General features: G+C 40.6%; 1 protein-coding gene across 1 annotated transcript; it reads right to left on the reverse strand.

Moving 5' to 3' along the window:
• Positions 1 to 10965: 10965 nt before the first annotated feature.
• On the reverse strand, positions 10966 to 33812 carry LOC115403153 (fidgetin-like). The gene is made up of 3 exons (XM_030111963.1): positions 33654 to 33812; positions 32680 to 32714; positions 10966 to 13559 (listed from the first exon to the last, which is right to left on the reverse strand). The coding sequence occupies exons 2-3, from the start codon at positions 32702 to 32704 to the stop codon at positions 11329 to 11331; spliced, it is 2256 nt and encodes a 751-aa protein (XP_029967823.1). The 5' UTR covers positions 32705 to 32714; positions 33654 to 33812; the 3' UTR covers positions 10966 to 11328.
• Positions 33813 to 72089: the final 38277 nt, after the last annotated feature.

Raw genomic sequence — 72089 nt, forward strand, 5'->3', positions numbered from 1 at the left:
ATGGGAATGGCTTTAATCAAGAGAAATGTGGGTGTGCTGAATGATTTATTTCAGGCATTGCTTTATGTACAAAGAAATCTCAAACATTGCTAAGGGTACAAGCCGTAATAGGGGCCCACTCAATTTTCCCTGAAAGCCGGTGCGGTTGTTGCTGTGAAGTATTTACAAGTGCGATCTGATCAGCCTCAGAGGTTCGCCAACGAGACAGATGATTAGGTACAGCAAACGAGCCTCATCACCGGCGAAAATTGATGACTCAGTGCCGGATGACAGACAACTCAATTTATATCAAGATAAGCCCCCCCCCCCCACAGTCCCCCACCAATCAAGATTGAGTTATTATTGAGTATAAAGAGAAGAATTTGTAATATCATTAAATCCAGATATGCCTCTCTTCACATCTGGCAGGCAGCCACGCGTGTGAAGGGGGGGTTAAGGGACAGAAAGAGAGAGGCAGAGCAAGGAAGGGAGAAAAAAAAAAAAAAGAAAAACACTCGGGGCAATCATTCCTGGCAGTGTGCTGGCAGCTGCAGTGTTTTTTTGTAATTTCAATATGTTTCTCTGCACCTCAAGCTTGGGAGCAATAACAGCTTACAGATTGCTTATGTCATCAAATTTTGACAAACTTCTCAATTGCTTTTGACCTTCATCTTTAGCCATCTGCTTTCCCCTCCATCCTTATCCTGATCTCCCCCTCAACTCTATATATCTTCACCTGACTATAATTGTGTACCTTAACTGGAAAATGCTTCAGAGCAGATCATTTTAGGAGACCGGAATTAGTCAAAATTAATCCGCAGCTCCCGACGATCGACCTGTTGAGGGAGCGGTGACGAATTATGAACCCAATGCAACTCTTACTTTCTTAAGAAAAACCTTTCAGTGTCCATTTACACGCAACATCTTGTACATGTGAGGCAACAGTTCGTTGGAGAACACCTGTCAGTCCCTCATTTAGCTGTTTTTGTGTTTATGTTGTGGTGTACCCATCCATCTTCTGTCCTGCTTTCACGTGGCGCTGGATGTCTGCAGGGCTCGCTGGTCCATCGCAGGAGACGTCAAATCACACAAATTCACATTTACTTTAGTTCTACTTATTAATCTCAAAGGGAGAACATGCAATCTCCATGCAAAAAGGCTTTAAAGAACAAACTGGAATCACTGACCTTCTCGTCGAGTATTGCAGCCTCGTTGTGTTTAGTAGGTTTTAAATCTTAAACTGAAAACTGCTATCCCCCTGTGGCAAACAAAACAAAACAAAAAAAAAGCAATACCACAATTTGCTGAAAAACCCTAAAATGCCCACCTGACTCTGAAACTGTGCACTCAGATAATAATTTACTGGGTCTTTTGCAATAAAAATAATTGATACTACTTTAATCCAGTTTGAATCCCAGCCAAATGACTCACTCCTGAAACTCCCCTTCCTTGTTAGCCGCTGTTACATCACAGTAGTCATGAAATCTGCGGAAGCACAATACGGTGTTTTTGCCGTGAAAAAAAAAAAAAACCCCGCGCACTCGTATAGATCAAAAAGCATAATAGAGACCGCTTGAATCGTAAACTGACAACGTGGCATTAAGAAGTATCTTGTACCGCGAGTCAGCGATCAGAGTAAACAACACGTTACGGATAATATAGTCAAGCCGCAGTTTGACATTTTCCTCTGATTTTCATATCTTTGCCTGGAAATGACAGTCTATGTAACATGTGGAGGCTTTAAAAATGCCACGGCTGATATGAAATCAATTTGCATTTCCCCCAGTGCCTGGATAACATGGCCCTGTCAGAGGACCCTGCAGATCTGCTGGAGATAATGACGTTATGGAGGGCGGCTCGCGCGGTGGAAGGGATGAAATTGAAAGAGTGACGTTCTGTGTTTCTCATGATTGCCTTGACAGGGGGGGGGGTGTGCCTATTGGACATGTACTCCTCTGTCTTTGCTCGCCATTAGGTTCCCTTGTTCCCAGTCAGGGGTTAAGACAGACTAAAGTGACCCGCCAGTCGGAGCAGTCAAAGCTTCCTGTCAGCCATGGTATTTCCAGCAAAAATCAAGTTTTAGGCACAGGGATGGCAAAACTATTGCCGGTTTCATTAATTACACCCCATGGTTGGTTGATTTCTAGATATTTGGCCATCTGTATTTAGGACAAAAATCTAAATTAATTAGGGATTTTGTGCCACTAATTAAGATATCTTTGAAAGTAAGATTTTTAGGCCATTTTTGATGTTACATCTTAATTTAAAGATAATAATTAACCAACTAATTGACTATTCAGTCTCTGAAAATAAAAGAAATTGAGACCAGTTTGCATGCATGATGTGTCATTTTAAAAGGGGTCTCCCCTTCCTTTACACTCTCTCACTGGCGGCTGCCTGACGAGCGTGATATTCCAGCAGCATCGAGACAGCGTATCATTATATTGTTCAAAAGAATCGCGCAGTAATGGAAATACTACTTTAGGCACTTTGTGGAAATGTGAAAAAGAATTACCCACATTGTGGTGATCACACACAGGAGCATTTGTAAAAACCACATTACAGCGCACAGCCCCAGAATTTGAGAGAAACATTGGAAGCGGATCACTGATGGCGCTGACCTCAGGACATTTAGACTTGATCACACCTGAGCGGGGGGTCCGCTTGTTATCAGGCTCGGAGGACGGCGAGAGAGACGGACATCTCTGCCACCGCTGCAGCACTAATGTGCAGCGGCGCGGCCGCTGTAAACTCCAGGTGATTCTGGCCGAGTTTTCTTCCCTCAGTTTGCCCGTTTTCAGACAGGTTGAATGTGAAAATGTTGACCCGTCCAGCCGGGTCAGATTCCTCTCCTCACTCTGATGGCCTCGGAAGAAAACAATGTGGATGTTTTTTGTTTTTTTTTTTCCAGATGTGCTGTCTAATAAATTTGTGGCAAGCGGCAATGAAATACCTGAAAAACATTAAATGCTCCAAATTCCCTCACAGACATTTCTATGGAGCCAGTATTATCAGAATAATTTTGTAGTCACTGCACACAATTATAAAAGAAAATGAAGCATTTAATTGGGAAAACATGGATGTTAAATACCATTATTTTAAGGGACTGTTACAATGACTTTTTAATATATTCAAATACTGGTTATAAATACACATTTTAAGCATTTATGAAGTTTTAATGTTCTTTGTCTTCACTTGCATGACTAAGAATTCCATTTAAAAAAAATGATGCCAATTAAATCTGGGTAAGAATTAAAATTTCAAAGCTTTTTGAAATCCTCCCAAGTAAAAAGGGAGGGGAAAAAAAACATACTTTTAAGCAATAATCATCACACAATGAGACATTTCTTAAGTAGTTTCCCCGGTGCTTCCAGCTAATGGTTCTAATAGGGCTGAAAGTAATGTGTAATTCTTTTACAGGAACAAAACGAATATCAAACACATGTTGGCATTATATTTGGGGATCACAGTTTGACACCTTGTTTCCTTTGTTTCCATACATCTCATTATTGATTTTTTAAAAAAAAATGAAAATACAATTAAACTGAATGCCAGAGGATTAACAGGGTCGTATCATCAGGTGTCTGAGTGTATACGGTGTGTATATGGTGTTTGAGAGAGATGAGCGAAGCACAAAATGAGCTGTGTTTTTTCCTGTCATTTTGATAAATAAATGAATTCCAGCAGATACGTACAGGAGCCCCACTGGGTCTGACGCTGGAGCTCCGCTCACTGCGGTGCTCTGGGATGTCCCACGTATAATAAGCAGTATGCTCACAATCTATGAAGGCGACAGGCCGATAATGAGACATCCTGCCTCTAATCGACCTTATAAAAGTCTGAAGAGGCACAAAATGGTGTCCGCCACACCAAATAACACTTTTCAATTAATAAAAACAGAATTCTGCCCACTCCCCCCCCCCAGGACGGGGATAACTTGAGGGCCTTTCTCCCCACATAGTGTGAACAAACCTTTGTGCTCTGGTAGCTGTGCGAGAGTGTGTGTGTGTGCGTGTGTGTGTGTGTGTGGGGAGGGGGGGGGGGGGGACTCACACACACACGCACACCAGGCAAGAATTTATACTTGTCTGTATGGTTTGTTAGCACTCGAGAGATAAAACTTTACATGTTGCTCCCAATTAGCACAGCAGTGACCGTGCACTGTCTCCTGTGCTCAGCTTCTCTTCTGAAGAGGCTCTATTTATGTGAAGACTCGTGAGAATGTGAGAATTGAGGCGAGAGAGAGAGAGAGAGAGAGAGAGAGAGAGAGAGAGGAGGGAGATATGGACTGTGTGAGATAGAGTGTGTGTTATGAGGGAGAAAGGGGTGAGGAGAGGGAGTGAAAGAACGAGATAGAGAGAAAGGGAGAATTGAAATGGCTTAAGCATTCACTTTGAGTGGAGAGACAGGTCCTATTAACATTTAACAGCGTTTGTGCAACTTGGTGCCGAGGTTATGATGCAAATGAGGAGGAATTAAAACTGGCCAGAGGTTTGTCATTGATGGATTGCAGTCTGGCAGTGCTCACACTTCCTAGTGTCCATCAGAAGCGATTACTGTGTAATTAAACCTTATTTCTGGACTCTCTAGTGCATAATTACTTTGTGAATGTAACCATCATCTAAAAGCTACAAAAATGCTTTACCATTTTGTCTAGCAGTCAGTTTCATAGGCTTGTGTCAGATATAGCCATCAGACGGAGCAAAAGAACTGTCACTTTTAATAAGAGGCAAAAAATTAAATGAAACAGTATGCTTATTACAGAAAAATTAGGCTTTCAAGAGTCCTTTCTGTTATTTGCATAATTTATCCCCCACCCCACCCACCACACATACACACACCGCAAGCTTTAGGCAATTTCCCTCACATTTAAATAGATTGCACATTTAAGGCTACTTAAGGAAAATTATCACTTTGCATATTTTAATTGTTATGAAGGAAGTGATTTGAGAGAGGTCTGTGGCTCATCCTCTTGAGCCACGCGGTTGTGAAGCTGTCTGATTCGGCTGCTCGGCGCTGCAGCTCCACAGATAACCTCCGAGTTCACACACATCCACTCCAGTTTCATCAGAATGCAAATGAAGCACAGAACACTGGGACAAGTGGATCTTTGATATTTACAAAATAGCCACTAATAACTTGAGTGTAATTTGTTTGACTCAACTTTATTTTTTCTCTTATCACTCCTGATTCTTTTTTTTTTTTTTTTCCTTCTTTTTCAACCCTCTCTCTCCTCTGGTCAAATGGCTCTTGTTTAAAAATTCAGTGGAAAGAAACAAAGGGCATGTTTGCTGGTAGAATTTCAGAGCCAGCAGGATGGAGGAAGGATGTGTACTGTGTTAAAAAAAAAAAAAAAATATATATATATATATATATATATATATATATATAAGGCAGACATCACCGATTCTTAACCATAAAAACAAAGCCTGTGCATGCGGTGCCTGTAAGGTCGTTTTGCTTGGACACCCAACAGCAAACACTGCGAGCCGCCAACCCTGTGAAGAGGAGCAACCTGCTAAATGAACAATATTATGGAGACGCTCAACTGTCGAGGCTCAGTTTTCGGCGTCGCTGACGGTCGTTTGCACTCGGCGGCTCGGAAAATAGACGCCGTTTTCATCCCTGCATAAATTGTCCAAACACTTACCTCCCCGAGCAAGTCTGGACTGAGCGTGCTGGCTTGTTGATTTGGTTCATGTTTAGCAAATAAGCCGCGCAAGGAACACGGAAAGCGACACATTCTTTTTGAATTAATTATGATTACGTCTAATTGGGAGAACACGGCGGATTAACACCTTACCGCTCGTGCCGCGTTGTTCTGCATGAAACTGAATATGTTATAGATGTGTGTTAAAAGAGCATATGTAACAGAAGGAAGCAGAATGTGTTCTTTTTTTTCTTTCCATGTTGATGTTGAGATCAGGTTTCGGGTGCACATTATTGTTTTCTGTCGTTTTACCCTAGGAGCATGGAATGCTGGGAGTGATCTGCACTCAAGTATGTTCATTTAGCTTTAAGAGAACACTTGTGACAAACACTGAGAACGACCTTTTCATGAACCCTTTTCGTGTACTTGAATTAGTTTTACTAATTTCAATCATGTACAACTCAGATCTTTATTTAGAACAACTATGAAAATGAAAACATGTTTATTTACAGTTTTCAGGGCAAAGAATGATGCTTCTGCAAATAATTGGCATAAATTACATAATACAGGTACAAAGCATCCAGTGCTATCCCCCCCCCCTCCAAGTTTAGAATGATAAATTAATAGAGGATTTTAATTTCATGATAAACTCCACCCACAGATGATATTAACATGATCACATGATAAAAAAAGACAATAACTACCACAAGCAATGTGCTCCGTCTGCCCTTAATAATCTTGACTGCACAGAAACCCTCCACGCATCTATCCACCTACAACTTGATGAAACAGATATTTTAAGCACAGCTGTCCCACTTTTGGAAAAAAAGAAGAAGAAAAAAAACCCAAACTATATTCGAAAAGATGAACAAAAAAAAAACAAGCAGTGTGCATTGACAAATTAACAGGATTGTGGCCACTGCCGATGCATTTCTTCCACATTTACAAGTAGACACTAGTAAAAGAAAGAAATCATGATATTAGTTGTAACTGATTGAAGAATAGGCATTCAAAAGAAGTTTCTTATAACAGAAATCACACAATCAACCACGTCAGTTTAGTCAGTTACGTTGACAAAAATGCAACCAGAGTTCAGGAAAAAAAGAAAACATCTTTATTCAGTATTTCAATAACCTTTTATGTACCTTGAAATTAAAATACATTTAAAACCAACTGTACTGTAAGTATGGCAATACATACACACATATAAACATGTATGTGGTGCATTTTTCGTAGGTATGCTGTATATCATTAGCAAATGTACAATACGTACAGCTATGTGCAAGTTTATTCTCTGTACATGAATATGAAAAGTAAAAATGTGTTCATATCAGTGTCGTCCCCCTCTTTACTTGCATGTGGAATTGCAAGTGCACATACATACACATTAACATGCGCACTACAACAATTCACAAAGGATTAAAGCAACTTGTTTTTTTTTTTTTTATTCTTTTCTTTTCTTTTTAGTAAAAGGATTTGCATTAGAGACCTTTCAGAAGACACAGTCCACAACATTTCAATGAAAATGTGGTAAAGAAACTGTAGGCCAGTATGTGCAGGTTAACCTCATCTTTGTCCTCAAGGTGCCTTATTTTTTATTTCTTTTTTTTTTTTTTTTTTTGTGACTTGTACTTGACAGTGTAAAGACAGTCTTTTTGAGGTAGACTGCTCTGATTCAAGGGCAAGCTCATATTTTCCTTTTTTTTGTGTTTTTTTTTTTTTTTTTGTTTTGTTTTACATTTTTATCCACAAATGCATGACATTCAAAATAACAGGACACGAGTACTACATGTACAATATGTAGCAATGAGGTAGAAATGGTTTATAAAAGAATGCCAGACTATAAAAAACTAGGATGGAATCAACATTTTAAGCAGTTCAAACAAAAACATAATTACAGAAATACTGACAAATTCTTGAAAGAAAGAAAGAAAGAAAGAAAGAAAAAAAAAGTGATTCAAGTGACTGAGTCGGCATCACCGTGAGACTGGATGTGCTTTTTATCAAATGTTCTGCTCAAGTGTTGTTTGGGACTGTAGGCCCTTTCACAACATCACCCTCAACGACTGACAGGATATTACCAACAGCGACACACTGTACCTGCCGCTTAAATCTTGTACATCATGACGCTTAAATCATACAAATCTTTTTCTTTATTTTTTTTTAAAAATGTGCCATGTTTTACATTGTGCTCTGTTGTACTGTTTGGGAGACAGTCTTTTTTTTTTTTTTTTTTTTTTTCTTAATGCAAATATGTGACAAGATCTTTTGTTGACGAAGAGATGACGAGTACTACTTAATTTGAGTGGAACATTTCCCCCTTTTTGACACACATCTCGGCTCTTCGTGAACAGTTGACCTATTGAACTTGTGAAAATCTGTGCTTGTCGATTGCTCTCAGGGCTTCTTAGCACCCTCTTGTCAAAATCCTCCATATTCACTTAAACTCAGCGGGTGTATTCCACTGTGACATTTACTGCCAAGATAAACAAATGAACCGGGTTTTTCTATTTGTAGTGCAGACAGAAATAAAGGGCTGTTCATTAACTCTGATGGGGTAAAACAAATGAAAAATGAAATTAAATTTGAAACAAAAAGTGACAGGTTTTGTAAAAACTCACAGAGCTCTTGAATATTTGACCTGCTGTGAGAAATCAACCCAACAATCTCAATGAGAGGGACAGAAACTTTCCAAATTTACACAAGCACGTCTCACATTGAGGCATTAAGGGCACCGAACATCACAATTTCTTCAGAGACTCTTAATCAAATTCAAAAGAGAGGTTTTACTTTGGCTTTAAGAGAAAAAAAATTAACACCTCATAGTCCCGTATATAGCCTATAGTTACAATACTGTATAGAATGAGGGTGTTCAACAAATAAGCTGCCTTATTTTTAATGAAATTATTCTAAATGCAAGTAACTGCTTGTGTCTTACATTTAAAACTCTGAAAAGCTTCATTTGAAAAAGTGTGCAGCTTTATGGTTATGTCACCGTTATGTAACAACACATCTGCTTGTTTGTTTTTTTGACCATGAAGATAATACTATGCAATTTTGATAAGAGTGATCCAACTATGAAAAAAATTGGACAAACCTTCACATAATTTGACAAAAAAAAAAAACAAAAAAAAACATGGAAACATGAATGGGCATTTACATTTTCCTCCATTGTGTTCTTTCCACTTGTGTGCTGTTGAATTTGGAAAACACAGTCAGTGGATTACTGTTTTAGAAATTACGATAGTTTCTGGGGATTTAAATTCCACCACTCTTCTTAAAATGTGATATTTCATATAAAACCTACAACTCAATTCAGATACTGTTAAACTGTAGCTGTGGATATCTGTCGGAAATGCTGTGAGATCGTTTTCCCGCTAGATATTTGCTGTGATTTTAATTCGGAGGCAAGAGTTTGTGATACCAAAGCAGTGATAACCATGCGTTTCATAAAGAAGTTTAAAAAATGTGCAATAGACGACAAATATAAAAAGGATCTTCTTCAAAGAAGCAAAGGAAAAAGAAAAAAGGCGGGAAAGTCCTTTAGTGCCTCTGCGAGTGCCTTGCTTTCCTTCCTGCTCTCATGCGGACATAATACATTCAGTACTTTTACGAGCCAATTCAGCTGTCAGACCTGCTCCTCTCCCCTGATGAAATCATACTGAATAACAGCAGTGAATTGTAATTATTAACACAGTAACACTTTAAATGTGCCAATCACAACAGAATGAAACTGTGAGTTGCGCTCCACATACAGCCGGCGTGATACCAGCCTTCGAGACATGTTCTTAAAGAGGAATGCCACTCAATTCACCAGTGTAACAGGTATCGCCAACGAAGGTCAACCGATTCTTCTGTATACTTCACATCAGTATAATAGAACTTCTTCTTTTTCTTTCTTTCTTTTTTTTTAAATGCATAACACATTTTGAGTTTTCTATCTGACACCACAAACTCAGGACTGTAACAAAGTATGACAAGAAGATCCAAGGTGAGTGTAAGCCGACACACACCGAGTTGTCCTAAGGCAGAAGAATAGTATATCCCAAAGCTGATATTCAGTGGTATTCCCATTTAAGTGCATTATGTGGTGAGAAAAACAGGGTTCTTGGGAGTTATCAAAATGTAAAGCTAATAGATTTTTTTTTTTGCTCACAACAAAATGCTGTTTGGTGTTCTCTCAAAGGGTTTCCTCATCAAACAAGCAGAACAGGTGCTGACATTTTGCTGTCTTCGTGAATTTGTCTTTCAGAGATAACAAACAAACTGAGGTAGAAAAGGAACTTAGGCTATACATAATCCTTAGGTTTCATTAATGATAAAACAGCAGCATGGAACAAAATAGCTCGGGGCAGCTGTCTTCCTCAACCCCGAGATGTTTGTCTGCACCTTTTTCGGATTTCTTTCTCAGCTCTGCGTCAACACAAGCCGAACAGTTCTGCCCGCGAACAGGGAGCTAAACAACAGGATCATTGTATTTGATGTAAATGAAGGTTTTTCATGTGATAGCGAACAGAAAAAAAAGAAGAAAAAAAATCTGCTCAAAACAGAAACTTCCTCAAGGCTACAATTCAAAATACATAATGGTTTCATTCTTTCCCAAGGCAAATCTCTGATCATAATACAAGTTTCCATTTTGAACTGATCCAAAGGTGAAGAATGCTAAATAAATCACTTTTTACCTCAAACATAAACCAGAATTGCTGTCGTACATTCGTTGCAGGAACCTTCTCATTTCTTTTCGATTTTTTTGAGGTATTACACAGCCTATCACATTTGATTATGAATTTTTTTAACTGGAACCAAATGCTTGCGTGGCGCTCCGATACAAGCTTGTGAGGTACTGTACACATCATCGTCATCATCATCATCACTTTCCTGAGTTTTCAAATAGAGGACATCAAAAATGGGTAGAATTTTTTTTAACATACTGAATCACCACTGTAACAATATCCGAACAAGAATTACATGGTCATTTATCATTTAAATTGAAGTCGCGCTGCAAAGTGATACTTGTTTTACGTTCTCTTTTGAGGACAGTTTAGTACGCCAACCAATTTCAAGCTCGCTATAAATTAGCTGAGATTTCAGGGCAAAAAAAAAAAAAAAAGTGAGGATGTTAACGTTGTTGTAGTTCAATGATTTACACTTAAAACCTCTTGAAGTTAATGGAGCCCAAACCGAAAGTATGCCAGTAGATTTCGTTCATCTTAAATTAACCACAACTGTTCACAGAGAGCACAAAACAGACATAGCTGAAAAACACTGTTCCAATGAAAAAGAGAAAGCAGGTTTTTTTTTTTTTTGTCACATTGTAAAGCTTTGTATAATAGAATGTCACCAATGAATTGTGAGGCAAAACAACTCAAAAAACTATAAACAAAAATCCTTAAACAGCACCACCTCAGGCACTTGATAGCAACTAAATCTCAAGATCAGCAGAATAGTATATATATATTTATATATATATATTTATTTATGTATATGTATATACAAAAACAGGGGCATCTTCTCCAGGTTTCAATGAACACGTGGCCTCAGCCACATAAAGCATTAGATTCATATGGTATCCTCTCGTCTGGAGCATGTCAGGACAGCCCCTCTGCTCGTATCGCCGCTGTCTGCTGTTCACCGAAGGCTTAACGCCTCTCTGTACGCAACAACTGGGTGCAATGACAATTGTGTTCAGCGTGTCTGTTTCATTGGCTGCAACCAAACATTTTATTCCACTCAGTGTACATGTCAAGTTCTTTTTGTGATATGCTTGGCTGGAATTTGCAAAACACATTGTCAAAGTCCTGGTACGAGACCGGTCTCATCTGACTCGGGTGGATACTGGAAAGGTCAGTACCTGGCAAGCCGTGGAGAGGCCCGACCACAGCCTCTTGACATAGCTGGGCTACATCCAGTCCTGAAAAACCCTCGGTCCTCTGAACTAGGAGTGACATCTCCTTGTCACTAAGACAGTAGTTGTGCTGTGAGAGCAGTTGGCTGATTATCTGGTGTCGTGCGGTCCCGTCAGGCAGGGGGATGAGCAATCGCTTGGTAAAGTACCTCCTCAGGGACTCCGGGATCTCTTCGGGCTTACTGGTGGAGCAGACCACGAGAACGTGGTCCTCCGCAGAAGTCAGAACACTGTCGAGCTGTATGAGGAGCTCGGCCTTGAGGTGATTGACTGGGCTCTCCTCGCTGAGCTGGGCCGACAGCAGCAGGTCCACGTCGCTGATGAAGACCACGGCTGGCTGGCGACACCGGGCCACGAGGAAAGAGGCCTGGATGACCTTGTCTCCTTCCCCCAGCCACTTGGTCACCAGGGCCGAGCTGCTTATTCGTAAAAAGGCAGCTCCCAGCTGGCTGGCCATGCAGCGTGCAAGCAGTGTTCTACCAGTTCCCTGAGGTCCAAATAAAAGGAGGCTCCGAGGTAATGTGGTAAGTCCGCTAAACATATCAGGCCTCAAAATGGGCCAAAGTATCTCCTCTTTAATGGCTGCTTTGGCCATATCCAGACCTGCAATATCACTCCAGTCCACTGGGGAGCCCTGCTGAAGAATCTCTGTGGTCACCATCTCCACTAGGTTGGAATCACTGTTCTTCAGTTGTTCCTCTGCAGCGTGGATGGACGAGGTAGCTGTACCTATGTCGGGGCCTGTGAGGGAGTGGGAATGGTGCTGCCTGTGCTCTTCGGCTGGCTCACTCATGATGGGAGAGCCAAACTTATTGTAGGGTTCGCCTGTTCGGAGGTCGCCGGCAGAGCTTTTGGTTGATCCATAGGATGGAGGGGTGAGTGCTCTGCCGGAGTGTAGGTTAAATTTCCTTTGCTGATCAGAGGACATCGGCTGTTTGGTTGGTTTAAAAGCTAAAGACGGCGCTTCGGCGTTCCGTTCGAAGCCGTTGCCCCGGTTTGAGTCACTGCCGTCTGATACTCTGTACATCGGACTCTGTGAGGAGCGCTGTTGGCTGTAGTTAAAATTACCATAGCTTGAGTCCATATCTCCATGTCCACTCATGTAGAAAGCTTTTCGTTTTAATGAGTTGGATGTGCTGCCATTCAAAGGTGTTGGTGCGATCGGTGTATGGTTGTGGGACTGGTAGGTGTAGCCAGGCAATGTGGAGGGAGGGATCGGTGTCGGAGCCGCAATACCGGATGGCAGATAAGCAGAAGGAGGAGGTGCTCCCCCAGGGCTATAACCAGGGCCAACAGCAGTCTGTGAAGCATACCCCGTCGAAGGATAATTGTAGTTGGGAAGGTTTGGAGACCCGGCGTTGTAGCTCGGCACTAAAGCCGGGGGAGGGGGTGGGGGAGGCGGCTGTAATAGCCCGGCGCTGTGCAAAGGAGACGGATGTGGGGAGGGGAGGGCCGGGGTGCTCTGGCCGCTGTAGCTAGAATGCAGGTACGAGCCGTTGTAGCTGGCAGTATATTCCTGAGAGGGGAGGCCCGAGTGGAGAGTAGTCGCCGTGTGACTCCCACAGTTACTGCTGGAATAGCTAGGCTCAGACAAGCTGCTGGCCACCCCTGGGGAGCTGCCTATGCTAGCAGACACATCTGTAGGGGGTAGGGCAGCTGTCATTCCAGCTTTGCTCACAGATATAACATCTGGAGCACAGTTCATTGGGTAAATCCCCTCCTGCCAGGACTCATTCTCTGACTTTCGTCCATTCATGAGTCCAGTGGTGCTATCGGAGTAAGAGCACAGCAGGGCTCTTTCATTTGGGCCTTCTAGGATCCCAGAGTATTTCTCTGCATATTTCTTAAGCAGATTGGAGGCAGTCAGTGCAGAGATGTCGTCGTTTGCCCACGCATATTGGTATGTTCGCTGTAAGTGCCCCCGGTAGGCCTCTACTTTGTGTGCCGGCGAGCGGGTAGTGGATGAGATGTCAAAGTGTTGTTCTGCCCATTGTGTATGCTCTGGGGTCCACTGCATCTTTAGACCTAGATTTTTCACATAAAAAACAATATGTCAGTGTAAGCAATAAATCACAGTTCATAATCATTTATACTGTATGTTCTTACATGCTGGGCTGCAATGAAAGGGCAGCAAATCAAACATTCAAAACGGGCAAAAATATCAAAACATGCACAGATTTTTTTTTTTACATTTTATTAATATAAGTATATGATATGAATCAAATGTATCTTCCAGGAAATCATGAAACGTGTGTGTTTTTTCTTGTACAGCTCCAACTGAACACACGTTCTGGTCAGCGGGAAGACGAACGGCCAAACACCTGGTTAGCGTGGTATAATCCACCCAACACAGAGCGGAGTGACACAGACATCGCAGGTCAGTCTATAATCCAACTCTCATCTGAGGCATTCTGTGACAGTTTCAAATCTGCTTGAAGGAGAGCAGCAAAGCAATCTTCCTTGGCAGCGCTCCGTTGCTTTCATCACACAAACCCCTCAGCCCAGCATGAATTACATCCACATCGAGTCTGCCTACTGCTTCCTCGTCGACATGGTCAGGGAAAAAAAAAAAAAAGAGAGAGAGAGAGAGAGGGAGGAAAAAAAACCATGCTTCACTTGTCTTTCTCTCTGCAGCCTCTCTCAACCTCTCTATATAGCTTTAAGGGTTTGAATGACAGAAATAATCCAGTTAAATCCTAAAGTCAATCTGCAAATAAAAGTTTTTACTGATGCTGTCATCTTTTACTCCGGGATTATCAGAGGATGTACTATATCCCCAAAGAATGTGGACTATTAGAGATTACAGCTCAAAACAATCTCAGATAGTGTACAGAGTCCCACACATCTTCCATCAACACTAATCTGACCAAAACTGACCAAAAAAAAAAAAGAAGCTACAAGACGATATTAGCGAGGATAAGTTTTAACTGTTTCCGTCTGGAAGAACGCCTGAATTGGTCGAGCCGGGGTTGCGCTGCCGGTACTTTACACTACAATAAAGTCAAGTCCATATCACAGGCTTTAAGCTCCAAACAGCTACTGTCCAAGGGCCGATTACAAATGCCGTGTTTGTCTGTTGATTCCCTCCTGACTGCCTCCCAGCCGTTTGCCCGCCCGCCACACCAGACACCAGCAGCTAATTAGCAGGATGATGCTGCACTAATTGTGTTAATTTACAAGGTTTTAGTCAAAGAGATCCATGCTATGGCTCACATGGTTGTCAACTATCCAAGCTAATGATAAAGAGAAGAGGAAAAAGCCGGAGGCAGAAAGACTGGCCAGAAAAAAAAAAAAAAAAAAAAAAAAAAAAAAGGAAAACTGCAGTAACCATACTGCAGTGGAACAGAACGGTTCATCCACCTAAAGGAAACCCCCCGAATTAAAGCCCTGCTATCATAAGGAAAACAGCAAGTAAAACTGATCATACATTATAAATAAAATCAGAATTTAACCTGAATATGAACAAAGAATATTTGTTAGAATTACAGCTTTAGAATAACAAAATTAATTAATATTATCTGACTGACTGAAAAGGTTATAAACCAGTTGTTACACAGGTGCAGTTTTGTCAGGACACACACACTCACACACACACTCTTGAACAGTCTTCATGCTGCAGCCAGCACAGTGTTTGGGGAAAACAGCAACGAGCACAAAATCATTGAGTAAAACTCTCAACCAAGTGTGCGCTGCCGTCTATCAATCAGGATAATAGTTTTTGGGAAAAACCATAGAGAAGAGCTCCTTAACACTCAAGACACTTTTTGTCAATAATAAAATTGCACACGGCTTATTGAGTGAGATTGTCCTATTAGAGCTAATCCTCTCTGAACAATCCGCCACTTGGAACGATCGAAGAAGTGCTGCCTGCAAAGTGTACTTGAGATCAGCGAGAATCAGGTATTGTGGAAGTCGCGGGACGTCTGTGATTAGCGAAATGTGCCTGAAACGTGTGTGCGTCGCTGCACAAAGTACCAGGCAGAGCTGTATTTACTGAGCACCGTTCACTAATGCGAAATAAAGTGAAATAGTATCAATAACACGGCTGAACAGTCATATCTGTGTCGGCTTCTCAGCGTTGATGTATTAACCAGTTTTCTCTACAGTGAGATGCTGTATTTACGATGTGAGAGCAGAAATCAGACTTTAAATAGTCTGCGCCAAACAAAGGTTACACAATGATCGTAGATGCATCCCAGGAGACTGCATGCATATGTATACTCAAGAATACTATCCTACACAGGGAACACACATACAGACCGGCTCACTGACACACATGCATTTTTAGAAACTCACACACAGCACATTTGCATAATGATCTCATACTTTAATGGTACGGTAAAATGTCCTCTTTTTTTTCCTCTCTCTCTCTCTCTCTCTCTCTCTCTCTCTCTCTCTCTCTCTCTCTCTCTCTCTCTCTCTCTCTCTCTCTCTCTCTCTCTCTTCTCGCGCAGACATTTAAACAGCATCCACAGGTTCCTCCGTCTTTCTTTGAAATGATATAATTACAGAGCTCTCTATTAGTGGAATGTTTTTAGATAGCCTGGAGGCTTCAGCTCAAATTCCTCTGATCAGCCACCAACAAATGAGGCCTTTGTCGGAGAGCTTCGTGTTTGTCAATTCATAGGTCTCAATACTGCTGTGGTAAAATCTAAGCCGACAAGAGTAAGAAGATCTTTTTTTTTTTCTTTTTTTTTCTTTTTTTTGTTTTGGCCATGATGTTTTAGTAATGACCCGTTAAAAGCAGATTCAGATCTGCATCTGTGAGTCGTGTGTCTATGTGGGCTAATCATAATGTCAATAACAGCGATACATATTCCACACATCGCCGGAGAGGAGGAGGAGGAGGAGGAGGAGGAGGAGGAGGACCAGGTGGAGCTGAAAATGAAAACGCATTTGACACGCGATGCCTCGGAGTCACGCTGTGCTATGGTGTTTAATTTCGGGTTCAGTGATCATCATCGATGAAACAGAGATGCTGACCTTTTTGGGGAACTATTAATCTGGTAGCCTAGGCCATTTTTAAGCAAACAAGAGTGGGCCTCCACTCTGTCCATCCAATTTCCTAGTGCGTAAATTGGACCACCGCTTGCACAATTCTCTATTCATTACTGTGCAGCTGAAAGGAAGCACAGAGGTGGCAGAGTGGTTTTCTTTTCCTCTTTCTGTGTGTATGCACAAGTCCATGTGTGTACGAGTGTGTGTGTGTGAAAGAGAGAGAGAAATAGAAAGATAGAGAGTTAGAGACAGGGAAAAGAAAGAAAGAAAGAAAGAAAGAAAGCAAAATGCCTTCCAAGAGGTTTCCCAAGCATAAAGAGCTGGACTTCCCTTCCTCTTTTTGGCTTGGGGGAGGGGAAAGCGGGTGGACTGAGGGAGAAGGGGGAGGGAAGTGAAAGCTGTCGTAATTGAAACGCGGCCTAATCAGACTCATTACCATTTTTACCAATTTGCACCACCAAAGATGCTTATTAGGTAACTGTGTTTAATAAGCCGCTCTTTAGAAAACTAACTGTAATGAGCTCTTTAAAGTCAGACTTGAGCGTGATTATGCACTGGAAGTGTTTTGCAGGGCGAAAGCAGACTGGTACATTTAGTCATGTACAATGTCATAATTAAGCTGCACAAACTCTGCACTTCACACCACACAATAGTCCCAGCTGAGGCAGCAGACATACTGAAAAGTATTTATAATTACTGATCATTACAACCCTGGGATTTTCACCGCCGGACGTAAACATAATTATGGGAGCTTTTTCTTTTATTCTGCACACACAGAGCTCTCTACTTGACAAGCGTGCAAATATTGCAGACAGACAGTAATTATGTTTATAAATAAAAACAAGCTCATATTCATATTCAAATTCGCCGGAGATATTCAAAGTAGGGGTGGAGCAAAACACGCCAGCACAATGTGAAGTGGTAATCGGCACGGCCACAGACAGTCATTCATCTCACATATCAAGTTAAGACTATTTAAACTCAATTTAGAGCTCCATGTGGCAGTAATTCCAATCTTTGGATGGCAGGGTGCCATTTAACCCCTCATTTAGAGAAGATATGCCTTCCTCAGTCACTGTCTTTTCTGGGGCTACTGCCCATACATTTCTGTTTCACCACACACACACACACACACACACACACACACACACACACACACACACACACACACACACACACACATACTCACACACCAGCAAATTACTTCATGTCTCCACACTATCAAAGTCCACTGATCCCAGCGGGTTCTCCTTTAAACCACATGTAAAAAGGTGGAAAATGACTCTACAAGCGCGTGCTCAGAGCATTCTTATTGTAGTTAACCTGCCAGTCAGGCGGCAGAGCACATCCTGTGACAGGACCTTTTTTTTTTTTTTTATTGTTATCACAATACTTCTGATCATAAAGGGAGGAGAGCGCAGGAGACCCAACGCAGCAGAGCTAATACCACATCAGTTTGGCGTTAATTAGTCATTTAAAACAGCGAGCCAACGTTCCTGAAACCCCCCCTCTGTCTGTATTTGCGACCACCGTATTAAGGATCTGCATATCACACAGCCACAAACGACAACATTCATCAGCTAATTTAACCATGAAGCGGATGAAAAAATACTGACATCTTTCTAAACTAATGTCTCAAGTCTTTTATAATATTACAACCAAAGGCTCACTTGTGTGGGGGGCTTTTAGCCTCATTGATAATACAGTGTTTTTTTTTGTTAAATATCAAAAGCTTTATTTTTTTTAAATGTTCTTGACATAGGTCATCAGTTTTAGAGGGCGTTGATATTCTGAGTTATTGTAAAATAAAATAATGGAAAAAGCTCTGCTGGGAATTAAAAAAAAGCTGTGCATATAAAATTGTTCGTCACATTTCAACTGGAATTTAAAGGTTCATTCATTACTGGAATCACTAAGCGACAGATGGTCAAAAGAGATATAAACAAATAGAAGGCAAAGCATCAAAGTACAAGCTTTTAAAGTAGCATGAAAGACACTTTTAACAGTCACCCTGAGTGAAGAATACAAATTAAATACTGTATTTACTATTTGGCTGAAAAAACTCTTTAAATATCTTATTGAATATTATTTCTCTAAAATGTTTGTACTTGCATTTATTAAAAAAAAAAATCTTTAAGATATTTTAAATTATGCTTCATTGTAATCTGTTCCTGAGCACTGAACTCCTGTGACTTGAGGATGAGACATGGTTTGAATCAAGTCTCAAGGGAAACTGTGAAATGTGTGTATGTTCAGGGAGATGAATGAAATGAATTACTGACTAACTTCGGTAACAAAACCAACATGCAAATATGAAATTTGTGATGTGAACAATATTTTAAGACCTGATTCACTAACACTTGCCACCACAGCTGTGCGAACAGGTCTGCAGTGAGACGTTCAGGTGCAGGATTTTGAATTAAACTCTCGTGTGAGGTTTCCCACTGTTTAGTTTTTCCATACTCACAACTGAAATGTTTCGTTCCCACTAAATGAACCTCGTCGCTGCAGCTTTGCAGCCTTTCAGGGAGGCCAAACAGACAGACTTGTGCTACTTGACACAAAATCAAAAAGTCAACCGTCTCTTTTCACCTGTTTGAAGGTAGTTTCAAAACATTAAGCTTTTTTTTTTTTCTTTCTTTCCTTTTCTTCTGCTCCCTCAGATCACAATCGCCTCTGTGCTGAAACCCCAAAAACCCTGACAGAGATGCTTTCAACCCCTCACTGGCTTCTCACTGTAACACACCTCAAGGTATCAAAACTTACAAATGAAGGCCTGATAAAACAGACTGTCACACCAATCATCTATGACGCTCAAATATAATAACATACGGCCAAAGTTAACGCACATATACAACAGACTGTACAAACCCAGCAGAGGACAATGCAAGCAAAAACCTCGGTTTATGATATTTTGCCATCATGCGATGGACATATTTTCTGCTGATGGACAAATTAACGGTCAGAAGCAGGCGAGGAAGTGGGATGACTCAGTGCAGGAGGAGATGGTTAACGAACCGTTGGATGTTAAATTAGGAAATTGTTGTTTTGTACTTGAAACAAAAGAGGCTTTTAAAAAGAGAGAGAAAGAGAGAGAAAGAGCTCTATGATATAACACTGTCAACTTGACAACAAAATAATCCATTTTATCGCAAACAAACTGATCTGTCCCTGAACAGAAAGCCTTTCTTTAGACCTTCAACTAACCACATAAAACAGAATAAAGTAAATAAAGTGCTATATTTACTGCTGGGTGCGAGGGTGTCCGGAATGAACAAGCTATAATCTGGAGATCTTTGCAAATCCATGACTGAAACTAACAATTTCCATTTCGATAACTTCTACAAAAGTGCCTGACGTGCAGAGCGGCCTGTCACATGCTTCCACTGCCAGATAAAAGTAGATACTGTCGGTATATCATTTTTATCTGCATCTGAATTAAAAGCCGTCCAGTTATCGAGAGCGTGTTCAACACAGCAATAAACCCTCAATCTTCTTGGAGTCTCTGTAAAACAAATGCAGGAGACTTTTTTAGGAGACGCTGTAAGAGTTTATAACAGTATAAAATACTTTACTAGCATAAAAGTGATCTGAATAATTCATTAATAATTCACATTTAATTTCATAATTCCTATAAACAAATGCCCACTTTGGATTTTTAATTACTTAAACAACGCGGAAGTGGTATAAAATCCACATCTATGTACTACAACACACCGAATGGACATAATTAGTATTAACTTTTTGTAAGTGAGTATATTGGAAAACTGATGACTGTTTTGTTTTACATGTGACACTGACAGAGAAACCATCAGCACGTGTTTAAGTGACCAAGTTTTTGTCATGCCTCATGAGGATTTCACAAAACAAACATTATTTGTCAGGAAGATTTAGTTTTGACGTTTTCTGCAGCAGGAGAAAGGTTCGGACTGTTTCTGCTTTGAACCGGTGTACCCTCAGCCATATGTTAAACTTCACCAGGAACATCGCTGATCGTTTGCCGATTTTAAAATTCAAATTTAATCGAACAATCCGCTTTATACTGCCTACACTGGATCTTCTCCGGTCCCATGGGCCTCTTGTGCTAAGCTAATGATAAAGTCTGCTGGCTGTAGGCGAACACGCGTTCCTCCGATTTCACTGTATTACAGTAAATAGTGAGGCTGAGGAATCCTCCAGCTGTCATTTCTTTGTCTCAGCGATGCTCATTAAATCATGACTCTTCAGGCCGGAAAGCCCTCGAGGTCACATCTTCCATTACAACCGTAAGTATAGCTAAATCCACACAGATGCACAACTATCGGCTCTCCAAACACAAGTGGAACTTGTACACCGCATAAAACTAAGACAATTATTGGAGACAGCCTTCACGGTGTTCTGTAGTGCATAATACTGATGAATACTCAAATGGCTTGTTAGTCAAAAGAACACAATTGTTGAACTCCAGCGTTGGGTGAAACTTGTTTAACCACGGAGCCGCACAGCAGAAAGTAGAAGCAGCGGTTCTGCAAGGCGCGATGAACTTGGCTACTTCGCCTCTCGGGGGATCACTTACACACTTCAAAAGAGAAGAGAGGCCGACGGTGACCTTGCTACATGAAGGCTCATTGACCAAAAGCTACTCGCTAACATCTTCATTCCCCAAAGTCCTGTTACCCCAAGGAAGAGTCCAATCAAAGAGGAGGGAGGGAGGGAGGGAGGACGAGCAAACACAGGCGTCGGGAGGATTTTCCTTCCATTCGTCAATCTTTTGTTCGTACAGTGAAATCAAGGTGTCTCTCTGAGAACCGTCCGGCCGACTTACAAACAAGGGACGAAGCCCGATTGGAAATGAGCAGGTTATCGAGTTTACTGGTCCGATTCACCGCTGGGATCGCGCCACACTTCCTGCCATTACGGCTTAACGGCTTCTTAACCTGGTTAAGGCATCAGTGGAATGACGTTAAACAGACGTGTTTATTCTTCCCACTGACTTCACACCAGCCTCCCGCCAACGTTCGAAATGTTTATTTATCCAACGGAAACCTCCCTATTAGTTATACAAGAAAACTACAGCATTTAATTAAAAATAGCAATGCAAAAAAAATAAATAAATAAAATTTCACTTTCTCCTGCATGAGATGAACTCTCCTATTAAAAAAGTCAAATAAATAATTTTTCCTAAAAATGAGTCTACACTGTTTCACCGAAGGAAAGATGCGTTTTAAAATCAAAAGGCTAAATTTGTTTACGCGCACAAAGGAAAGCCAAGGACATCTGTCGGTGTGTGTTTACTGTTCTTTGCACATTAAACTGATTAAAAAGTTTAAATTGAACTCTAATTGAAAACGGCCAGCGAACAGAGGAGGGATGTTTGCCTGCAACCGCTGTCAGCTCTCCACTGAAACATTCTGAAGCTTTCTGTGGTATCGACTGCAAGTCTCAAAGAAGGTCACTTCTCCAACACAGGCCAGACAAAAGGTGAAATGAGACAACTGAAGCAATCTTAGGTCAATATGAAATAGAAATCTCTCAGCTATACTGTAATAAAGTTACTGAAGTGAAGTAGTGAAGCCATAAAGGGGAACTTTTACAAGGAAAGAGCTGTCTAGGAGATTGGTTCGCCCACTGGCAAACAGTGGCTTCTAAGTGCTGAGGTGGCCCGGCGAGCACGGCGCGCCGCTGAAATGCAGCATTTGCTTTAAAAATAAGTCTCAATTTAAATGGAAATTTATAGTTGGATCATATAAATATTCTTTTAGAAATGTGCGTGGAGAAACTATGATTCCCTCGAAGTGGATTTCAAAAAAAAAAAACAAAAAACAACAACAACCATCATCAAACGCTTTATCTGCTGAATGAAGCATTTAAATATGTGCTGATTTAGAGTGATGGCGGTTTGGATTGGATCAGTAGTGAAGGGCGCCAGTTTTTAAAAGAAGACTGATTCCTCCGTTACTCCCAGTCTGGTGTTTAACGCTGACAGAAACTGGAATTACTGAATGTAATACTGCAGCTATTCTCAGGAAACACTTTCAGTAATGGTTATAATGCAAGAAGACTCAGATTGACAGAACTGTCTCTTTTTTTTGGTGGTTTTGGAAGTTACCCCCAATAAATAAATATTGTGTTTGACTTTATCTGTGCACATCCAGCTCCTATTAGACAAATCTAAGTAAACTATGCTTCTTCTTTTTACATAGCTGCTGCTCCTGAAATTCTTCAGCTGGCCATTCATTTTGTTCGAATTTAAAATGTGATAGAGATTAAAACATGAAGCGATCAATAATAAGGCAACAAAATGAGGAAACGTGTGGAAGTGAGACACTGACTTTGACAACTGCGTGCAGCGTGAATCCTCTCCGTCAGCATTTACTGAAGCCGCCTCTAAACAGAAACAAGTGAAACTATTTTTATCTCAGGACGTATTCAGTTACGCGAGGTTGCACACCTGTTGGGTAATATGCAGAGCCACTAAGAAAAACCTGCTGCGGCTCCATTTGGTGCGTGCACTGCATCTTTCCAAATCACCAGAATAGATCAAGCGATGCAAAGAAGGGGGCGTTTCTTTAAAAGGCCAACATCACCAATCGTACAAATATTTTCTAAACATTTAAAATTATTTTAATTGTTGTCTAAACACACACACACACACACACACACACCAAAGTGTGATAATTTTGCAGCACAGTGTAAGAGCTGTGTTTAATGTTACAAACACATTTATTAATTTGTAAATGGAAATACTGTAAAACACAATAATCAGTGATCTCATAACTCCATCCATATGGTAATTTGTAAAAAAAAAAAATAAAAAAAAAATGGCTGAAGCCAAAGAGAAGCGCCAGTGACACAGTTCTGGTGAGTGAAAGCTGCAGTAAACTGCTGAGAGGCGAGAGGAGGAGAGGCTGGAGCCTTCGGAGAGTTCAGCGCTCTGACACAAATCAGGAAAGAATGCAAAAAAAAAAGAGACACGCAAAGAAAATGATTCCAGAGCACTCCTTAATAGATTATGAAATGAGGGGAAGAAAAAAAAGGTCAATTCATGTCACAAAGCAATTGTGAAAAATAAATGAGATAATTATTAGAAACTGAGCGGTGGCTATTTCAAGTGTTTCTGCATCCTCTTTGTTCCACTAACACCTTTCCAGTGAGCCTCGGTACGAATCCTTAGGTAAATTTGGGAGAAGTGAATTTTCATTCCGCGAGCGCTAAATCATCACTCGCTGAACAAACAGATGCAAAACATCCCTCGCAATTCATTGTCGACCTCAATATTCCGTTCTTTATGCAGTTTAAAGTAATGATTGTTCCGCATTGTGCTGCATTTGCATGTTCAGAGTTCAACCAATTAAAAGCTAATTAATTAGACACAATTCTATTAAGAAACAAATCCCACTCATCAATATACACAACCTAGGGTCAGCCATTGCTCAAATGTGGATTGGCTCTTTGCACCACATGGACTAGAGAATAGCACAATGGCGCTATTGGCGCTCACAATGAACAGTTTGGCATGGATATATCCGACGGAGCATGAACTCATCAGCGCTGATAGATTTTACTTCCCTGGATATAAAGCAGATCGCTGCCTGGACATGCAGCTTTCTCTCAAACAGTCTCTATCAGGAGACCCGGGAGTTTGATCTCAAAACAAAGAAATGCTCATATGTCTCAATACATGGCGACGCCGAAGCCCGACGCCGGGAGGGAGAGGAGGCGACAGGGACTGCTGCGATGTCCATTTTTGTGATGGTTCCTAAATGATCGATTCTTCAAAGGCAGTAATAAGAAGGTGTATTCAAGGAAAGGCACAGAAATCTTAATAATCCTTCAATCTATTGAACATTCTCTACTGTTTTAATTAGAGACTGAACTATATCCAGTGTCAGGGTCAAAACTGCGACCGAGCACATCTACAAAAAAGACATTAGAATTATAGCACAGCTAATTTAATGGAAATAGCTTTGTCTCTTTATAGTAATTTTAATAAATCAATAAGCTTGAACTGTACAGTCTGGACTTCACAAGCTGCATGTAGAGTCAACTCTCTTTCTATCTACTGTAAATAATGGCGTTCATCCAATCACCTGTGAAAATCAAGCTTTTTCGTTTGTTTTTTGGAAGGTGGCTCAAAGGATGGGACCTAGATGTGATCATGTTAAATCTTTCTAAATGTCAAATTAGTCCGAGAGAGAATGCGCAAAGAAAACAATGCACTATTTTTTTTAACTTCTTGTGTCTTAAAATCAAATGTTGCAGTTAATATGAGGAGAAGAAAAAAAACAAATGAAAACTATTAGCAGACATGCTCCGTGATCTGTGAAAACACTTGTCTGATTTTTTTTTTTTAAACTGTACACTTTTATTTGCCAGTTTTTTTTTGTTTTTTTTTTTTCATTTATCACAGTGTATTTTAGCAAGAGGCACACGGCCTGCTGGCAGAAATATGCAATAAAAAACATTTACTCCTCTGTTTATTTGTTATGTTTTGCCTTTCTTACTGGCTATGTGCATATTGTTAAATAATTCCGCCCGTGGCTAGAGCCAGGTCCCTTGATGAATTGTGAAACAGGCAGCGGCGTAACCGAAAGTATACTGGTCCACTTTGTACAAGGCGATTCGTACAGCCTTGCTCATTTGGGTATGCATGAAATAACAATATCCTACTGGGAGCATTCTGAGTTTCAAACACTTGGGGTCAACTACATGAGCAGATTCCACATGTGCAGCCTGTGGCCACTGAGGTCTGGAATCTACCTCCCTCCTGGCTGGGTGACGTTGCATGTTCTATTTCCAGACCGAGGGTTGAAGTGAGGCTGCAGGGAGTGTAACACTGACCCACATGACCTGTGGCCTAGAAAAGCTGCCTGAAGCTCTGCACACTAAAAAAAAAAAAAAAAAAAAAAAAAAATCCTCACTCCTTTGCTACAGCCTTTCAAAGGCAAACAAAACCTTTGCGCGTAGCATGTGTCTTTTCATGCCAAATGATTTGCATCCTTTTTATTCACATCTCTGACTTGTTGTCACTATATTCCATGCTGCTGAGGAGCCTGATGTTCGCTCTCTCAAGTCTCAAGTGGGAGGGAAGAAAAGGAAGGCGAAGAGGCAAAACTGCTTTACTTTCAGGCCCCGTGTCTACAGGCCACATGTCTCCAGTCATCTGTCACTAGTTTACATACATACTATGACACTTCCTCTCTCTGTGGGAACCCGTTGTCACCACTTGGCCGCCAGCAGAGGCTGACTGGGTGCTAGATGGGTCTCCCCCAGGTACCTCTAGGGAGCCACATTAGACCTAACTGACAGACTGACAGAAACACACAGATACACAGACACACACACACACACACACACACACACACACACACACACATACGATCCATCCCTTGCCAAAGCGCTCACTCCTCCTACAGTACACCACCAGCTCATATCCTCCCAAGGCATGGCACGCTTTGCATAAAGCAGTGACTTTGCTTTACATCAATTTTTTCAGACACAAAATTATTTTTCACCCCTCTAGCCCTCTCCATGCTACATGGAAGTTTTGAAATGAATAATGGAAACAACAGAGCTGAAGACTCATGGGATCCATTTAAAGATGTGGGAGAGGCAGTGCAGTCAGGGTTTGGGCTGCTGCGGAAACAACACACTCCGAGTAAATGAATCCACCATTGTTCTGCAGCGCAGACTACGGCTGGCCTAAACTTTGCCCGATAATACCGACAATGATGTAACCATGACACGTTTTCCAAAAAATAAAGGAAGGTGTTAGAATAAAACTTTCACACTAAAAATACAGTTTTTAGCCTTTGCTTGGTGCTAAGAAAGAAACAACCTTTGGGCAAATTGTGTTTGACGGAGCAGAAACGGCGAGCTGCAAACATGAAACCGATCAGTACGCTGCAGATATAACACCACATTACACAGTGGAATCAAACAGAACATAAGGTTCTGTTTGGTGCGCGTTACATCCTAGACAGAGCAAATGGCTCCATTTCCTTTTGCGAAAGTGGGAGTTTAAACTATGTTTAGCTTTTCTCAGCAAAAAACCGAGGTTTGGTATTTCCACCTTGCTTCCCCAGATACTTACGGTGCAGGCGAGCGAGCGAGCGAGCGAGCGCGGGGCAGGCCGCTGTAACAGCTATTTTAGACCATGCAAAGTCAACACGACTCCCTAAGGTGATTTCCTGATAATGAACACAAAAGAAGTGTCAGCCCTCATAAAGCTCAGCGATGACGCTGAACTCTTCAGCGCTTTTTTTTTTTTTCCCCCTCCTCCCTTGATTTAAGTTAATCTAATACCAGGTGGACTCTGAGAGAGAGAGAGAGAGAGAGACCGTCAAGTAGGCCACACGCCAGACAACAAGTGAAAAAAAAAAAAAATAGCTTCAGGAATTCAACTAATCTGCAGTTGTTAATTCTGCAATAACCGACAACGCACACACACGCACACACACACACACACACACACACACACACACACACACGTCCCTTTCTTTCTGCTCTCCCTTCCTCCTGCACGGTCTGCTGTGGTCACATCACGGTGTCACTGCAGACACCCGCTGCCTTGCCGCAGCCTGACACCTTAAACCTCGGTGGCACCGTATACTCACCCCCTCCATCCCCCCCCCCCACCCTGTCGCCCCCCCCTTCTCTACGCCATCAGGCAAACCCCAACTCATCCTCTCCTGTCCCTGGCACTCAAGGCTCCCTCTGCTAGCACCTGGCGCCGCGCCAACCTGTCAGCCACCCGACTCCCACCGAGGATGAATGAATAGCTGAGAACTTTGAAAAAAAAAAAAAAAAAATCCAAAAAACAAAAAAAGAAAAAATCACCGTTCGCTCACATCGCATCTGATCAGCGATTTAACAAAGTGTCTCAAATATCAATTTGAGACAATTAGTAAAGCGTGTGATGAGGGGGGAAAAAGATGAAAAACACTGAAAGATTAACTTTTGTAGTCAAAGCAAATCCACGCACACTCATGAATATAGATGTCAAAGTTAATTCAGTACATGAATCATCACACTATTCCATGATAATAAAGAAAACTGCAATTGCCACACTGTAATTTGTTAAGACAATAATAGTCAAAATGACCGCTCCTTCGGTCTCTTCCTCAATTTAGATTATTTTCAATAACCCTAACCAAAACCGCTCAAGACAAGTCAGTGCTAATACAGATTAAGACATTTGGATGAAAGGAGAAGACATCTCAAACATCGTCTGGTTGAAATAAGTTCTAATGAAACTGGCCAATGCGGTGATATGAAATGTCTTCAGAGGCTGTCTGGCTGTATGGGTTTTCTCTGCAGCCAGGATGGTGGCCTCGATTACCACATTCATCAGGCGCTGGTTTGTGTGAACACAAGAGGAATTTCAATACAGCAAAAAATATTGAGTTTTCTCTTATCCTCTCGTGAAAGGCTTGCTTCTCCCACAATACAAAACTCCCCAACAGCACGCAAAAGAAAAAGAAAAAACACCTTGGAAGAAGGACGGGAACAAACACCTCTCTTCACCAAGGTTATTCAATGATAAGCAACAGTACTCAGGCGCACAATGGCGGCTCAAAGTGCCAGCTATTTTCAAAAAGTCATGAAATTGTAGATTTTGTTAATCATACTCCTTAAGCGTCGGGCTATTCACTGAGTGAGAGTGACAGAAAATTATCTGGCCAAAGGAATAAATCAAAGATATGGAAGCAGATTCGGTCATAAGGACATAATGTTGGTGGTTCTTCGACATGAATAACGTGTCCATGCTGTCTGCTGCCCCCTCCATTCAGACCCTGCGCATAAAGCAACCTACAAATCACATTCGTTGCCAGAATACACAACATTTATAGTATGCGTTTTACTGGAGAAGATGTAAAGAAGGCTGCGTTAACAAGACAGGGAATGTGGGAGATTTTTTTTTTTTTTTTTTCCCCCCACTACTGGAAGTCAAGCCAAGCAACACTCGTGATGAAACGGAGATTTAGACACCTCCCATGTATTTGGTCAGTTGAAAAAAAAAAAAAAAAAAAAAAAAAGAAAGAAAAGTGAAGAATTTTGCTTGTCTAATTAAAATGTAAACAGTGTAATGAGGACATCAGTGATTTAGGCAAACGTCTCTCCGGTTGCCTTTGGGGGTATGATAATTACAGAGGCAAATCTATGAATGCACATGAATCTCCCTACAAGTCCAGATTAAAAGCCTTAGTGCTAAACCTAGTTTAGTCCACCTGGGGATTGTCTATTCTAGCCAATCCCCAGCAGGCTCGGAGCTGCCTCGTCTCCTTACGAGAGCAGAGACACCTCGTGTGAAGGAGATGAAACAAAAGCCCCCCCCCCCCCCCCCCCCCCCCCCCCCCCCCCCCCCCCCCCCCCCCCCCCCCCCCCCCCGTTCCAACGAGAAGAACAAGGAGTTTAAGGTAACAAATGCCGCGCCGTGTAAATAATATTCCTGGCAGTAATGGCCTCAATAAACCAGGCCTGCATCATACTTTAAGAAAGTGTTGCAATTATAATCAGTCATCAGTGAACCCTGAGACGTGAGCACAGCATGCATTATGGTATGGACCATAAAGACAGAGTGATTAGTTTGTATAAAAAAAGAGAGATTTTTTTCTTTTTTTTTTTAAAAGGGCATGCACATAATAAAAAAGGTGTGCGCGTACACGTGCGCAGGCACACACACACACCTGTACTTATTACTTTCTTTTTTCTTTTTTTTTTTTTTCCGCAAAAGCGGTATATACTACAATAACCCGCAAAGAAATCTGAGGCGGTGTTTGAATTACCGGCTGCTGCATCAGACACTAAATACCTGCAGGGTTCTTTAATATGCAATCGGCATTGTTTTGTTTTTTTTGTCCGACAAGAATCTGATGAACTAACTTAATCTGTGCATATTTTGAGAGAATGAAAAGAAGAAGAAGAAGAAGAAGAAGAAGAAGAAGAAGAAAAAATTGCATGACAAGCCCGTAGCTAGGAGACATATGAAGGGTAAGTACAAGCAGCCAATGGTAGGCACATGCATTTTAGAAAACGTCTATGCCATATGCTGTCACTCAGAGGAAAAAAAACACAAGTCTGAGCAGACAGTCACTGTGTCTAAATGAGATGGTAGGAGGAGGAGGAGGAGGAGGAGGAGGAGGAGGAGGAGGGAAGAGAAAGGGAGGATGTCAAGGATTCATGGTCCTTCATCTTTGCAGTAGAGCAAACACGTCCCTCAGTATAGCAACAGACAGCTGCCTCAACCTTCTAATGCAGTCCAACTTAAATCACTGCGAGAATTGTCAGTGTAGAGAGAAACACACAAAGATAACATAGCAGGCTGCCATGAGGGAAACGACAGAGATGTGGATACAAGAGAGGGAGACGAACACAGAAAGAGACAAAGAGAGAGAAGGGGAGGAGGGGGGGGGGGCAACATTGAAAGATAGGAGTTTTTTTTTTTTTTGGTCCCTTTTTCTTGAGTCCTTTGGGGACTCCCTCGCTTTTTATATGAAAAGAGAAAAGACACCACTTAACATATTTGCTTAAAGACGACAATCCCGCACTGATCTGGTATAATGCAGTCAAGTGGTTGGCTGTAGTTACTGGCAAATAGATCCGTCTGTAAGGATGAATATTTCATTTATTTACCAAAGCCCTACAGACATCCCAGGGGGTGTTTCAACTGTCAGCTCAAGGTATTCAAGGAGCCGGCTTTAATTGTCGTCATTAGTGCATACATGTAGCGTATCAGATTTATTGTATCTCACTTCCCTAAAGTAATGGTTTAAATTGTGCTGTCAATTACAGTAGTGGAGATATCATGGAGAGAGGAGGAGAACTGCTTCACAAGGACATTTGCTTATTTCAAGATAAAGACTCATCCAAGGAGAATAATATGGTTTTCTTACATTTAGTGCATCTGAACATATGTTTTGATAATTTAAGGATAAAGTGTATGTTTGAAAAATGCGGAATAGTAGAAAAAAAAATGTTTTCCTTCAGGAAATCATTGTTGATTTTAACACAGCAGACCCACAGAGAGAATATAGTCTTAAAACCAGCTACGTAACTGTAGATCATCGCTGTTTAAAAATGAGAAAAATCAGCGACTGATGGATGCCAAAATGAAATAAATCCACACTGGGAAATATTTTGAGTTGGCCACTATCAGCGAGGAACACGTCTGTCAAAATGTTACAGACATAATTCTCTTTATCTGCGTGTGAGTGCTGAGAAGGTGGAAGCAATTACTTAGTTTACACCACATCTCACAACTTTCGGCGATTATTTACACTCGCCGCCTCAGAGTGTGAACATGTGTGGCGTACAGTGAGGTGGGGTGATGAAAACAGGGAGGTCAGCATCTGTTGTCAAATTCAGCTCGGAGATTTACGTCGAGCAGCAGCTCAGATTGTTATCGCGAGTGCCATCCTATCAAAAATAAACAGAGCTGTCAGCTTCTTTCCATGCACACCGGAGGTGTCCGGGGTTAAGTAAGGATCTGTGAGAATCGCCACACACACTGCAGGAGCTCAGACATGAAACCCCCCCCCCCCACCTCCACCTCCACCTCCACGACCGAAACTCTCTTGCATATGTTGCACTTAATAATTTGTCTATTTCCGATCAAACATATCAGAGAATAGTTTGATTTTTTACAAGAGGTTTGCTTGGAAATTAATAAGTCAGTCTGTAAACACATGCACTAGTGTTAATTTGCACAAGTTCTGAATGTAATCGTCTAAACAGTGCATTGAGCACCGCAAATTAAAAATACTGATCATTGCTCCAAATTATTTATCGTCTTTTTTAGTGTCCATGTCTGTGTATCTCAGCTCAGAATTCACTGCAATAAAAATAACCCCCCCCCCACACACACACACACACCAGGAGGGGTAAAAACACGAAAAAGTGTAAAATCTGACCAACAGTTTTAAAAACCCACTTTGCAATAACACATTACAAGCAAACACTCAAACATAATGAACGTGGTAGTAATGTACATTTTTTTCCCACTGAGTGACGGATGCTGGGATACTGTTATTTTTGAAGAGGAATGAAAACATACTTCAGCTCACTGCTGATGATGTTAATTTCCTCTCAAAGCAAAAACATGCAAATGAAATGTGCGAACACAATTAAGTAAATTGTTCTATGGAGGTGGGAAAGGTTCACTTAGGACAAAGTGTTTGCAAAAGAGAAACAGCCCACAACTTGTTACTTCCCCTGACTTTGTGTCTATTTATTGGCTTGTCACAAACCATTTTTCACAGGAACATGACTACCGGCTCTATCTGATGTTGCTTTTGGAGTAATTTGTGAGCAAATCCTGTTGTTTTGTTTGTGAATCGGTAATGACTGACTAAATTAAAAATGCAGGAGTGTGTTGTCCTAAAAGTCTTTCTGTATATTATGGATTGTTTGACTGCCTACATTTAGATTATTTTAAATACACTGCTGAATAATAAAATCTTAGAGTATTTTGCTGCAAATATCACTTTTTAACATACTCTCATATTTAAATTGATGAGAAAATGATAATGATTACCTGATGCAACTTCAGAAACATGAAACTACTACATATTTATTGTTCTAAAATGTATATCAATTTAGAAGACATCCTGAGCTTGTGCAACTTTGGAGCATTTAAAATAAATGAATTTTCAAGTTGTCATAAGAATAATTCCCATATTTTTTTTTACTGCACATCTAAAGCATCACAAAAGAGAACATGCACAAAATAAGTAACAAGTTGGGTTTTAAATTTGATCTCTTAATGCAAACTTTCAACCCTCCTTAAATTCACATCTTAACCCTGCAACAGCCTCGTTGTTAAAACACTTTTGCATGCAAAAAATTTAGAAAGCAGTGCAATGAGAAAGGAGAAAGCACAGGAAGGATCGCCAGCAACAGAAAGCAAATTAAAAAGAGGAAACATTCCTTAACCTTCACGAGGTACTTTGAACTTCATTGAAAAAAAAAAACACCACTTGCATGAAATTAATTATACAATATCCCATATCTATAAATATGATCTGTAAATTATTTTACCAAAACTTTCGAGGGTGAACAATGCATGCACACAAATGCACCACGATGACATTTTCTCCCCAAATTGGCTTAAAACAAATAAGACACGATGATGTGAAGGAATTGAGAGATAATTTCAAACTGGACGTACCATAAATACTGGTGCTAGTGATCATGTCTTCGAGCCTAAAAACAAGAGGAGAAGGGAAAAAAACAGCAGAAACGGAATTTTCACGAGGAGGAATTCCAAAGGTTGCTTCTCATTACAGGCACTTTTTTCCTCAGATATCGGATTTCACAACTTTAAAGAAAAAAATAAAAATAAAATAAAATAAATCTCCATTAGTCTTTCTTTCCTCGGGTATTCATTTCGAAGATGCAATTAGGAAATAACGCGAAGAAGGAAAAAAAATCAAAATCAACATGCGCCGCTGGATGAGAGGAAAATAAAAAAAGGACAGGCTGGACGGAGACGGGCGGAGAGGCTCACAGCCTGTCACTTCTTCCGCGAGTTGAAACAAGAGAATAGGAAGCATGTGAGAGACTGTGGATGACAGAAAACACACATTCTTCATGCCGCCCATTAGAGGAAGAGGCGAAAGCAGCGTGATGCCCCCCCTCCCTCCCTTTACTTTTAAAATAGATTACTTGCCAGCAGTTGTCCCACTAAGAGCGCAATGACAACCCATCTATTAACCCCCCCGCCTGCGGTGATCGCGGCAAGTTTTATTCCCGCTGACATGCAAAAACTTCCCCATGCAGGAAACTTATTGAGATCGGATCGTGTGTGTGTGTGTGTATGTGTGTAGACGTGTGTGTGTATATATGCAACCTCCCTTCCTTGCAACTATACGCAGACTTTAGGATTAAATGTAAAGTCGGTGCAATAAGTCCGCCGCCTTCATCGAGCCTCCTGTAACGGAGAGACAAGTGATTTCTGCTGCGGGAAACCGGAGGCTGGACCGGACACCGTCTGCGGCTCCGTGATGCGCGACATCGTCCCTGCGTGCAGCGCGCGGCTCCTCTCCTCTCCTCTCCTCTCCTCTCCGCTCCTCTCTTCTCTCTCTCTCTCTTTTTTTTTTTAATTGTTCGCATCCCTGACACACGCACGGAACGGGGACTTACCTGTGTTAAGGTGACAGGGCAGCGTCGGGGTTTATAGCGGCATCGATCCGGTGCGCGCGCGCGGACGGGCGGCTCGCGAGGTTAAGCGTGGCTGCCGACGATTTGAAACCATTCCAAGTTAGTGAGGGGAAGACTGACCGCAGCCTCTGCCATGTTGGAATTCCAAACCCTGGACAGCTGCTCCGCGGACTGAAGGCTGCACGCCGCGCACTGCGCATGTTCTCTGCGGAGAGAGAGCCAAATTCAAAGAGAGCCCGGCCGAGGGACGAGCAGGCATTCCTGCTCTCCGCTCATTTGACGGATCAAATGTCTAATTGTGCAGCCTGCGAGCAAGAAAAAAAAAACAAACAAAAAAAAACGGGGACTGGCTGCTTCACGTCTGCTTTGTGCACGTCTGAGGAGCCGCGTGCGTGTTTTCATTGTGCCAGAGACGCAGTTATACATAGAGTTAAATCAGCTCAAGAGTCAACATGTCAAAACTTTTCCTCTCCATTTAGTCACCTGAGCACCATTCTTAGATATTTTGTCAATTTGATAGATTACTAACGAGAAATACATGTTTCAATTGTTTATCTTGTGCGTTTATTGATATATTTTGCTTTTCTTTAAGTTAATTTCTCTCCCATTTATTAAGAGACTTCTTCAAAGTCTCTTTTTTTTACTGCAATGAAATAAAAACATGTATCTCAAAATTGAAATAAACAACAAACGTTTGCCTTTACAGTTTACTTTTATTCATGTTAGAAGACAATTGACAGAATGGAGAACCAATGATGAATTGGGAGGGGGTGAGGTTGCCAATCCACCTGCCACAGCAGAAGATGATCTGTTTGAATACCCATTAGCTTCCTGGGGTCTTCACACATGGTTCATATACACATTTTACCATTTCACAACATCATATGATTTATCAGTTAACACGCTGCTTAAAATTTAGTTCAACCATGCTATTAACACAGAAAGGATTGGGATAAAACACATTTCCACACAAAACTGTTGAATAACTGTTCATTTATTTACTCAAAGAAGGGAAAACATTTTTCATCACCATCTATGAGAACTTTCCAACCATTTATGTCTCTGTTGTTTTGAAATATGAACAAAGTGACTTATCTAAAGTCACTCAGTGATAATCCAAATTCTTCAGAGACAGCACCACACTTTAAAGCAGCAGACCACTACTGACCAAAGATCAACTGGAAATACTGGAAACTCATTTTGTCCTAAATATCAGTGTCTCCGTCCCGATCCAGCCAGCTGCCAGTTTTTCTGCCCCAGCAAACACGACCAGGCTGCTGCAGATATGACAATGAATATGTTTTTGCCTGGACGTATGTTCAGACATGAAATGAGTTCACCAGGCATCAGCTGCACGGCGAAGAGTAAACCAGCCAGACGGAGCAGTAACCAGCAGAGATTTACACGAAGACAGGCGAGAGACGGGAATCTATGCAGGTACAAGTAAACCAGAGCCCATCAAGTCAGAGTCCAACAAAGAAACAAGATCCTCAGACTTCTGAGGTCTCATAAAAACTCAATCTGCCATTTCTGTTTGTTTCTGCACAGATACAACAAGACATTATCTTTTGAAAACTAAATTTGCTTTCCACTAACTGGAATGTTGGATGTATATATTGAACTATAGACACATCAGTTTGCTTGTGCGACTCTCAAATCTTTTTCGACAACACTTAAACCTTCATTTTCTTGTTTGGGGATGTATTTTGCATATAATTCTTCGGGCCCTTGCTATTATCTGTACATGGCCTTGAAAGAGGGAGGTGATCTCTTCTCCTTTGGGAAAAGCAGTGCAGAAAAGACCCTGGTGAGACACACGATATGAGGTTCGGCACCAAAAGTCACATTATGCCCTCTCATCTCCATACCCAAGGCCCTGGGAGTGATGCATTGATTCAGCCTTCAGTACTCCCTTGACTGCTCCATGCTAATTCCAACGGCATGAACGCTTTGGAGAAATCCTACCCATAAGGCAGGACGCGCAGCGGCCACTGAGCTGCTCCGGAAAAATGACAGTTTAAGCTTCATACACTCACAGCGTCGTTCACCACCACTGAGTCGCCTCTCTTAGCAAACAGTAAAGAGCAAATTGCCACCGGAGAGACCGAGAAGATGCATATTTCATTGCTGTTTTCTTTCTCTCTCTCTTTTTTCTTTCTTTTTTTTTTTTTTTTGTTGATGTCAGTGCTGATCGGATAATTTTTCTAACCGCAGAGGAACAATTTCCTGTTTATACTCGGACGATACGACCGTCGGCCAGCGCCTGCGTTTTGTGGGAAGAGCTAAAAAATCTGTGTGTGCTTTGGAGGTCACGGCGAAAACAACAGCAGTGCATTTCCAGGTGTAGCCACGTCCATTGTCTCCTTCCTCATACGGGCATGTTCAGCCTGTGCCTTTGTCCTTGTGTCAGCAGGCAGGACATTCTAAATTATTTTGCTCAGCTGCCTCCCTGAACTCTTGCTACAGCACGTCAATACACACATCATGCAGACACCCGCACATACGGCTACAGGGAGCACAGTTCATGTCCATCACACACTCCGATCCTTGACACATGCCGAAGCTCGAGAAAAATAATAGTGAAACGGTGACGATTACGGTATAGATTTAAAAATCGTTTCAATACCCAAACTTGAGGCTTCTTGATATTGCTATGAATTCACAAAAACAACAGGAAGACATTGCAGTGAATGTCAATATTTTAAAGGTGAACGTCTGTTTGTTTGTTTTGTGCTGTTTTTCAGCTAATGTGCTTCTTTTGAGCAAGAAACTGATGATTGTAAAACAATTGGTAATATCCTCTTTCCTCCCTCCACTACACACACACACACACACACACACACACACACACACACACACACACACACAGTGAAATAGTTCATTTCCCCAGGAATGAGGTTAGGGGTTTACACGGCATGTGACTGGCTGTTTTTTTAACCTCCTGCCTACAGAGTCTTATGTCATGTGTGATCACTTCAGCAACGTTGCTGGGCATTTATTTTTTCAGTCGTGAACCACTGACTCTGGAGATACCAGCTGCATGCACTGGAGCGTGCATCTTGATGTAGCAAGTGTTTATTTCCCCGATCAGCAGTTTGCAGAATTATCGATTGATCCTTAAAGTGATTGTTGTCTCACAGTAATCACAGCAGCATGTTTTATAAGAAATGAAACGTATATTGAGTACTTCCAGTGTCTCAAACATAATGTTTGTTCTCCTACAATCTGGGTTTATATTTTCTACCGTCACACAATTTACCCTAAATTCAATTTGGGGATTAAACTGCAAACAATGTTATTTCTCAGTGAGTGATTCTAATCAGGAGTAGAGATCATCCAGTAGGAATAATCGACACATCGAGACATACAGCACTGTGGTCATGCATTGATGCAACATTTTGCTACAAAAGAGAATCAGCCATTACAGGGCGATGTAAAAAAAAAAAAAAAAAAAAAAAAAAAAGTGAAAAATTACAGGCTTGATTTCCCACATTATTTCAAGATGCGTATCCAAGTCCCTGTATGGACTGAGGCAAAAATCCTAATAGGGACAAGCTCGAAGTGAATAGAGCCCACAAGAGGATAAGCTACTAAATCTTGCAATAAAAGCAATGTGATTTACTGTAAATTCCACAAGGCTGACAGTGCCACAGCTGAGGGCATAAACACTCCTTTCAATGCAGCGGCTCAGTACTGTCTGCTGTGAACTACAATCACACAGGCATGCTGCTCAGCACCACTGACTTTGATAAATCACCAGGAAGTCCCACTGTTGGCTTAAAACTAGAACTTGTTCAGTTGCAATTCTGCATTTGTCCTTCTTTAATGTGTATGGAAGTGGCTTTAGCAGTAATCTGTCAGTGATTGATTAGGTGTGGCCAAATCCCCTTTCCGTTCTCCTCTGCTGGCTCACTGTGCAGCTCCAGCTGTGTATTTACAGAAAGATGGCTGTATTAGGGGGGAGAGGCTGCCTTATTTACCTGCAACATAAACATAGTTACTTCCAATCGGGCGACCGTGCACTCAGGATGACCAGCAGTAAAACAAGAAACGAGGAGTGACATGTTGTGCTGTTGCTGAATTCATGCATCAATGAATAAAGAAATGGGCTTATAGACCTATGACTGGGCTGCTTTGGGAAGAAATCGCCGTTTGAGCCACCCGCCACGCCTGTAACCGCAGGAAAGGATCGACTGATATTTTATTGCGACACAATCACCTTTTATACCGCAAAAAAAAAAAAAATGTAACAGATATGCATGTAGCCATTAAACATATTTATTTAGAATGTGACTCAAGAGGTTGAAAAAGCAATTTAGACAGGGTGCTGGATATTGATCACACTTTCCAACAGATCCATTTTAATTAAATATTAAGAGAGTGTGCAGCATTGATAGGAACGGAGCGAAGACCGTTTCTTGCTTCTCTTTTGGGCGTCGTTTTAAAAAAGTATACGAATCCAAAAAAAGCGACACGCTTTAGCAACACTCACATGTAATTATTCTTGAAGTATGAAAGCAAGGCTGTGTTATATCTGATGCATTTTGTATTCACTGAATACTTTAGTTATTTTTAAAAGAAGGTCTGAGTATGAACATCCGTGCATGAATTTTAATGGAGATACTTAAATGGTAATTATTCCACTCAGGCTCAAACGTAGGTAACAAATGGAATTCAATCAGTGTCCGTGCATAATGATGGTCATTAGGAGAAAGAAAATAATAATGACATCCTATCTGCATTAAACCTGCAGACACTTTACACAATGATCCTGCAGCCATTATTGATCTCCATGGAGATAAGCAATTGTCACTTTTCAACATTGTGCCTGAATGTTAAATACAGCTCATTTTGTTTTTCTGCAAACTATTTCAGCCAACACCAAATTTTCATTTAATTTACTTCACTACTTGAAATTGTTGGTCTTGTTTCACGTGATTGTAATTTGGCTTTATTGTCACGGGAGCCTCTCCGTCTCCCACTATTTTCTCCTCGCTCTCCCCGGTTTCATAAGGCTTGAATAAAGTCAGCATTGCACCTGAATGTGGCCTGTGCAGATACTTTATGAGCCACTTCTGTGTGAGTGTGTGTGTGTGTGTGTGTGTGTGTGTGTGTGTGTGTGTGTGTGTGTGTGTGTGTGTGTGTGCCTGATATGTGTATGCTATAAAGCACGGCAGCGTCACAAAATCAATTTGCAGATCATAAAAACTGTGGCTTTCTGTCTCTGATCAGTACATTACATATCACAGAGAAAAGGGGGAAAAAAAAATCCGTAATGGGAGAAGCAACAATCATTTCCTCATAAAGTAAAATATAAAAATGACAAAGATAATCAGTCCGCAACCAGATATTTCATCTATACACCAAACAACACTGTGCACACAACACAATTAGTTTGAATAACTTATCAGCAGTTGAAAATTGTAACAGTTGCTTACACATATTGTACAGTAGGCAGCATGTATTGAGTCTTATCCAAGACGGCCACTTGGTTGAATAATTAAATAAGATCTCCAATCAAATGATCCATGATTTGCATGCCTTCTGTTGCCAACTAGCTCCATCTGTTTGGTTTTGAGAGCTCTGACACAGTGGCTCGTGTGAGTGAAACAGCAATAATGTAATTGTGGATGTGACAGATACACCAGATGATGCAGGGACTGTTTGGAAGTCTGGTCCAAGGCATACTGTACAGCATGGTGTCATATGGTCTGCAAGAAAGCATGACAAAAACAGTTTCGTAGCGGCTCTCGACTGTCTCCCTATCATAATTAACTTTAAAAAAAAAAAAATAAGAAAAGCCTCAACCCGTTCAGTTGCATGCACCACTTCAATCTGGGGACTGAGTTTCGAGCCTCTCCCGGAGCATGCATCATGAAGTTACTGTATCTTAATTGAATAGCGGGCTTCAGAGCTTGGAGGGTGAAGGACAATAGTAGCAGGGCCAGTTTGGCGGGCTGCCAGTGGACAATGCAGAGCCGGCCTCGGCTCTCAGCGGCGGGCAGAGCCCATGCCGGAGTCCACATCAGGAGAGACAGCCTCTGCTGCTTTGATGGATCTGTCATAGCGGCTGGTGTCTGCCCTCAGCTGGAGTTCAGGTATTCACTACCAATAACATGTTACTATCCCAGGAATAGGCTCTCGGCTTATTTCCACTCGTTCGCCCCCCCTGTGCGTGTGCAGGATGGTGTGGTCTCTCTGATCACATTATTTCGAATAGAAATAGAGTTTGATATGTATTTAACCTTATATAACCTAATCCAGGTTCATTGAGAGCTTGGAATATTCCTGTTAGCAATCTGCAATGGTTTTTTTTTCCTCCTTTTAACAATTAAACACAGTTATTATCAACAACAAACAGCATCCACGGTAAAAGATGCAGATAATAAAACAGCCAATAAGACACAATTTCCACCAGTTGTATGCTTTTTTTTTTTCTATTTTGAAGTACATCTGCTTATTAAACCAGCGATGCCAAGGTCAGTCAATTAATGTCTCTTCCTTTTATCAGCTTCAGTAGCTTCACAGTAGTGCCACTTTGCCCATCTCACTTAAGTGCTTTTGTGCCCAAGTAAATGTCCACTATGACCATACGCTGTAATTTCCCTTTATTCTGGCTGATGAAGATGGAGTGAAATAATGAAGATATTTAAAATCAATTATCTTTCATTGCTTTTTGTGTCAACTTGATATTATTTTGAAGCTATAATTTCATGCGTTACGTTTTTAAAAGATATTCAAATAAATGCATTGCGTACAATAAGATGAGATACAGAAAGGCAGCAGCAGCTTGTATTTGTGTGTACTCTTGTTCCATCAGTTCTACCATGCATTTCACAAAGAAAGGTGACTAGACAGTGAATCGGTTGTTGTAAAGGTTGTACTATGATTTAATCACGCTGATTTATCAAACACATTGTGTTTGAGCGCAGCCAGTGTTCAGTGTGAAATGCATCTTTTAGGTTTTTCAGGGTCATATTTTGATCATCTCTGTAATAGAATCATACATGGTGGATGGGAGTTTAAGCTGCGTACCTGCAAATACATTGTACACATGACTCCTCTGAAAACAAACATTTGTGTGCTGTGGAAAATTCAAACCTGAAATATTTCCTGCATGAGAAAGGTTTTCAGCTGACTCAAGACACATCCAGTATTATTACCTCAATATGGGAATATGCACTATATAGCCATTTTGAAATCACTTTATTGGGTAAGTAAAAAACAGAATTAAGTCAGTCAACAATTATGATTTGAAGGGTGTTATTTTATTTAATGTTGTTGATCATTAACTGGAAATTAACTTGATAATTAAAGTCCATTATAACACCAAACATATTGCTTGTGTTTGCCACTTAAAGTCACAGCTTGTTATAGTTGCAGGGCTGCACGGGGCTGATGTATCTGGTGCTTTCTGTGTTGAGTATGCATGTTCTCCCTGTGAGTGTGTGCAGCTTTCTGTCTCTCTGTGTTGACCATGACTGAGTTTAGTAAAATTTATCGGAGGAGTTTTGGTTTTGTTTTTCATCCTGTAGCAGTGAATTACTGCAAACACAGTTTGCTGGTGCGTCACCGTGATCTGAAAATATGTGTGATGCTTTGCAGAGTAGCACTTTGACATTGGACTGTTCTGCTGACTGAAACTGAAGCCAAGCCTGGAGCCAAGTCTAATAGTGACGACCATTTTCAGAATGATCAGATATTCCAGAGATGATTTTTAGGCAAAGAATGAGAACCGAAAACAATACAGAGGTCAACAGTTTGACTGTCCTGAAACTGTAAAGCTTCTATGTTTGCAAGTTAACACTAAAAACACAGATAGTATGTTTTAAACATCACACGATTGGCTGTATTGAAAGGTATCAAATCCAGTAATTTACCCTCAATAATGCATTTTGGTGTTTGCTTGCTGCTGTGATAATCATGTTCTGAAAGCCAACCAGCAATTTTATTTAACCTGTACCTATTTTAGGAAGGGAGTCATTCATCACTTATGCTTACATTTTGTTATAATGAAGCACAAAAAAAAAAAGATTGTGGAAAAAGAAAATCAAAACATTGTATTTGGTATTTTTTTGGGTTATTTTTGGCGAGCATGTAACATCTGAATTAGTTTATCTTTTAGTTCTTTGAAAGAATTACAAAAACAAGCGAAAGGCACACTCTCACAGAAACCATTACCAAACGTGTCGAGCCCCTTTTCGCAGCCGTCTAAGTATAGCACAGACAAATGTGAGCGAGACAGATGCTGGTGAAACACAGAGCCTGCAGTTTGGATTCATTTTGCAAGGCGATGCTTTTCCAAACAGCTCCAAGACTTCCTGATCGGCTGTAATCCCCAGCTTTCACACATAAGTCATTGAGAGCGATGGAGTCCCCTCTGTTTACTCACTCCAAACCAAATGATCTTTCACAAGTAGACCACTTCAGATGTGAAATGGAATTTGCCAGGGTGTTCTATCCCAAGTCTATTTCTCTGTACGCTTTACCAATTCCCAAATAGGGTTCAGTCGCTCACAGATAATGTCTGTGAGGATTGAGCCTGGCTCCTCTACTGTTTTAATGGCCCACGGGAAAAAAGGTATTTGACGGAAATAAAGCAGCACTCTTAAGCGCGTATACGGCATTGAATTTCATTTTGTTTTAGTTGCTGTAATCCATTTGTTCATTGGACAGTGGAGGGTTTTCATAATGGCATGTAAATGATTTAGCAACAATAAAGCTGTTGGACTGAAATGACCTGAATTGTTTCAGGAGATTCAGTAGCAAAATATTATATAACAGAATATACGTATATATATAGTATTTGAGTGCATTCCTTCTTGAGACAAACAGTAGGAGTTTACTTTGTCACGCACGAACATGATAGAGTTTAAAGAGCGTAACTGATGGCTTTATCTTTGCGGTGGTTGACAGTGTTATTGCTGTGGTACGTAGTTATGATAAATGGTTGTTTTAGGAGGGCTGCATTTACTTTGTAGAGTCATTATGAGAATATTATGTATGAGAAAACAGTCATTAATATTCATTATAATTGCAAACTACTGAGCTGAATGCTGATGGAGTGTGTTCAGTTGCCAGCATGGGCCTGCTTTCTCTAATGCGTCTCTCATTGCGTTTGTACGGCAATCAATGTAGGTGTTTAAAGAAGGTGTCCGCAACATTATCCTACTTTTAGTCAGTAAAGCCCATGACACCCTTGTGGGTAGCGGGAATTAATAAACACCAGTCTCAACATGCCTTTACAATGCACGGCAAGCCATGGTAAGATATAAATGTGCAGCATTATTAGCAAACCGTATGATACCTCACTTGTTATGTATTTGACACACTTTTGTAGAATTCAGTGCATTAAACTCTCCAAAGAATACAGTCTTCCTATTCCAGCTGATAAGGGCTCCAATTTTGTTTGTGTCTGGTAATTGGAGCAATGTTGAAGCGAGAAGCACTGATACATTTCCCAGTCTATGTGTGAATGAGGCTGGCTATGGAAGGGAAAGGTCAGGCCCCGGACTCGCCTTTCTCCCCCAGGGCCCCGAGCGGTAGGGGCCGGAGAACACCACAAACAATTAAACATGTTGCTTCTCGGGGGTAGAGCAGCCGGACTCCTGTTGGTTAGAGAAGTTTTTACCTCGGTGGGTTGTTGTTGGTCACTCTTCAGAGCAATAATCTGCAGGTCTGAGCAATCAATACGGCTACGACAGCTTCAGCTTCCATTAGCGCAGGCATCTCTTGAGTGCCTGTGCATGAGCGGAGGAGCACAGAGCGGGCATCCACAAATACATCCGCACACATCCGAACGCACACACACACACACGCACGCACACAAACCATATATTCAAGCTCATGCCCAGAATCACCCATTCACACATGCACATGCACTCACACACAGACAAAGGCACATATACCGACCACAGAATCCACATGTTCTTTTTCACAAATTCAAAAATGTAACCCAATAATTCATGATTTCAGGTGATTTATTTTCCATGTATGATCAGTAGTTTCAGATGCCTCCATTAAAAAAAAAAAAAAAAAATCCTAAATTCATGTTAATAATTACATTACATGTTCAGTCAGCAAGCAAAACGGTGCAATTACCTCAAAATAAGTGTATTCGATGGGCGACTGACTTCAAATACTAACGTGTCAGACTAAGAAAGACATCTCCCCTCTCACTTCCACTTCATGCTCTCGAATCGCTGTGTATCTCGGGCTAACTTGGCTGCACGGTCCCCCATGGTTTACCCCGCTATTTCGTACACCACTAAGCTCAGTTTTCTCAGTTTGAAAATCACTGCAGAGGAGGAGAGTTTGAAGGGGTGTTTGTGGAAGAAACTGGGAAGAGAGAAAGCCACTGAGTGCTTCTGTTCTGGTTGAAAGTTTCACAAAATAAATAGCTGCAAGAAAGATTTCAAGCTGGCCTTTTTCCCTCTGCAGCCAGTATTTGCTAACTGGTTCGCTTTGTTTTGAGTGGCTGCACCTGCTCATATTTGATGGTCTCTCCGCTCATTGCATAAGAGAAGACGCTTTATTTTAAAATCGTTCAGATTTGGAAATTACCCAGAAATCTCAAGATTATGCAGGCTAGCCTTCTAATTAACCAGAAATGCTAATAAGTGCCATTTGTGTTCTTTATTATCCAAGATTAATGACTTGCATTCATGTTTGTATCACTTCATGGAAGGAGACTATGATTAGCTTAATTTGGTTGGGTTTGTACTCTCTATTTGCATTTTGCATCGAGCGCTACCGCGGGATGTCCGGGGACACGTGATTTATGCACATGCTGCCATATTGCAAGAACTGCCTCCCTCCAGGTCAGCAGTTCAGCTAAGTTGCCATGGCGATTTACCCTGGTAAGATGTGAAACCCTGACGATTCTGCAATAGGAGATAATCCTGCTTCGTGGTATAAACCTCAGGTTTGTATCAACACGACTGTCAGTAACAACCTTTGTTGACCAAAGACATTGGTGTTATTGTTCTTGAAGAGTTGCGTGATGTTGATACAGTATAAACTAGGGATTCTCTAAGTGTCAAATCCAGCATTTTGGATGGTTCAAATAGACTAAAAAAAATACAAACCAGACATGAAATACAATTTAACAAAAAAAACAAAAAACAAAAAAACAATTGCTATTCATTATTTGGCTTCAGTTTTAATAAGAGAAGTTCATGTAATTACCACTGTTATAAAAGATGTTTAATCTAACACCCTTCACTTGCAGCAGGACATTCAGATTAATCGAGCACACCTCACAGGGAAGCCGGGAGGTGACAGACCACATTTTTCACATATCCGGACAAAACTGCCATTCTACAATGCACCAGAAGGTTAAAAATCTCAAAAAATCTTCATAAATGAGAACTGCACTGATGTGGTGAGAAGGAGTAGGGAGTAATGCCTGACCGACGAGCTGTAGGAAACATTGCCGACTTGCGACTTGTTCATCCATGCAGCCGCCCGCCAAAATAAGATTATAGCATGTAAAGACTAACCAGGCATGAAGACAGTCTCCATTCCTTATGGCGTCCGGGACGACACATGTATAAGTACTAGACAAAATCATTTCGTACAAAACTTTGCAGAACATAATAATCTGCAGCTTAACATGTTTCAGTATGGAAAATGATAATAACTTTTTCTCTTACATCAAAGAGAACTGTAACCATCAACAGTTTAACTGCAGCATCGATACAGAGAAGCAATAATCCACCTCAGTAGTAGGAGCCTTCACGCCAACTTTCAAAACATCAAACTCTTTTTCGGTCAGTTCAGAAGTCATTTTGATATTATAGCAATATCAGAAACGTGGCTAAACGGTGACAGGGCCAGTGATTTTGTTATTGAAGGGTATGAAATGGTTCACAGGAACAGAGTGGAGGTGGTCTGGCTTTGTTCATTGACAGGAATCTGGAGTTCAAGGTGGTGGAAAACACATCAACAGTCGTGAATAACACATTAGAATGTATTACTGCTGAAATAATTAGGAAGCAGAAAAATGTCACTGTTAGTAGAATATAGAGCGCTCCAAATTCAAAGATACTCCTTAGTACTCTATAGTGAATGGTCGAAGGAAAAGCAAATCAAAAAGTTGTGTTTGTCTGTGGAGATTTTACCATTTTAACTCTAACTAAATGGCAAAAGACAGATGAATTCATAAACACACAACACAGTCTGAATTTATTTCCAAAAATCACTAGGCCCAGCAGGATCCTTCTGCAACATTAATTGATAATATATTTACAAATTTTATAACTAATGACACACTGAGTGGATTATTGATAAATGATATCAGTGACCACCTGTCAGTTTTTACTATTTATAACAGCAACTACAGAAACACTTAGAAAGAAAAGAAGAAATTTCACATTTTACTACACGCGAGTCAGAACAGAAGAATCCGTGGAAAAACTAAAAAAATTATTTACAAGCAAATAGCGGGGAAGCAGTTCACAAAGAAAAACTTTTCTGAGTATATTGAAGCTTCTATATGATAAGCACTGCTCAATCAAACAATACAGCAAAAAAGGAAAGCAGAACAATAATCAATGGATCACAAAAAGGTTAAAAAAAATGTATGTATGAGAAAAAATACATTACATAGAAAATGTATAAAACATAGAACTAAAGAGGCAAAAATAGAAACATACAATACAAAGAAATATAAAAATAAATCAACAAATATAATGAGAACATATAAGAAGGACTATTATAATAAAATATGACAAAATTTAAAAAAATTAAAAGTATATGGAATGTATTAAACTGTATTATAAGAAATGCTCCTAGAAAAGTTAATTTTCCCAAATATTTTTATTGAATATTATATAAAGATGAATAATATGGACCTGCTGGTGAAGACATTTAATGAGTTTTTTGTTAGTGTGGGATCAAACCTGGCAGATAAAATTTCTGTTCCAACAAAAGATCAAAATGATGAGATATTAATAGATAACAAAAACCCAAACTCAATGTTTCTGAAAAAAAGAAGAAAAAGAAAAAAAACAGATATTGTTAATAATTGTAAAAACAAAACACCGACAATTCTCCAAAATCCTCAGCGAAATCTTAAATAACAGATGAGACAAATTCTTTGAAAAATTCAACCTCCCCTCAGGGAGTCAGTTTGGATTCAGAGCTAACTGGTCAACTTCACTGAACTCATTAAAGGAATTTCAAATTGTATAGACAATCAAAAACTCTCAGCCGGAGTTTTCATTCATTTTAAAAAGCATTTGATACAATAAATCATGACAAAGTGGAGAAATATGGTGTCAGAGGAGTTGTATTGAAGTAGGTGAGAACTAAGTTATTTGGGGAACAGGAAACAGTTTGTAAATTGTGTGTGGAGTCCCCCAGGGCTCAGTGTTGGGACCTAAACTGTTCATAATATACTTCGGAGCTGGTGAGGATTTACAACAACCTTTGGACTTAATCACTTTAGAGTTAAAGAAAATCCAATTATGGTTTGATAAAATCATTAAATCTGTGTAAAACAAAAATCACCATTTTTGGAAAATGTAAAATAAATGAAAAAAAAATTGGTAGAAACGTCTAATAAAAAAAGTGCAAAACAAAATATTGAGAAGCATCTCAGTCCTGGCCAGAGCTAAAAACATTGTAGACCAGAAATCTATTTATATTCTTTACAATTCAATGATCTGAATCATATGTATAGCAAAGAATAACTTATTATAGTTTTAAAAAAATGATCTGTGAAAGAGAAAACGGTTAAGATTTTAGAAAGTTTTTGTGTCACAATGTACACATTATTGCAATGAAATTGGTGTATAATGTTTTTGCAAATGACGATAATGACAAAGACGCAAAGTGATCAGATTGAATAACAATTCACTCTTGTCTGTTCACTTCAGTACATGTAAACCACACTGGCACATACTGTGCTTTCTTCTGTATGCGTATGCACTTGGATATTCTATCTTTCTTTTTCTTTGTTTTCTTTGACTTTTACATGTTGAAATAAATAACAGTATCAGCCAAGTAGCGTTGTAGTTGCAGAGCTACACCTGTATGTCTACAGCAAGTTGAAATATCACTGACAAAAACTACCAGAGTAGCGTCGGGACGCTGAGAAACGCCTTGCTGAGAGGCACATGGTCAACAACTGTTAGCACTGAATAGCAGATTATCGCGACGCGTTCATCTGTGCGTGTGAGCTGCTCGTCCATCTGGGCGCTCCTGTTTGCTTTTAAGCTAGCGCAGTAATGGACTCAACAAGTGCAACACCGCTGGCATGTCTCCAAGAAGAGGTGACCCCGAGGAAGGCAACGCAACTGGAGCCTCACGGCGATGCAAACAAAGACATACGAAACGCTTCCGTGTAGAAAATAACAATGTTCAGAGGGTTTCGTTGCAATTGTCAATTGGCTTGTTTGCCCATTGTTTGTCTTATTACTCCAAGAGTTCTGGTCTGAGTTCTATCTGTCCTAATGACATTTCATCTTTCTGGCCAATAAAGGAATAACTTCTTGACAGAAATGGTTAAAAATGAAGAAAAAGAAGACATTACTGAGGGGTGGTAAAGAAAAATGCCAACTGTAATGAAAAGGAAATCATCAACATCAACTTAAATGTTCGATTTTAAAAAACAGCTGCTGTTCCCAGTACCTTAACATGAAATGAACCTGTTTCAGAAAGATTAGCAGATGTAACGCCAGACTAAGATCCATGTTGAAAGATCGATGATGCTGCATTGAAAGATGGCTCCTTATTATTAGATTGGTACTATTAGCACCAAAACTATCGGCTATGGTGGATTTCAGAAGAACAATGTAGCTCGCAGGATTCCACATCTTTCAGCTGATTTGGAGAGGCAAATAGAGCACTGCATCTGCTAAGCCACAGTGTAACCTCCCGTATATATTAAGCAATGAAAATCCAACACATTGTAATGTTCATCACCAGGTATCACTCTTTTGTGTAATTCCAGATTTTGAGCACAATCAGTCAGAACAGGAGAGAAACATTTTCAATCAATGGCTTCAAAACATTTTTTCTCCTCTCCTACTCTTAAATTCTATAAGTTCATCACAGCGTTGGCAGTGAGACACAGAATGGCCCTGTGGGAAGGTAATTTATAAACTGGATGCATGCCTCAAACGTTCAAGCTCATGTGATGCTGAGCAGATAACTAAAACATTCTGAGTAAATTAATAACAATATACAACAATAATAATAATAATAATCATAAAAACACTTTATGTTTCCATATTTTCAGTCATGTATCATACTTGTCTTTTATTTCTTCAGACAAGAGAAGTGAGAACTATTGAACCTCTAAAGAAACAAGCTTGAAAACTGATAAGTACTTTTTACCAGTCATTTTCATAATGATTCCTATTGTTCCTTCTTTCCTTTTCATACAGTTTTTGGCATTTATTGTTTTTTCTACCGATAAAGTTAATGTTTGTCTTATCATTTTATCTTACTGCGTGCGCTGTGTGGAGTCACGGCACCCTGCAGGTTCAGTCTCTCCTAATTGTTGCGTGACCTTTCCATATACCCTCAGCAATTAGCTGATGAGTTTGTCTGTGCTGCGGGTCAGTATCATTGGGCTGCAATCAACACAAATACAAGAAGGCTATTCAGAAGAGGAACAAGCTTGGCATTCAAGGACCCTTACCTCACTACATTTAATTAATTACAAAACAATAATCAAATGGTATTTGATGAAAGGGACGCACATAACGAATGTTAACTCAGATGAAGTATACAAGAAGTACAAGTAGAATCATCAGAATTAACCCGAGAGGGACCACTGCCCTGTAATTATTTGCCCCCTTCAAAGGGTGGAATATCAAATATGATTCAAAGCACAATCATGCACACATGTATTCATAAAGTACCTTATATAGGTGAGTATATCTGCACATATCTACACATATACCCTACTCTCTCTACCTTATTATCAGATTCTCCTTTACTGTTTTTTTTTCCATCTCCAATGCATTATATGTCCATCATTTTGGCTCATGTATACGACTGTTTTTGCTTAACGTATTCACTCTTACTAGTTTGAAAGTAAAACAACATTGAACAAGACATCTAGACGTCTAAAATCTCTGCACCAAACATCTTAACGTGGCAACAAGTTGCACAGTTCACATGAATAACTACAACAAAAACATGAAATCTGACTGAAGAAAGTTTACAACAATCATCCACAGTCAATGTATTAAAGAACATTTTTAATTAGCTAATACGTCTGTTTGATACAGATAGAGTTATTTCAAATGTTGCACCTGTAAGAAGTGCTGCTGGAAAGATTTACCAGTGAGGAATTACTGTGTGCAATGGAACATGCAGGAAATTAAGCATTGAATTTTAATGGTGAAAAAAAAGTAGAGAACATCATTATCTTTATGTTAAATATAAATATTGTTTTTATCAAAGGAAAATCTGCAAAACAGATCAGTGCTAATATAAAGGTCTAATATTAAGGTTCATTTTTGTATGCTGTGGTTGTGACACTGACGATGTTAACGCCCATTGATATGTCAATAGACTGTCGTTGCTGGAAGAGACCGTACAAATTTCCATTTTTTCCATGAGTTTTTTTTCTCATTTGTTTTCTGATTCAGTTTTTGTTTAATATGCCCATGGTCTCTGAAATGTTCGCCTTACTTTTTTGTGTGTGTGCTATATCCAGTGTTGTTGTTTTGCGCAGCTCAAGTCCGCTGCAGCGTTCCCTCAGCAGAAACAGAGAGTGAGGCCATCAGTGCCCAGGGAACAAAACACAGCAAGCTGCACTTATTATTGTCTAAACCAGCAATTATGTGTTTGTACAGTGATGGAATAGACCCGCTTTTTTTTTTTTTTTTTTATTATAAATCAGTAGTTTGGCAGCACAATGCTCGTGATAATGGGTTCCAGATTTCCTCTTTGGGGCCCTGGACACTGACTCATACTGTCACCAGGCACCAGCTTAGTCCTACTTTGAGGGCACCAAAGAACATGGTTGTGCTCTTGGTTAGCGAGTGAGGCGATCATTATTGTGTTACCATGGAAAAGGTGTGTTTTAACAAGCCTGTGCAACTCTGCAGCCTATCGACTGAGCATCTGGGCCACACTGCAACGCTGCAGCCAGAGGAAAATGCTTTATTACGTTCCCTAAAAACCGAGCATACAAAGCAGTGCTTCATTCATTATGAGCTCATCCAGAAGCGACTGATAATTAGACGTAGAGAGATGTTTATCAACATGACACACTGTGATCAAGTGCGCCCGCCGCTCTCCCACCACCTGAGTTGTGATATTCCTTTAAAGCTGCAATTATCAGAAGATTAACAAGTTCATGCTGCTACGACAGGATGCTGCGAGAATGAATTTTGGTTCCAAGAGCACTTGGCTGTTGGCCAGCGCTGAAGGTGACAGAAATCTTGCCGATCTTGCACGACATTGAAAAGGGGGATGGACGGAGCCGGCTGGGTGGAGCTTGTGAATCTGAAAGTCACTGCAGTTTGGGCTTCCACCCTGCCCTCGCTGCCCCGGCCCGCCGGATCAGCTTTACTCAGCAGATTCCTCTCCTGTGGGAAACAAGAGGAGAGGCAGCAGGCGGCTGAAGGCGGACTAACCCAACGCGCGGCTGAAGCCCTCACCGTGCTAATGCTAATTATTGATCAGATGATTAAGGCAGATGAAGAGATCTGCTTTTTTGAAATTGAGAGCTGGGATGGTGCGTCTCTGAGTCGTCTACAGAGAGCCGCCGAAAGATCAATACTTTCAATCAGGCTGGAGAGCTCTTCTGTCAGTCACGCTGGGTAAGGTGATTACAATTGAGTCTTACGACAATGAGGAACTTCACGGGGCCTCCGCAGGCTCACGCCGGATCCTCGCAGGAAGTCTAATGAACTCAGACCTGCTAAATATGCCTTCAAACCATTTCAAATAAGATGTTAAAAGACCGGAGCAGCTGCTCTGCTGTCAGATTCACCTGCTCTTGACTCTGAGCAAGTACACTGTGCAAACACACACACACACACACACACACACACAGGCGAGGAGCAGCTACATCGCAACCTTTTCATGATCCAAAAAGAAAGCTGTGCTGATGACAATTGAAAGCCTGCATGGAGTCCTTAAACAAATCAATTCTCTCCAGTGCGGGGAGTTTGGAAGGGGAAGCGGCGCGTTGGCAGGAGGTTATGAGCAGTCAGAACCAGCAGTGACAATGATGGCTCGTCGCTCTGCATATTCATATGCTGCTCAAAAACAACAACACTTTCCGTCTCATTTCTGACAGAGAATTGTGGCACTTAGAGATTTGTGTTCATACATGGGATTTTCTGTGTAGTTGTTTCTGACAGAATTTCCCCGACGGGGCCGTAGATTTCAATAATATGATCCCAGATGGAAAGTAATACAGGTTATTAAATGAGAATGCAAGGTTGGGATGTAAAAGATGTTTAGTGTCAGTTTAAGTGCAGCTTTCCTTTTTGTTCTCCAGCAGTCAGAAAAAAAAAAGAAGAGATTGAGGTGAAAATACTGACTGTATTTGAAGCAGTTGTGAGAGAAAAAAAACCCCAAAACAAAACAAAACCCACACATAGTAAAGACACTTTCAATTAAGCATTCACAGAACTTTGCTGAATAAATCATCATTGGCGGCACAGAAAAACAACCACAGGTGGAAATTTTACTGAAAGTTTACTTACGTGCATCTAATGGTTGAACTGTGCCCGATTACTATCAAATGTGTAGAGAACCATAACTTTCTAGCCACATTTAATTGCATTGTCAGTCACATGCATTTGAGTCATTATAAAGCATCTACATTCAATGCACATTTTTCAGACAAACATTTTATCAATGTACATTTATGTACCCATGATGGACCTACTACACTGTGGAAATTTGTTTTGTGAAAGAAATGTAGGAATAAAGAGCGAAATCTCTCTGTAAAATAAACATACTGGCTCCAACAATGCATATCAGAAGTTTTGAGTATTAATTTTGGGTTTACTCCTGGTAAATTGTATTGAATGAATAAAATTGCCTTGAAATGACTGTGTTATATTTGGCGCCATAAAAATTGAATTGAAGTGTAGTGAATTGAATTGAACTGCAGTAATGTGGATGCTTGTAATTCATTACTACAGCCCTCGAAAGCCAGCCATTAGAAAAACGCGCTCTTCAAAATGAAAAGTAGACGGCTGCGGTCTTGATTGCACCATCATGCTGAGCGACGGCCTGAAGACGAGCGCCGAACAAAGATTCAGTGGTTTAGTGCTGGGGATCTTTCTCTGTCTTTAACAGGCGGCGTGTAACAGCATTCATTCCTCTGTGGCTGACACCAGCCTTTCAGGGAGCAGGTGACTTGTTAGTACTCTAAGCAACAACGGGAACAGATGTGTCCCTGACAGTGGATGGATGGTCAGGGTCCATCTGGTCAGTGCAGCCCTGGACAGGAATGATGAATACAGCTTCATCAGTGAATAGCTGTCATCAATCGCATGGCGTGGCGATGGCCGGTGACAGCCACACGCCAGCCCCGGGCCCCAGGTGTGGTGAGCGGAGAGCTGGCTGGCTCTGGAATGCAGGTCAATCAGGCAAGTCGGAGCCGGCGGTACACACCGCGGCGTAAAGTGCATGCATTACAAAGCAGATAAAAATGCGCTGCTTTAGCGGGGAGCACAAAGAATGTGCGAGTCGTTTGATACATAAGCAGACTGGGTCACAGATTTATTTCACCGCCGGGTTGTTATTGCGCCGCGGTGCTAAGGACGAGTACCAGGCGTCTAGACAAGTCATGGCTCTACATTGTCTTCACTGGCGGTCCCAGATGAAATGTGCTGCATCCTTGTCTGCTTCAGTGCATAGATATGGAGAGGTACTAAAACACTGACCTTGCTTTGGACCATTCTGAATATGTTATGGCTCCTGGTTCCCTTGAACTGTCACAACTTTAAATCGAGCACTTCTAATGGTTTCATACACTGTGTGGAGATCATTATGCAGCAAGCGGTGTAATATCTCAATACAAATCATGATGTACATCCTTTTAATTTATTTAAGTTGGAGGGGGAAAAAAAGAAAAAGCTAAATGAATAATTGTGGCAAAGTGTATCCTCCACTAATCACCAGGCATGCCAGGATGGGCGTGTTCTCAGACCTTGGTGATGGTGGAAACAGGTCACTGCAGGCTGCTGTCTGACTCAATAATGAAGCCATTTATGACCGGGAACCGCAACAAGAAGCAGAAAACAAAATGACCAGAGCGCAGCACATACTGTATCTCACAGAGAAATAAATCCCCACTGCCAAGGCGTAAACAGTGATTAAGAAATGCACAAAACACGGAGTAGAAGAGAAACACACAGCAGAGTAGAATCAGTAGAGGATCTTACATTTCTTTGTACAGCAGCGTGAATGGATGTGGGTGTTTTTTTTTTGTTTTTTTTTTTCCAGTTTCAGATTAATAGTCATCTTTACACAGCTGTCACTGATGTCGTCCAGATCTCGGTGTGAGGATATAAATAGCTTGGCCATGTGGCACACTATCAAGGAGAGGGCCCAAACACAAGTGCACATATGAATGACCTATTAGAGAGTAGCAAAGTCTAATACATATTTATTGGCACATTTCACCTGCACTCCTGCTGAACACGAGTCTCAACCGCTTCTAATCCTGTCATATCTTCGGATACTTAAGCGCTCGATCCATCATTTTGTTTGACAATTGAATTGAGGGTTTTATAATGAAAATAATGCAGACACGAAATGGCATTGATCTTTATGTCATCTTAATAATTCAAACCGAAACTGAGGTGTGCAAAAAATGTATAAGAAAGTATGAATAAAAATGAAAAATCGTCAGGAATGTTGTTGTGTTTTAGCCCCTGTGTGTGTATTTTACATTGCAATCTTTTATTTTTCGATGTGATTTTAATGTTAGAAAAGAGAAAAAAAAAACTCAAATGCAATAATGAAATCAACGAATACCAACAAAATATTTTAAAGGTTATTTGATTAATCATTCTGTTTTGTGGCTGATCAACAAATTTTATTTATGTGATGGGATAAATGATTCCATTTGACTTTTTTTTTTTGCTATTTGTTCCACGCTGCCTTTTTCCCCTCTGAGCAGAAAAAGATGGCAGCAGCCAGCCGAGAGCTGGTTTCGTACATTTTACCTGCCCTGTCGTTTCCTCGGTGGGGCATCTCTTGGGAAAATCAAGGGGATAAAAAGGGCCATGGGGGGAGGGTCTGGCAGAAAAAACATACAAGCAGACATTACATCTCCGAAACACACAAAGGTGTCAATCGTCTGATGCTGCTTACATGTGATTAAGCCGCCGCCTCTAAACAGGCGAGTTTGACCGGTGTGTGTAACGGATGCGCCGTGGTGTTAGCTCTCTCCCCACCTGTCTCTCTTGCTTGCCTCCCCCCACACTCCTCCTCACTCCTGTTTTTCCCTCCCCTCTGACAGATGCTGCAGATGACCATCTCAACAAGAATCACTCTCATGTTTGAAGCTACACTTTGCTTTGTGAGGCTCCCTGAAACTGACATTAATCCACTTTTTCTTCTATGGACTGACAAGAGCATGGAATGGAGGTGTCACACTTGCAGACAGTGGAGGGGGCAGTTCGGCTTTGACGGCCCCGCTAAAGCACTGCAGCTGCCTGTAGCAGTCAGAGCGCTGCAAATTGGAAATCCAGAGGAGATCATCTGTAAAGAACACGTCTACCAGTGGTGTAGGATACAGCCGAGTCGGAGAGGGGAGACGAGGAAAAAGCCAGAAAGCAAACAGCCTTGTATAAAAATGGAGGAAAACATTCCAGTCATTCTGGCACATGGCAACCAGAAATTGTGCAGATAATTTTCCCACAAGGCACGGCAAGAAAGGAAAGTAATGTAGAGCAGGTATTGCGCTGTGTCAAGTGCAGCCATTCAGCCATTTACGGGGAATGTGTGGTTCACGTCTTGCTGATCTTCAAACAAAACCTCTCCGTCTCCCTGACATCTGCAGGGCTGGTGAGTTTTACCAGGATATCCGAGTATTTATTAGAACATGCTGAGCAAATTGCATTACCTGAAGGAATCTGACCAGGTCAGATGCAGCAAGGACCGACTACATATATTAAAGCAATTCGTTTCTTTGGAAGGAACACATTGGCTTCTTAGCAGGAACGCTCGTTATGAATTAATACAATCACCGAACAACATCATGGGATTTCTCAGGCTTTATTCCTGTCTCTTACAGGGCTATCCATCCAGTGACGTGATAATAAGGATCAAAAAGCGTTGCTTGTTCACAGCTCAGCCCCTTCACCGTCACCTCGGCTGCAGTCACTGAACTTCATGATACGTTCGTTGCTGCTCAAATCCAGGCAAAGAGAAAGATGCTAAAATGATCTCAGATTAGTATCAGGCTCTCAGATGCGTCATTGATTGATTAATCCCAATTCTACAATAAAACAACAACAACAACACACACGAAACAAAACATTTGAGCGTGTCGGCGTAGTTTCAGGGTGATCCTAAGTTAACGGTACAGTGCTTTCTGGTTTGATTCCCCATGTCTCGCGGAACACCAGCCACGGTGACAGCTTTCCTCTGTGATCCAGGACAAGATCTCTGCTGTTGGGTGGAATCGGTTGAGTCATTTGGATGCCTTGCTTATCTAATGGTTTGGTGATGGCAGACGCCTTCAGTCCGCATTAAAGCAGACATCAGCCTACGAGAGAGTGGCCCGGGAGAGAGAACTACAGTACAAACTAACAATGGCAGCTCCGGTTTTTTTTTTTTATATTTATAGCGCCCAGCAGGTGTCAGCCACAGCAGTCTCTCTGCCCTCTTTGACACCCCATGGCTGCTGTGCTCCACCATATGAAAGAAAAGCGAGGGGGAGGGTGGGCAGCTGCCGCCTGGGATTAGGTACCTGAATCCAATCTTGAGGAGCAGGGGGCTCCGGTGGCGTTAAAGTGTTTTCTGGAGAATTTCTCATGTTCCCCACTAGTTGATTATTTCCAGATTTTAGTTCTGCCTCAGCGGAGATGAGCTGCACACAGTTTTTTTTTTTTTTTTGCCAGCCGTGGTTAAGATGTAGCTTGACACTTGCAGGCCGCTCTCAGATGAGTTGTGTAATCCCATTTAAGGGGAGTACTCCCACAGGCAGAGCATAATTCCTGATAATAGCGTTTGTCAACATGTCTAAATGCATTAGACGTCAACATTACAATGAAAGCACGCTGCGGATAAATTGCTGATTTCATTTTTTTTGTTTCACCCAAAAAACCAGATGCATTTCTTTGTAACTCTCCCTGCCTTGGTCTTTCAGTGTCAGCGCTGCTCTGTCTACTCTCGCTCATTAACCTTGCTTGTTCTTCCACTTCATAGCCCTGCTAATATGACCCCCCCAACCCTAACCCCCCCATACTCTTAGAAGACTCTAAAATCCTTTGAACGACTAAAAAGAAGGAGGGTTTTTTTTTTTTTTTTTTTGCAGTGTAGCAGCACAGTCACTTCCAGCAGAAATCATTTAAAAAGCGTAAGCTTTCACTCAACAGGACAGCTTTGCTCTAAGCCACATGCAATCCCGAGTGTGCATCTGCTCAGCCTAAACCTCTCAGCATATGGCACGGCTATTGGGGAGTGAGAAATTATAGGTGGAATATCGCTTTTTAGCAAAAAAATTACTTTCAAATTGATCACTACAGATGCAAAGAATCCTCTTGATATTTATTCGATTTCCTCACATTAGTTTCTGCAGTTTTTATTGCTTGTATGAACATTATGGACATTTTTGACACGCAAATGCATGAAAATCCCTCTATATCAGTATCCCAGTTTGATCCAGCAGTGTGAGAGCTGCTGAGGCCAAAAAACAAAAACTGAAGTAGCAAATTGAAATTCAGCCTTTAATCATTGCGTCATCTTTTCCTCCTTTCTCGTATCAACATCAGGATCTCAGAAAACGACTTTCATGTGGACAGGCAGTTCAAACAAATGTGCAGTCTATGCAGTTGTATAATGTGAGATAGGCTTTATTGCAGGAATTACTGGTGAATCATGACTGTGTGTTGCGATAAACTGGAATATACTGCTGATAAAAATCACATTGAAGTAATAATACTGCTCTGACACGTTTGGATCTAACACAATAGTGTGCATCAAACCAAGCCAAAAACCATAGAGTGCTATGAAATCTTTTTAAAAAATCATATTTTTTTCTATTTACATCAGCAATTACATTTATATTTCCTTTACACATGTTTGCCATCTCTTTTTTATGACGATCTATTACCTTTACTAAACGAGCGTCATATGACGTGACAAGTCCACAAACTAACTGCACATGAAACGTGTTTCCACATACGCTACTTTCCATTCTACAATATTTTAGAATGAGAAGAAGAAAACTAAATCAGTCATTAAATGTGCAATATTGTGAAAGCTGCCCCATTTTCTTAACCATGATAACCGTTCCTTTTTAACTTGAACGGACAGAAAAAGAAGAAAAAAACACTTACTGGCAGACTGTGACACACACTGCATTCATTTGGTGTGTCTTGATGAGCAGGTTAGTGCAGCGGCAGCAGTGAGCGGACACACACACACACACACACACACACACACACACACACACACACACAGGCTCATTGTATTTCATGCGTATTGTAGAAGTAATTACTGTGTTAAATAGATACAAATAGGCAAGATGTAGAATCGTATGCAATTCACAGTGGTTTAAGTTATTCAGAGGATGAAAAATGGAACATCCAGACGTCCTCATTCTGTTTGTTTTCACACAGGGAAACAAGCTTTCTGTGTATTTATGTCAGTAAGAAAAATACTTTTCTCATCCATTGAAGGATTAGATGATTAGATGACTGAATGTACTTAACGGTAAAAAAAAAAAACACTCTTTCTGCTCTCTGGTTTCTCAACATGACTGCATACAAAGACGGATCTCAAATCAACTGAATGTGATGGGCTCTGTGTTCATGTTCACTTCTCTGGTCCATCAAATTGTGCAAAAATAAAACAGGCATTTCCTGCAGGGGGGGGGGGGGGGGGGGGGGGGGGGGGGGGGGGGGGAACACACTTTTTAACTTGAGCCTCAATTTCTGAAACAGATGGGCCGACTAAGAAAAGAGCGACACCTACAGACAAGTCAAAAATACCCAGAGCTCTGGCCAAACCAAATGTTTGCCAAGTGATCCCAGAGTAGGTGCAAAACATCGATCCTTGTGCGCAGGTTACCATGGCAACCGCACAAGCTAGGGTTGGGTGCTGTCATTACAATTAACCCCTTTCATCTTTCGTCAATCTGTCACATCAAGAATATTTCTGGTTGTGTAATAAGACGCAGCCCTCTGGCCCTCTGGATTTACTGCCTTGTGCTTTTGTCTCTGCAGATGTGAAACAAATGGAACCGAATCCATTTAGATGCGTCAAACAGCTACGATATAAGCTTGGATAAAGAACTAATGCACATTTAGCTATTGGGAAAATCACAAAGAGCTGTTTTAAATCTGATTTATTTGACAGTTTATGATTAATGATCGTGATTTCCGAATCATTAGTGGGTTTTTCCGTGACTTCCATGACATCTTGGAGCTCCACTGTCGCTGCTGGAGCCAAATCAAAGCCTCCAGCCCAATCTCACCTGTCTCACCTGACCGTCCCCCCCTCAGTGTCAGTTTCAGCCATCTGCTAACCCATTTCAACTAAAAATTGACAGCTGAAATATCATGAAGGAATACACAGGGACCACAGTCGGGAAAGTGCGATAACAGGTTTTACATATTAAAATATTAATGGGAAGCATGGGTCTTTTTAAGTTTAACCACTTCTCACCAAGATCCTTTTTTTCTTTTAATCATTGTCAGATTATCTCTCTTTCATACTAACTTATCACTGGTGATTTGAGGGGAATACGCAATGCAAAGCCTTGAAACTCCGAAAAGAAATGTGGTCCACCCTGTGCACTGAAAGAATATGGAAATAATATTGATTCAAACTGTGGACATACTCCAGAGCGCCCGGCAAAGTCATTTATGTGCTTGAGTATGAGTAAATTTGCACTCCTTATTATATTTAAGCATGTACTTGTAATTCAGAATTTTCACACCACCTTGCCTCATAAAGTGAACAACTTTAAGACAACTATATCACTCACATCAACACCATCACTCAATTCATTACACCTGAATTCAGAGCTTGAATCATGTGATGCTTTCTGGAGCAGTATCAGCTCCTGTAGCAACTCCTGGTTTTGGTTGACTCTCCCTACATTTACTGAGCCGCAGCATTAAGACAGAGGTTGCTTCATAAACCTGCTGTACACCACCTGCTCCTCAACAACAACAACAACAGTAAACACAGTCGGCTATAAGCTGAGAAACAGTCGAGCCTTCTGCTCCAGGAGTTGGTAAAAAAAACCCACAGACGGAGCTGAAATAGAAAATATTGGACTTACAGTCACCCAGTGGACAGAAATACGGCTATGATCATGTTGCTGTATGTTGGAAATATCAAAGTATTTCATATATGATTCAGTCATTTAAATTATGTTGTTATATATTATTTTCAGGAAAACACCAGGAACACATTGTTTTGTTTTGTTTTTATTTTGTCAGCTCTGATATGTGATTGTCTTTTGCTGTTGTTTTTGGGGCTGCTGTGGCTCAGTTGGTCATTTGTTTCATTGTAGGTTCAATTCCCTCCCTGTCCACATGTCTTTGAGCAAGTCACTGGACACCAAACGGCTCCCATGGTGTGGCAGCTGCCGCCTATGAGAACATGATTTCCAGTGTAAACCGCTTTGAGGACCACTTTGCTTGGAATTGAACGTGTTGAATACAATTTAAACAACTTTAAAAATCCATTATTGGTCGTTTCCCATAACCTTCCACTTCATACACAAACAGTCCTCACAAATAAACACCTCTGTGGTGGAAAAATTTAAACTTTTAATTGGAAAAATTGATGAAATTGACATGTTCAACACAAGAAAAAGTTATCATAAATAAGACAAAACAATACATCTCCAACGATAATAAGATATTTTAGTCATAAGACAATTTAAAAAGGGCTTCTTAGTCTCTGCTGTGTGGAATAATTTTAAGATTTAGGATTGTCTTCGAGTTAGTTTGACAGTGTTTCGTGAAATGGTTCCTGCTTGTGATATATTTCATAAGAAATGTACTCAGAGCGATCAGTCAGGCTTTCAGAGGGACGACGAATCTCTTCATCTGTACGATTCGGTGAAAGTCCTGGAAAAGAGACTTAATTGTGCTGTTATTGATGTATATGTGGGCTTCTGTGGGTAAATGGCCGGGGTGGGGGGCCACAAAAGAATGTAATTAGCTGAGAAAGACATCAAGGAGAAAATCATAATGATACAGATGACTGAATGAGAAACAGGCCAGGACATCTGGACAGAGCTTTAATTCTTGGCTTGCTTAAGCACTAACAGTAAAAAGCCAAGAATTTAAGCTCTTTGATGTGACTGTTCATTGCGAGACGATGGCACATTCTACACAGTAAAGCCTCAGTGTTCTTGCTAATGATGACAGAGGAGGCCAGGATGGCAACAAGATCCAGGGGAATTCAACAAATCCTCATTAACAGGTCCAATAATTAAAATATTGATTAATTAGTCTTACATTGATTTGCAGTCACACTATATCAAACCGGGAGTCTCTAATTACGCTGCCATTATGCCACGAGCTGACCTCCTCATTTTTTTTGTCACATGTAATGAAAAAGAACATTTCTTTAACTGCCTTTTAAATTTTTGACCTGTAAAATTTTAATGGGCAGTACAGTGGGTGTCGAATGTGGATTGGCAGTAAAGTCATGGGTGGCTAATGTCTGCGAGTCTGGTTAAGTGGCTGTACACACGGCGGGCTGAAACACCTCTCCAGAGGGACTGGTCAGGGTTACCCTGTTTAAGCAAAAATTGCATTCAGCAGTCTGTGCAGAGGCGCAATGAATAATTATGAAAATCTTGACTTTTGTAGTGTTTCACTGCACTTTTCACAAAGCGTTAAAACATCTGTGAAATAGCGTCAATTTTTTTCCTTTATAAGAAGCGTGGAAATGTAGTTATCAAAGTTCTTTGATACGAGCCACTTTTTGTAGTTGGCATTTGGTGGTTAGTTAATGAAGAGGTGTTGAACAGGAATTGAATCCTATTTTCCACTCCAGAGAGTTAGAAAATGGTACTTCAGACACTCAGGAATCCCAATTTTCCTCCTGAAATTGGAAATGTGTAGACATGAGAGTGAGGTGCAAATCATCAACAAAGTTTTTTGGCTGACCAGTGAATTCAATCGCACCCAGATCCATCTTTCTATCTGTTAAATCCTGCCAGAGCAAGTCTGGATTTATCATTTTTGCTAAACGGGTCTTCTTAAATAGATTAAAAAAAAAAGCAGGTTTCTTAAAAAAAAAACTTTGCAAATGTAACTGTTATCATATAGAGAAAGGTTCATTTAAAAGAAGACATGACTCTTGAATTCAAATATAGAAAATCACTGGTAACAGAAAAACTACAGCAACAATATCAAAAGCACAAAAAAAAACATCAAGCAGAACACGTCAGGTAAGTTCAGGATTTACAGGATTTAAAGCCTTCCACGCTTCAGAGTTCACAGATCAAACAGGCCTTTTATTTACCTTTATGTGACTTTCCAGCACCCGCTCGACTATTAGAAATTATACAAGTAAAAACAGATTAATCTAACGCGGAACACAAAATAGGCCACTTCAATCGGTGCCATTACTTAAAGCCTCCCACCAAACCTCCCACTGGATTTCATATGCTTCACGGCAGCACATTTATAAGATCTACTAAAATACAAAGTGGCGGTAACCTCAACAATCTGTATCGCAAAGATACAGAGAGCGAGAGAGAGAGAGAGATGGAAACTGTGTCTTTTTTAATGTGGAGGCTTCACATACTTGAATGATGGAAATGAAACTCCAAAAAAAAAAAAGAAGAAGAAGTCAAATCTCATCACTAAACCCCCCCAAATCACAGCAGGGCCATTAGAAAAAAGGTTGAAGGGAACATAGCTGATGTCTTTCATATTTTAATGAGATATGAACAGTAATACACCTTCGTGATTTTGCTGCATCAGAACCTATATCCACCCCACCTTTGTTTGCACCCTGTATTTGCATTTCAAAGGGAGCCCCTGGGAAGCCGCTTTGCATATTTACATCTGATTAACAACTTTAAATGAACATGTCAAAAATCTGGAAAAAAAAATCGTATTCATTGCAGACACTGAGAGGACTGTTCTGATTCTGTACCAGGAGACGGAATGTAATGAAACAAAACAATGAACAGAGACTGCGATTAGAATGACATGCATTGATAGGACGGTATATAAGGTTACTGTGAATTAGAAATTCTCATACAGCTCATTGTTTTAAAATTTTGGAACAAAGAAACATAGGAAGTGGAGAATTTGTACCTTGTACAAGTGAGAAAAAATGTAATATGAAATAATAATATAGTTCCCTCTGGTTACAATCTTAAAGACGAACTAAACTATTCGATATTTGGGAGGAAAAGAAAGCTTAACAGGTCTAAAACTGGCTCCAAAAGCAATGCTTTACTTTTTTTTTTAGGTATATGTTTAATTTCATGGCGTAGCCCTCCAAGACTCATTCAAATTTCATGAACATCCCATAGTGGTCACATTATTATGTATTTTTCGCACATCTGCCCATAATGGTGAATTAAAAGGGGGGTGAAAGAATGGTCAAGCTACCACATCATTAAAAAAAAATCCCAAATTCTCGCAGACGGAGGGAAAGAAAACATAAAGTTCACAATGTTAAGGTAAAGCTTGGTCATGGTTAGTAAAAAAAAAAAAAAAAAAAAAAAAAAACAGCTTATAAATTTTCAATGGAAGCTTTGTTCTGCTGAGTTCTCTATAAGATATAAAATATGAACTAACTATGTGATTATTAATTGGGCCCATTGTAATTTGAGGATTCTGGGCTGCATATTGTTGGCAGCTCTCCACGGGGTCTGTCTGTGCAGGAACGTGTCGAGGGGGTACCAGCCAGGATGCCTCAGCCATTTAGAGAGCAGCTTGCCGCTCGCGCATCGGCATACAAATGAGTGGGGTTAAAAAGGCACGGCTCCTCTCAGAGACGGCCCTCCTTCTCCAGCTCGGCTCCAAAGGGTCTCCACGGACTAATTTCCAAAACCACCTCTTAATGTGGGCTTGTGTCAATCACCTGAACAGACAGCTTCATCCCCTGATATGGAGCAGCCGCAGAGTGGAGCCGGGCAGACCAAAGCAGATACAGTAGCTCTTTACAGTAGCAGAACATGTGGAAAATAACAGACAGCTCCTAAATGACACATGTGGTGATATTTAAAGGCTCTGAAAAATGCATATTTGTATTTACATTACAGTTGCACGGCATGACGAAGCTCTGTTTTTTGAATGGATATTTTCAAAATAAAAGATTTTCACTGTCACTACGAAGAATATTCAGGCAGTCACTTTTCTTCCTGTTGATGATAAACACATGAACAAACATGAATGTGCAGGATGTCAGAACACTGCAAAACTTATGACAATGCATGATACAAACACTCTTGTGTTGTGGAATGTTCTTTTGGAAAAATGCTCAAAACTTCCAGTCATCGCACCAGATTGATTCTTTCAATTTAAGAGTATAAATCAAATGTTTTTGTATTTGGAAATAAAGTGAATAATACAGCTGGGGCAAAAGAAAGAATGAACTTTCTTTTAGAAAGATACTCAGTGCATCAAATGAGTCTCATTTAATGTAAATTCTTTGCAAATGACTCATGCATCGCATGGAAATAGTAGATAAATTCATTTTCTATAAATTGTGAAGAATGTCTGATTTCAGCTCTTAAACAGCATTGTTAGCAAATTTGTTATTTCAAGATAATTCAAGGAGTGCTAGAAATGGTTAATAAACATTAACGCAGCGTATCAATGGACCGACCGATGTATTATTGAATGTTTTTTAAAATGTAGTTTTTCAGATATAATTGGCCAAACTGGGATCGTGGAGCAGTTCACTGAGCGGAAGTCTGCAAAATATGAATGTCATAAAATGCTGGGTGTGTGTGTGTGTGTGTGTGTGTGTGTGTGTGTGTGTGTGTGTGTGTGTGTGTGTGTGTGTGAGAGAGAGAGAGAGAGAGAGTACAATAGAGAATTGAAGCAGACAAAGAGGCAAACAGGTGAAACTGGAACTGAGATATAGTTGTTATTTCTGATCCACAAACAGCTGCACACTCCACTTAACTTCTAAACACAACTTATCTCACATCGGGTATGAAACCCTTTCACGCTCTGCCTTCCCTGAACATTGAATAGCTGAGAAACCGTCCCCTCATACTGCGTTTTGCTTTTTTTTGTGTTCCAATCCGAGATGACATACGACACGAGAAATGATGAGAAAACTGTGGGGAGGCTTACAGTAGATTGATTCTCCCATTGCTTCATTCTTTTCTAGTTAGTCTTTTATTGGCTACAAAGGTAGAGTCGTTGTGAAGCGGAGTGAGGGAGGAGTGAACCGGCCTGCCCCGTTTAATCCACGGGGCATTGAAGGAGGGTGATCACTTCTTAAGAGCACAAAGGCCTACAAGGAAATCAGTGCAGTCTGTGAGATCCCAAAGCTGATTTAAAGGAGAGATGTCCCAGCCTGGGCTCCGGGCCTTTAACAGGAATAAGGCCATCCTGTACAATAACAATCCAAGGCTCCAGAGGGAAGCACTATTCATGGTCAAATAAGAAAATCCAAGGTTTGAATGAAAACCCATTGTCGCTTAAATAAAAAAAAAAAGTTTGCTTCTCCCTGAAAGATAAAGTGATGTCTGAATTATTCAATCAATCGTATACACAGATGTGTGTAAATCTACTGAAGCAATATAGAAAGATGAAGCAGATGCACAGTTAAATTCACACATTTTCTATTCCATGTATGTTCAGACAAGATGGAAATCCGGAGAAATCTTTGCTTTTTCACTCCGCTCGGCGGCGGATCAGGTCCATCTTTATCCAAAACCCCAATCAGAGCCTCAAAATGAAAACTCACATCTTCCATTTAGTCGCAAAGAGGGAGCCGGAGATAAGGTTATTGTTTATTTGACTGTATGTTTTAGTGAAACACAAAGCCATCAGATGTAAAAAAGATTAGTGACACAACAGTTGGCTGGACCGCCGGCGGCACTTTTTGGGGAGATAATCAGCGTTCTGGATTTTCCCGCGGCTTTGTCATCCTTCTTTCAAAGGCATTGATTGCACTTATGAGCTTTTATCTGTCTGATGATGTGCATTCATTCACACAATGTTAACATTATCCCAAGGTAGTCGTTTGTGTAATTTATTGAGAATGGCAAAACGCGGGCAGAGGACCGGCTCCGTCGCGGCGATCCGGGGCCGAGGAGCCCAAATTTAACCGCTTTGTTTTTTGAGTTCTGAAAGACCGAGTGCAAAATTAATGAAGGGGAACTCTGACTTTTAGTCGACGTAAAAATTTCATTAATATGATTATTCAGTCACCTCTGCGGATCTGAATTTATATCACAGATACTTCATGTGCTGAATTCTGATGGCGTGTATTTCCATTTCTTCGATGTCGAGGGTCCCTGAGAGCCGAGGGGGACGCCTGGGAGGGGCCGGACGAGACGCCGTGAGTGACATTAGGATAACGGAGTCCTGCATACGGCTCGCTCTGTTGAACCCTGCTGATGTACCTTTAACACTTCTCTGTCTTAGATAGCCTTTCATTTATCACATTTCTATTTTTATACATCCAGAAGTCTTTACTCTTTACAGAAGTAATTGCACCGAACATATGAGCAGGTTGATTAAAATATAAGTAGATTTAAAATTATGGGCAATATAGCGACATGTATGGGCTTACTAACCGATCAGCACAGCAGGACAACATGGAGTCTCTGTTCAGTGGATCGTAGAGTCTAAAAGATGAAATCACATCCAGAAACATCTTTCATATCTGTGAAAACCAATAAATATTATTTATATTTGCAGAAAAGGAAAAATGCAAATTCCAACAGGCCTCATATAAAGCAATAAAAAGTAACTTTCGGTAAGAAGGTACAGGAAGTCCGACCAGAAGTTGTGTGCAGTGTGTGAGTTCAGAGGTTTCTTTAAATCAAAGAGAGCTGGTGGCTTAGTCTTACTTAGATTTAAAAAAAAAAAAAAAAAATAGCAGCTTCCCTTTTCTGTCCAGTCTGCTGGTAAAGAAGCTTTAATCACTATGCAGGGGAGATAAATGTTTTCCCTCCTAAAGTAAAAATAATAAAGCCGAAGGAGGAGAAGTATGGGCCAGATGGACCCACACCTCCCAGGAAGTCCCGTCCTGGATACCTCCAAATATTAATCCTGGAGGCAACAAGTGTCTTGAAAAGTGATTTCCTGCAGAAAAAGGTTTGGAACTCTGTAGTGAGAGTGACAGTAAATGAGCAAGAAAACCCTTTCAACAGAACCGCTTTGTAAAGCAATGTAACAAGAAATCAGATAACAAGAACTGATTGAAAAACTCTTTTGAACGACCGACAGATTCAACATAAATTATTGAAATTAGTTGAAAATAAAAACCTGAACATGTTTTATACTTGTGATTGTGACAGTGACTTCAGGGAACGTTCCCCCGGCGGATCATTCCTGTTCCTGATGCGGCGGCATCCAGTCAGCATCCAGTGCTGACCTTTAACCTTTCCTGTTTGCACACACTGATTTGTTCTGATTCCCTGAAATGTGTGATGAGAGAAGAAGCTATCGATGGTGGGATCTTGAAATCATTGTAATTTTACAATGAATAACTTTTGCTTCTTTTTTTTTTTGTCAAATCTTCTGTGTTTTGCACCACAGCCTTCAACTTATTGTATCATGTTGAGGTAATATCAACATTTTATTTCTAAACACATTTAACCAGTGAAAATGAACTTTAACCTCAGACAGATTCATATCTGGATAGAAGTGTTTGTCAAACCAGGATCAGGAAGACTAAAGGTATTGTCTTCAGGATTAATTATTTTGAATATAATATGTGTTACTAATAAAATTGATGAAGTGTAAAATATTAAAAAGTGTAGAACACTGTAAAACAGTTGTCATTTGCGAGTTAAACCATCAGTTAGACATTGCCTACACTTTGTATTTAACAGTTTCTATTTTTGAAGGGTTTAATGAGGCTGATTGAAGCCTCTGATGAGGACGATAATGCTCACATCTCAGAGAAATTTAAACAGCAGCTCTGGTGAAACATAAGCTTTAATTATTAGGAAATAGTGTTTTGTTCACTGTGTTAAAATTATCCTTACTTCAAGTGCTGCTCCACAGATATGGCAAGATCCCTGCTTTACCAGTAAAGAAGAAAAGTTTCATTGGTTTCTACAACATCCGATTGATATTCGTAGTTTTCAGAGTGTGTGAGAACAGAGGACGAGCTCCTCCATCACACACGCATATGACAGAGTGAACGGGAAAAGGCAGCCCCCTGACCCCCTTCGTTGCACCCCGAAAGCTCTCCCTCTGCACACACACACTGATCACACACGAGACAGTGGGGAAGTTTCCTCCAGCGAAAGTTAGCTTGCGGTGTCCTCCGCTGAGCAGGAAAAAGAGCAGCGCTGCATAAATGAAACAGCTGAGCAGCCGTACATAGCTCCCCGCACAGCAGCAGAGAAAATCCACTTTATTTATTGACGTAAACATCTGTATCAGACGCAGTGTTTCAGCAACACGCTGCCGCCTACGCACTCCATCCACACCACTGTTTCCACCGTCTCACATTAGGTACACGCTATTGATTGAGGACAGTGTCTGTGGACATTTCACCAAAGTTTTCAGCGTCTCGAAATAGTCCTGTGTGTTTCTTCTAATGCTTCCGCTGCTGCTTCCAGTAATTGTGGATGCAGAATTCGATCCTCAAATGTTTTAATAAGGAGACGTTCCCTCGTTGCAGGATGAATAAACCCTGTCTCTTCCCTTCTTTTATCCACAAAAACTTTCATTTTTCAGATTCTTTTTCTCTTCCCCCTTCCTACCTTCATCCCTGTGATCCAGGCTGCATTGAAGCGAATGGCGTTCAGGCGGCGCTTTGAGCACCAAAAACGAGCCGTCCTCCACCTCCAGCGTTTAAACCGAGGGGACAGGCAAACACACATATTGACAAAGATTATAGTCGGTAAATTCTTATTGCCACGTTTTAGCTGTTGGAGAAATACGACAGCAATTACTCCGCCGCCGCCGCCGCCGCCATGCGAGTTGACCACCTCTGCAAACCATTACACATAAATATGTTGTGATCCCTGTGTTCAACAGCCTGTTATGGACGGAGATGCATTCCTTTCCTTCTAGTGTGCAGGCATGTCTGAGGTCATGGCCATTTTGTCCATATCCCATTTCTTGGTGTATCTTTAGCAAGCCAAGTAAACCATGCGCTGCAGCTCAGACTGAAGTCTCTTTCTGTGTTGTGGGTATATGTGGGTCAAAGAGGAATCTTTTGAAAACAGGAAGATAGGAAAACTGCCCAGCACTAAATGAAAGGGGTTTACAAAGCTGGAACTATTCTCTTAAATGTCTGACCAGAGCGAACTGATAGTCAGTGGAAATACTCTAAGTGCAAATATTGCTACACCTGCTCCATCACTTTTGTACCTTTATATACACAGAAGCATCTGGAAGGCACTACTGGACTGCGATTCAATTAACTTGTGTTATAATAAGGGGCAAAGACAGGGAGTTAGCAGTACACAACTAAGGTCCAGAGGTATGATTGACGTTAGCCTCCATTCAACCTCAGCATGAAAAGAAGCGCTAAGTAAACAAATAGCATGCTCTCAAAGCATTTTCTGTGTATTAAATTGTCCCAAAAAAAAAAACCCTCATATTTTTTTTTTGGGCAACATGAAATGATGTGTACACGCGGCTCTGTTGCTGTCTGCGAGATCAATGCTGGAATGCGTATGCATTGTGGCTTGTTGATGAATTGAATAAGTCTGCGAGCTGTGCTGTAAATCTCCGAGTTGAAGGACGAGCTGTATCTCATGCTGGCCTCTATCTGAGGGAAGAGAAAGCCTCCAGGCGATGATAGAGAGGTAGAAAGGGCAGCGGGGGGACAATTGGTAATTTCAACAGTATCTTATTTTGAATATTTTTGCTTCACGAGGATAAAAACATTGTCCTTTTTGTAGCATCTTCTCTTTTTTTTGTTTAATCATTAAATTAATTAAAAAAAAAACAACTAATTGTGACACTACTGTGTTTATCTTGTTTTCTCGGCATTCTTTGCTCTCAATGAGCTGCAGCAGTAAAACTGACTCTATATGAGCAACATTTAGATTTAATGTCATATAGGTTGAAAAATAAGACACCAAACCGTTGTTTGTGTGCAACCCCTGTATCATCACTACCTATTTTTGAAAATTGCAGATATAAAAAACAAACTTGTAGCTCCAGCTCATGTTCGGGCCCTGAGTACCTATTTGCCCCTTTGCTAAATGATTGACGGTGTCAAATCCTGCCATGAACCTTTTATGTTTCACTTCACTGCACATTTCACAGTTTCTCTTCTGCAACAACCACAGAATATTTTAACGCTGTTGTTCTGACGCTCGGTCACGGTTGGTTATACCCAAAAAGTACGCTCCCCCCCGCTCGTCTAAAGTGCGACATCCTCGAAACTTGTGACAGAGTTTCATCTGATCCAAAACAATTTGGTTTAACTTTAAAGCGTTCATCTGATCAAAGTGTTGTTTGTGTGTGATCCCCACGCTGCGTGCGTTTAAACTGTAAGTGTAATCCTGCATGTTTTTTAACAATAAGCCAGTCAAACAGCGACGCTGCTGTGAATTAAATCATGGGTAATCTGTTGGGTTGTGGTGTGTGTGTGTGTATGTGTGTGTGTGTGTGTCTGTGGTGTGTTTGGCCCCAGCGAGCATCGATCAGCACTAAAGGGCTGATTAGTCAGCAAAGCCTCAGCTCTGCAGGGCAAAGACACAATCGTGTGTTCAGCTGATAGCACAACATCTCATCTCCATCAGGTTCCTCCTGTCTTCTCTGAGTTTGTTCAATTAATACATTTGATTCTCAGGTTAATTGATATAAAACAGATGAGAGACAAAGCCCCTAAAAAGATCATTTAACGGAGTAGATTACTGTCAGAAAATACAGCTTTGAGGAATCTTTATTTCCTTCTTACAGAGCTGCTTATTTTGAAAAAATTAAAAATATGTTCCCTACGTACCAATATATTGCATCTAAGTTAATTTTTTTCAATATCAACTTTCTTTTCTTAATTTAAAGATTTTTTTTTCACCGCCACTGACATTAAATGTAAGTTTATATTTTCTGTTTGTCAATGTTTTATTCATAATTTAGCTATATAATTAACATTTTTTTATCTTACTATCTTAATTCTTTAATTCAGATTTGTCGAGATGCTTCCAGACACAAGACACTATGAAAGTATTTATTCCCACAAAAATGACAAAAACACAAATCTGGGAGCTGTGCACCTGCCTTAATAGATAATCTCACCGTTTCCCCCTCAATAAAACTCTTAAAATAAAGATGAAATGCTGCAGGAATATAATATAATGAATGGTAAATTCATTAAAGCGCGTGTTTGGATACTTTCTGCCCTCTTGTGGTGGAATTCTGAAGAACAAGGAATGCTTTCATTTGTTCACAAGATGAGCCAAACAGCAGAAAAATAATTCTTCTCTGTAATTATTAAAATTATCTCATATAGAATGAGAATTTAGATGAAGATTTGAAATACAAAGGATGTATCTTGATTGATATTATCATTTAATATTAATATTTAATAGAGAGAGAAATTTTGGTGTGTGTTTTGTGTGTGTTTTCCTCATAATTACACAGTAGTTCATTTTACAGTATGCTAATTGTCATCCAGTGTCCATTGATTAAGTGTTGAACTCCTTGTTTTTCTAATTTCCCGGCTTGTAAAATTAAAGTAAAACACAAAGAACTTAATAACGACATCAAAGTGGAAGTACGAGGAGAATAGATTAACATAATTTAGAATGAGCAACATGATACAGTAACACCCATCCTCCCTGACTCTGAGCCAGATTAGACAGAAAGTGAATCTGCTCACAAAAGGTCAGCATGGTATTGAATTTTTTCAAATATTTTTCAAAATACCTCCTGGCATTGCAAATATTTTTGACCACTGTGTAATACTTTGGGGAAGGATGAATCCCCACTCCTCCATGCCCCCATCTCTCCCTCTCCCTTACACACACACACACACACACACACACACAGATAGCACTATACACAATGCCTGCCAATCTGCAGTGAAAAACACCGCTCTGGGTTATTCATCGATTGACCATTCAAATCCCAGCATATGCTGCTCTGCTTCTATTCCACTGTGTTC

This window comes from Salarias fasciatus, chromosome 16 (genome assembly GCF_902148845.1).
Source record: "Salarias fasciatus chromosome 16, fSalaFa1.1, whole genome shotgun sequence".
Lineage (NCBI taxonomy): Eukaryota > Metazoa > Chordata > Actinopteri > Blenniiformes > Blenniidae > Salarias > Salarias fasciatus.

Excerpts from the sequence above, each read along its gene's own strand:
- LOC115403153 (XM_030111963.1), bottom strand. The coding sequence starts at position 32,704 with ATGATCACTAGCACCAGTATTTATG. Across the intron at positions 13,560-32,679 it reads CACTAGCACCAGTATTTATG|GTCTAAAGATGCAGTGGACC; the intron begins GTACGTCCAGTT and ends TGAAAAATCTAG.